A 72,089-nucleotide genomic window follows, 5' to 3' on the forward strand; every position below is an offset into this window, starting at 1 on the left:
TTCAAAATCAAGCAAAATGGTGATGATCAAGTTGAGAGGTATCATGCAAGACTGGTGGTCAAAGGATATGCTCAAAAGGAAGGTATTGATTTCAATGAAATATTTTCTCCTGTGGTTCGATTAACAACAGTTCGAGTAGTTATGGCAATGTGTGCTACATTGAACTTACATCTAGAGCAACTAGATGTTAAAACAGCTTTTCTTCATGGAAATCTTGAAGAAGAGATTTATATGCTCCAACCTGAAGGTTTTGAAGAAGACGAAAAGAAGAACTTGGTTTGCAGGTTGAACAAATCTCTGTACGGTCTAAAGCAGGCGCCGAGGTGTTGGTATAAGAGATTTGATTCCTCATTATGTGCCTTGGATACAACAGACTTAATGCAGACCCTTGTGCTTATTTCAAGAGGTTTGGTGATAACGATTTTGTTATATTGCTGTTGTATGTGGATGACATGTTGGTTGCATAACCCAACAAAGATCATATTGAAGAATTGAAGGCACAACTGGCTAGGGAATTTGAAATGAAGGACTTGGGATCAGCAAAAAAGATTTTAGGGATGTAAATTCACCGAGACAGAAGTAATAGGAAGATTTGGCTTTCACAAAAGAATTACTTGAAGAAAATCTTGTCACGATTTAGCATGCAAGATTGTAAGCCAATTTCTACCCCTCTTCCTATTAACTTCAAATTATCCTCCAGTATGAGTCCTAGCAGTGAAGAAGAGGGGATGGAGATGTCTCGAGTACCGTATGCATCAGCAGTGAGAAGTTTAGTGTTTGCTATGATATGCACAAGACCAGACATTGCACAAGCAGTGTGAGTGGTTAGTCGATACATGGCGAATCCATGCAAAGAGCATTGGAATACAGTAAAGAGGATCTTGAGATACATCAAAGGGACCTCAAATATTGCATTATGTTATGGAGGATCAAACTTACTAATCAATGGGTATGTAGATTCTGACTATGCAGGGGATTTGGATAAAAACAAATCTACTACAGGATATGTGTTCAAAGTTGCTGGTGGAGCTGTAAGCTGGGTTTCAAAATTACAGTCAATTGTGGCTACATCCACAACAGAGGCAGAATATGTAGCAGCTACACAAGCCAGTAAAGAAGCAATTTGGTTGAAGATGCTATTGGAGGAGCTTGGGCACAATCAAGAGTATGTCTCTCTGTTTTGTGACAGTCAAAGCGCCTTGCATCTAGCAAGGAATCCAGCATTTCATTCAAGGACAAAACACATACGAGTTCAGTACCATTCCATTCGTGAAAAGGTGGAAGAAGGGACATCAGATATGCAGAAGATCCATACCAAAGACAACATAGCAGATTTCATGACGAAGGCAATCAACGCTGATAAATTTACCTGGTGTCGATCTTCTTGTGGCCTGTCAGAGACGTAAGCAACATGAAGGTACATGGTAGAAAGAATGGTGTGAAGATATGATTGTTCCAATCAAATCTTCAAGTGGGAGATTGTTAAAAATCAAATGTCAAATTTGGTGGCTGCAGAATTCTTTGGTCAAAAATGGCAAATGGGGAATGGCAAATGGGCGGCTAATTCTAGTCCAAAATGGCTGCAAATTTTATTGATTTTTTGTATGGGCAAATCACAAACTTTAGTCATTAGACTCTAGGGTATTTACAAGATTAGTCCTTAAGTTTCAACTATAAATACCCTAGCTCATTTAGCTTCAAAACCATCCCAAAGCATTCTAGCTTTCTTCCAATACTAGAGAATTTAGAGAGTTTCTTTAGAGTTGTTTTTCTCCTTTTTATCAAGAGAGAATTATCATTGTTTTCTCCTTGGTAGATAGAGAGAAGTTGTGATTCCTATTTTCTCATAGTGAAATTCTTCTACCGTTGCCCGTGGTTTTTACCCTATATTATTTAGGGGTTTTTCACGTAAATTTTGTGTCTCTTTTATCTTCATTTTTATTTTCTCAAATTATCAGTTGCGATTTTACTCTATCCGATAGCCGTCTTCCGCAACACCTTTTTCATCAATAATAAAAGAAGTTTTTTAGATTCCAACAACTTGAAATTAATTTTAACCATGGATTTTAATTTGAAACTGATTTCGATCATTGATTTTCACTTGAAATTAATTTTTATCATTAGTTTTAAATTAGATTGATTTCAATAATTGATATTAATTCTGATTTGATATCAACTTTAATCATTTGTTTTAACTTAATAGTTATTTTTATTGGTTTTTAGATTTTTAAAACTTCATGATTAATTTAAATTAACTTATATTTTACATTTTATTTTAATAAATGAATCTTCCTATAAAAAATTTCTTTCAACAAGGCAAAAGAGATAACAAGGTGGCATATGAGAAGAATTGTAGATCCATGGCCGACTGAAGAACCATTTGAAACACCAAAAGGAAATGATTTTGGAAGAGCTCTGATCAGCTTGTATTTATTTTAATAGGATAGAGCTACTCCTGCCGTCCTGCACATTTATTAAACAAATATTTAAAAGTAGATTCCCTTATCTTTAGCATCGGAACAAAGTGTCTGGTATGACTCTGTAAACCGACAACTGCATAATAACCCCATGTAATACAACATAAACTTGACAACATTCACAAGAGCGCTGGACAGAAAGCTTATTAACAATATACAAGGGCGGTCTAATTGTGCCGGGTCAAGTAAATACAGGATGAAATTTTTTTCTCTAATATAAATTCAAACCCTCCAATTCAGTTTATTCAGCTCAATCCGTAAAGACGACAATATTGTTAGGGTGAGACAAACAGATATAAAATGGAGAAAGATGTTATTGGATTAATGCGTACATTCACATATGAAATGTGCATGGATTTATTGCAAGTTATTTTAGTTTCTGGCAATGGAGGAAGTGAATGATATTTCGCTTCACTGTCGGTGATGTTCTTCAGTTTACGTCTTTTCTAAATTAAGATCAACTTAACCACTTAAATATGTCACATTAAATTTTCGTGATTCGAATAGTGATCGTTACCAACGGATTAATCAATTTATTATAAAATAAAAAAATTAATTATTATTTTAAATTTTTAATATTAAAAAACACTCGCATTTCGAGGACCATTTATATAATTTATCCTAATATTTTTATGATGCATATTATTGTACGATACATTTCTAGGGGTAAGCCCAATATCATTGATTCGATCCAATTATATTGTTAAGCCTTGAGTTAATTTATTACTGCACAAACGTCAACAAACAATATAAGAATGTGATTATATGATTTATTTTATTTATATTTGATTGTGATATAATTAATTTATTAATGTTTTATGTTAATAAAATTTCAAATAAATAAATTAAATTTTTTATCTCTTGTTAGTTAAGTAAATATTGTTTTAGGGAATTGGTTACTTTTTTTAGGCATGGGTTAAAGTGGATAAATTTCAATTAACAATTTTGCCCCTTTACCACTCCTATAAAAGGATGGTCTCTCTCCCTAATTGGATATACAATTAATGATTTTGGTATTTTTATTTTGGAAATTTATTGTCGAAGAGAACATCACAAATGTGTTTTACTTTCTTACTTTAGGTGTACGGAGTTTGAAAGACTGTATTAACCTTGAGGGGCAACGTTCACTTTTGAGATTACACCAATTGGGACGAAGTTGCTTTTATGGCAGTGGATTCCATACCACGACACAGTCGTTTTATCTCCTTTATTTGATTATTATTTGCTAGTGAATCTTAACAAAATTGTTTTGCAGCAATATTGTTTTCCAACCATTTATAAGCAATGACGCTGCTGTTGAAACATGATATAGCGCGCAATAGCTCAATTAACATTGTGGTTGAGCTGAGTATTATGAGAAAAGTGGCAAATGTGCTGCTAACCATGAAAGTGACAACCATGAAAGCTGAGACTATTATTATTTTCTTTTTCATACCTTCGAAACCTACTACGGTTTGAACGGTGTCGACAATAGCTTGAGCGGCTTTGATGTCAGCTTGACAAATGTCTTCATTGCACTAGTTTTCACCGTACGACTCTGTTGTCGAAGAGCATTGCTGGGTTGTTGTTTGGCTACCATTACTGATTTTGTTTTCTTTTGTTATGTTTTTAGAATTCATTCAGTCACGTGGATGGTGATACAGGAGACATAATAGTCTGGAACTAGGAATGGGCATGGGTTGGGTTTAGGTCGGGTTTCGGCCAACCCGACCCGACTCGAAAATTTTACATCATTCACCTAATCCGATCGGAAAAATATATACTCTCCACCCAATCCGAATCCGACCATATTTTTTCAGATAAAATCCAAACATGATCCAACCCTACCCGAAATAATAAAAAATATTATTTTTATTAAAAACAGTGATTTAATTGAAAAAAATAATATATGGAGGGGTATTATTGTAATTATTCTTAAATATATTAGGTAAAATTATATTTTTTTCGGGTCGGATCGGTATTTTTCACCCTAAACCCAAATCTAACCCAATCCAAACATCACCTTTAAAAAACTTGACCCGACTCGACCTGAACCCGATTTTTTTTTTTTAAATCTGACCCGATCGAAACCCGTCGGTTTGGCTCCCATGCCAATCCTATCTGGAACTGTTGGAGAAACGTGGGCCGTTGGTCTCACTTCAATTATTTATTTATTTTTTTTGCTTTTACTAATTTGGTTAATGTGGGATTGTTGCTTTTGAAATGACCACGTGCACATATATTTAATGCTATGACAAGGGAAAATAAATGATTATTAGTCATAGTTAGCAGGTTATTTGAGTGTTGGGTGACCCGTGACCAATCCTATTCGAAGTAAACGAACAATGTTTTTAAACAACGAGGAGAAATCATCTTTGTGTCATCCCTAATTTTTAGGGGACGAATCTAGTGAAGAATACCATAAAATGGAATTGAAAACTCAACTAATAAATTTAAGTATGATTTTAAGGAAAATAATAGGAGGCGAGATCGAAAAAATTGTATCACAAGAAGAATTTAAAGATTAAATTTTGAAGTGTTGCATATCTAAATTCATGAGTAATATTGCAATTTGATAAGAATAAAGGAATAAAAATAAGAAACTTATCTTTCCATTATTTTCCTTTTATGAAATTTATTTCATTTATTGATATTAATTTTGTTGATTTTTTCTTTAAATTTAGAATCTACATATTTAAAAGATGTGGTAACTCAAAGAAGTAAACGATGTGACAAATTATAGTCACTCTAATCAAAGTTGATGAGAGGACATGAGCTAAAGACGTGTTAAGGAAGAATAAGTCTACTTGATTGTTATGTTTTAATATACGAAGTTAGATTATTTAGAATTATTACATTCTTATCTGTTTGTTACCACATGAAAATTATTTGTTTCTAGCTATTGTATGCTTATACATGAGAAAATATTAAACATAAATTGTAATGAGATCTTTTATAAATGATTAATTGAAAAGTAGTGTGATAGAGTGAGAATGTATGTCCAGGATTGATTCTGGAAAAAAAACTTGGTACTTAAGCGTGCCTAGTGCACCACCTCTCTTTTTCTAGAGACTTACCTGATGCATTTTTCATTTCTATGCTCACTATTTCAATATATAAAATACTATGACTAGTTTACATATTTTTTTACTTAGAGAAGAGGTTAAAAATGAAAATTTGATAATCCTATTAAGATAAGACTTTTAGTCATGGTAAATGATCTCTTTAAAGTTAATATTTAACTAATATGATATTGTTAATTTAGACATTATAAGTTCAGAGAATGTGGAGTCACTATAGCAAAACTGATATGTAGCGGCATTTTTAGCGGCGTTTGGAGAGAAAACGTCATAAAATTTAAACACATAGCAGCGTTTATAATCGTAGCGCCACAAATTGATACTTTAGCGGCGTTTGTTGTAAAAACAATGCAATAGAGTTGACATATAGCGGCGTTTTTACAACAAACGCCGCAATAGGGTGGTTTATTGCGATGTTTTTTAACAAACGCCGCAATAGAGTGGTAAATTAGCGGCGTTTATACCACAAACGCCGTAATAGATTAACATATAGTGGCGTTTTAGCCAAAACGCCGCAATAGATCGGTAAATTAGCGGCGTTTATACCACAAACGCCGTAATAGATTACACATATAGTGGCATTTATTCTTAAAACGCCGTAATAGTGATAATAAATAGTGGCGTTTTTAGACAAACGCCGCAATAGTATTAATCAATAGTGGCGTTTTTAGAAAAACGCTGCAATAGTTTTAATCAATAGTGGCGTTTTTTAACAAACGCCACAATAGTGCAATCAATAGTGGCATTTTTTGTATAAGCGCCGCAAAATGTTAAATATATAGTCCTTCTTTTCTCCTGCCTGAACCCTAAAATCATTTAAACTCTTCTTCCCTCAAAGCTTCTTCTCTGGAACAACAATAGATCTCAAACGATTCCTACCGATGTCGTCGTTTGTATATCCCGGCGACCAAATTGTGCCTCTTACCGATGAACTATAACACAACTGCACGGTTTGATCCCTCTTATCATTAATGATCTTTTTCATTTTTTTGGTCTTCTGAAAATGGGGAAAACCCAAAAAGCTAACGTATTTGAGAAAAGGAGAGCAGGTGTTGCCTTGAGTAAGAGAAATTATCGTCGACAGAATGTCTAAGTGGCGTATTTGCTCTGATGATGGATCAAATTATCGTTGGGAGGATATTGGTCCGGTCTCGCCATCGAAACTGGATGATGACCCGAAAGGAACTTCTATTGCTCCATACCCTTCCATGGTCGATCTCCTTCTTGAAGGTAATAATCTATGAATCTTTCAGCCGCTATAATTTGTTTTTCTACGCTCAGTCAAATTTCATAGATTGTATGCATATAGGACCTTCGAAGCTTATTGAGAACGATGATAGAGGAGTGGATAAATACCCGATGTTTAGAACTGAATTTGGTAACTCTGTGGCGTTGAAAGAATCTTCAATTACAAAAGCAGTATCTATCCTCAATGAAGATGAAGTTGCCTCTACTGTTACTCCAAGTAAACATTTATATCATCTATTTAAATTTATTTTAATTTTTATTTAGTTCGCAAGCCACCTACAATCAAGTTTCATACTGTAGGTGAACGGTCGTTATCTGTTTCAAGTGAAGCACTGAAGCGCGCAAGGACTCTTCTTGGTGAACCGGAGGTAGGAGATTTATTTGGTGAAATGGATGAAGAGTTTCTCCATATAGAGTTTACACAGAGGAAAAACTTAACGATACGTCGTCAAACAAGGAAAACAGCTTTCCTACGTTCTTTCCCCACGAATGAGCACAACTAAATTCTACTGAACAATATGGTGAAGACTGTTTATGCATAACTTTAATGTTTCTAAATTGTAATGTATTTTTATGCATAACTTATGTCTTAATTAAAATGTATGGTTGTTGTTAATATGTAAAATCAACTAATGTTTCTCCATATACTGTTTATACATATATCAATCAATTTAGTTGATGTACAGTAGAAATGAAATATGTAAAATCAACTAATATTATCTAAATAAAAGGTAATTAGCGGCGTCTGTATCCAGAAACACCGCTATAGATCTGACATTTTGTGGCGTTTGTATCCAAAAACGCCGCGAACGAGTAATACTTTAGTGGCGTTTTTGAAACAAATGCCGTAAAATGGTTGTATATTGTCATTTATAGCGGCGTTTTTCCAATAAACGCCGCTATAGGTACGTACTTTAGTGCCATTTTTATATAAACGCCGCTATAGAATCATACTTTAGTGGCGTTTTTATACAAACGCCGCTATATACTAGTACTTTAGTGGCGTTTCTATACAAACGCCACTATATACTCATACTTTAGTGGCGTTTTGAATCCAAACGCCGCTATAAACTCGTACTTTAGTGGCGTTTTGAATGCAAACGCCGCTAAATACTCGTACTTTAGTAGCGTTTTTATATAAACGCCGCTATAGAGTAGTACTTTAGTGGCATTTTTATACAAACGCCGCTATAGACTCGTACTTTAGTGGCGTTTTGAATGCAAACACCGCTATAGACTTGTACTTTTGTGGCGTTTTGAATACAAACGTCGCTAATGACTCGTACTTTAGTGGCGTTTGTATTTCCAAACGCCGTAATTTTACAATTTCTAAGTCCCACGCCCCTTTAACCCTTTTCCATTTTTTTCTCCCACCTATTTTTCATTCCCACCGTTCTCTAATTCAAAACTCTAATTCAATACGCCTTTTCTCATTCTCTTCCCCAATTTACTGGTCCTCTCGTGGCTCCAACTCTTCTTCCCGCTTCTCAATCTCTAATTTCATCTCAGGAAATGAGGTGGATAGAGTAGTACTTTAGCGGCGTTTTTAAATAAACGCCGTAATAGAGTTCATCTATAGCGGCATTTTTCAACAAATGCCGCAATAGAGTAGTCATTTGCAGTGTTTTTTATACAAATGCCGCAATAGGGTTCATCTGTAGTGACATTTTTCAACAAACGCCGCAATAGAGTAGTACTTTAGCGGCGTTTATAGAAAAACGCCGCAATAAATATAATCTTTAGTGGCGTTTGTTTCAACAAACGCCGCAACATAATTGTACCTTAGGCAACTTTAAAAGAACCACTAAATAAGAAAATAAAAGAAGGGTAAATCTAAAATTCTTATTTGTACAACACCAAAAGCAACTGAAGCAACAGGGAAATTGAGACTTCGAATTTCCTACGCTAGCGCACTCTCTCTCACTCCTTCCACAATCTTCCGGTTCCTTCCTTTCTCCCTTTATCCCCCCATTTTTTGATCTCCCCTCTCCCAAAACTCTCTTCCCTTTGTTTCGTCTTCAAAACATTCAAATCCACGGTGTCGGATCAAGGTATGCCTGATTCCGATTTCCCTCCCCATCTTTACTCTAGATCTTTATCGTTCATTCAATCTGATTATTTTTTTTCCAATTTCGATTGTATTTACTTTTGGAAGTTGTTTGCATTTTTTAAATATTATGGTCGCATTTTACAATTTTTAATGTTTTATCCGAGGGTTTTAAATCTTGGTTGATTTCTTTGCTCTTTTAATATGTATAATTTGATCAGCTTTACCTATTCCCCCTTTGATAAAGTCTGATTATAAATCAGGTTTAGATGGTTTTTTTCTCATCAGTGCCAACAATGGTAATTACTATTAATTTGGTCCAAGACTATCGCTTTTTTTTCTCTCTCCATATTTTTCTCTGTTTACTTTGAGAAGTTGCGATTTTTAAACTGTAATCGATTTATCTTAAAATTGCTTGTTCTCATCTATGTTTAGGCTTACTTATGGTATATATTTCATTGATAAGATTTCATTTTATAAGCCTTCATATACATATGGGGTATATATTATCAATGCTAAGACCGTATTTTTCCATAGAACTAGGAATGATGTGCACTTCTGTGGAGGGATAATTATTATTGATCTTATGCTTATATGAATGGGGTTTTAATTGTCTGGTTTAGATTCCAGTCCCATGCTGAGGAATGGAGAAACAGGAGATTGGATAGGAACATTTGAAGGACACAAGGGTGCAGTGTGGAGTGTTTGCTTGGACACAAACGCTTTGCGTGCTGCTTCTTCTTCTGCTGACTTTTCTGCGTATGTTTTTTCGTTCTTGATTGTCTTCTATCACAAATCACAATATTGCTGTTGTTGTAATCCGGAAGTTGTTGAATTATTTTTTAGTCGGTTTCTTAGTTGTATACTTTTATATGCAGATTTTGTGTTTAATATCAAATGTCTTCGAACACCTCAAGTGGCTTGTCTAAAGTTCTTCATATTTTTGCACTTACGGAGTTATTTATTGAAAAAAAGGTTGACATATCCTGTAAAATGGCCTTTATATGCAGGAAAGTTAGGAAAGTGTGGGATGCACTAACCGGTGATGTCTTGCACTCATTTGAGCACAAGCATATAGTTCGAGCCTGTGCTTTTTCAGAGGTAAAGTTATTTCTTACTTTCCGTTGAAGCTTTAACTTGGGGGGAATTATGGAAGTATATGTATGGTAGGATATGCTAGGAAAAATAAAAGAAAGATATAGTATATGAAATGTGTAACAGCTTGGTTTACGAATAATCAACTCTTGGTAAAAGGGTATCTGTATGATAAAATAGCTAGGTCGTTGAACAGCTTACTAGGTTACTTTGGCTCTCATTATTAGTATGCGAAAAGTATTTTCCATTTCTTCTGGCAAACCCCATTAATTATTGTGAATAGAAAATCCTAATTCTAAATCAAAGCCAACATTGCAACATTTTAGTTCTTAGAGCTTCTCTTGATCTTTATTTTCATTGGTTGTCTTGAGAAAGAAACCATTACTGTGTTTGGCTTTTGTTGGCCTGGTCAACATGTAACAGATGGTTTCACAACTATTACTGTACATATTCTTTTCATTTCTATTTTAATGAAGAAATTATTGCAAGATGCTGACTACCACAACATGTTTTTGTATTATGTCTTTAAATTTCTACCCAACACTGAGGAAGCAATTCCTACCTTCTCTGCTATTAAAGAATAAAGATAGAGGTGGAACTTTTTCTGCTGATAAAACCATAAGGGTTGATCCCATTTTCTTAGTATGGAAATGCATAAGAAATTATGAATTGACATGTACAACTCTGTTGAAAGTTGAAGTCATAGGAGTCATGGTGAAACCTGGGATTATTAAAAAGCTAGTTGGTGCATTTTCATGTTATTGGCAAGTAGCAATAGTTGTAACTTGTTTAGGAGGTATTTTTTCCCATTGCCAGTAAAAGGATTGGTATCATTTTCAAGTAACCATGTTATTTTAATCATCAATAAGGGTCTTTATCACTCGTGATTTGGATTTACCTTTTTTTGGGCTAATAATCATTAATTGTTAGAATCTGAAAATAAAAAACTATTCCAAATAATTCCTATGTAGCTTAAATATATCACTTCATATTGTTGATAAAAGTTTCCTGCCCTTTTGGGTGGGAATCAGATAATCTTTAAGGCAATGATCTAATCACTCTCATTGATCTAAGAGCACTGACACATAGGATGGTTGAGTTCGTACCAAACTTGTAATCACAGCAGTTGATCTAGATCACTGGCACATAGGATGGTTGAGGACGTACCGAACATTGGACCACCATGGATTTGAAGTGACCACTGCTTACCAAAAACCACCCTATTTTACATTTTGTTTCGTAATTTTAAATCTCATTCAAGGTTCTCTGATCCGGTTGCAGGATACACAACAATGCAAACACAACACACATTTTCATTCATTGCTGAATTGAATCAATAGTTGCCTTCCTTCAGTTTTCATACTTTTCCTTCAGTTTAGAATATGTTCAAGCTTCCTATATACATATTCTTCAAAATAAAAATGCAGAATATGTTCAAGCTTCCTATATACATATTCTTCAAAATAAAAATGCAAGAATTTCACTCTAAGAGCACATTTTCGCTTGGAGTCTTTGTATTTTTATTAGATTTCTTTTTAGCCATTCTTGGGAGTATGTGAGATGGATGTGAATCTAGAAAGGTGGGGTTTTTATGGTGGAGAAATGATTAGATGTGGAGACAGAATGATGAAGGAATGAGGGAGTTCTTGAAAAGGATTGAAATATGGGCCATAATGAAGTACGAGGCTTTTATGGTGGAATGGTGTGGCTATATATATATATATTACATTTGAATTCAGTAGCTTTTTCTTGGCAATTTTCTAGGGTAACCATGAAGGCAGTTCTCCTTTTGGTTCTGCTTCTCCTGGGATTGTTAGTGTCGAATTGTCAAGCAGCAGGTTTAGAAATATTTTTTAGGTTAAACACATATATATATTAAGTACCATAAAATTTTGTACATAACAAATACAAATAAAATTTCAGATAAATACAAATAATAAAATAAATAAATATTAAAAAAATTAGATTACCATTTGTATTGGGGTTTCAACTTTCATGTACGTTGGTTAAAAAAAGTTGACGTGGTAATTTAAATGCTTTATAATAAAGTTGGTTTGTAACGAATATCTTATTGTTTCATATTCACCTGAAACTGATTGTCAGTTGTCATTCATGTTGAATGTTTTACATAAACTACAAGATCGAGTCGCCTTGACTTTATGCAACTTGGAGAAGATATTTCCACCTTCATTCTTCACAATTATGGTGCATCTGCTAATTCATCTTCCTCACGAAGCAAGAGTTGGTGGTCCAGTTTTCTATCGATGGATGTACCCTATAGAGAGGTGTTATTTGAATTACACGTTTCAAATTACTACTGATTATACCTCTCACTCAAATTTATTTACGTAATATGTTGTTTTGTGTATAGGTTTTTGGGCAAGTCGAAGTCTTATTGTCGTAATAAGCGTTATCCGGAAGGATCAATTGCTGAAGGGTATTTGGCAGAGGAATGTATGACATTTTGCTCTAGATATTTGGAAGATGTTGAAACAAGATGGAATAGACCAAATCGAAATGATGTGTTAAGTACTGATGACTTACCTCAACATTATTTCTTTGGAAGTTATGGTCAACCATTAGGGAAAGTTGAAATTGAACACTTAGATGACACGTCTTGGGTACAAGGACACCGATATATTCTTTTCCATCACGATTCAATAGATCCCTTTCGCACGTAAGTCTTTCGGACCCAATCCTAATGAAATCTCTTTATCTTTTATATTTATCAATTTTTAACGACATAATATTCTTTATAGTGAGTTTAAAGAAGTATTGAGATCTAGAGCACGCTCCCGAAGATTAAATCAGCGAGAGCTACATAAGTTATTCACAGAAACTTTTCATGAATGGTTAGGCCAGATGGTAAGCAACTAAATCTTACGGAACAATTATAAATTATATACGTCTTGCTTTTTGTATCGACGTCAATACAAATTAATTCACCATTCATGTGTAATAGGTTTGGAGTGGGAGAGAAGTTAGTGAAGAAGTTAAATGGCTTTCTCAAGGTCCGAATAGAATAGTTAAAAGATATAATGCCTTCCTCATTAATGGGTTCAGGTTCCATACAAAATCTCGTGAAAGATTAAGAAGGACACAAAATTGTGGAGTCGTAGTTACTTCGTCAACTACAAGTTATGCTACTGTAAGGGACAATAATCCGCAAGAGGGAGAGGTCGATTATTATGGAAATCTTACGGACATTATTGAGTTAGATTATTATGGAAAACGAAAGGTTGTGTTGTTTCGGAGTGACTGGGTTGATGTAAAAAGATGTATAAAAAGAGATAAATTCGGGTTTACAATGGTGAATTTCTCTCGATTAATTCACACGGGTCAACGTTTGATGGATGAACCATATGTATTTTCTTCTCAAGTGAAACAAGTATTTTATTGTCACGATCCAATGAATGACGGTTGGTATGTTGTGCTTCGAAATACTCCCAGAGACTTGATAGACATCGGGGATGGAAGTAGAGATGACATTGAAACAAGATCAGAAAGTTTACCTCTACTACCACAAAACTTAGATGAAACTATCAATAACACAACACAATTTAAATGGGTTCGGGAGGACGTTGATGAAGATTTATGACAACTGACATTATATAAGACTTGTACGATTTTATATATTCATTATTTATTTATAATGTTATAACCTTTAACATGTTGTCTTTCAATATATTCATTAATTAATTCATATTTTTTATTACTCATGTTTGTTTATTATAGATATCATGCTGAGGAGAAAAATAAATGATATGTTGGTTGTTCGAGCTTCTAAAGACCATGAAGAAAGAAATAACGAGGAATCGAATGCACCTGAGTCTTCCGAAGTTCCGGAAACTGTTGAAGAAGACGTAGAAATTCAAAGTAATATTCAAAACATTATTTACTACTTTGTTCATTTTCAAAAATGGAATTTAATAATTTCTTATATAGTTGAAAATGCTAGAACGCGCAAGACTAGAGGACGTACAACTTTGAAGGAATTATACCAACTTCCTCCTGGGCATTGTGTCAAAGTTTCGAGAAACGATGTCGGTCAACCTATTGACCCAGAATCACGTCTTCTAGCAGGTTACTTAGGCATAGTTGGACGTAATGCGAATCTGTTACCGATCAATTACGAGTCATGGTGCGAAATGCCTAATAGTAACAAAAATCAAGCGTTGGATTTTGTTAAGGTAATAATGTCATGATAATACATACTCTATAGAAATTCAATACTAATTTATACTTACGGTGTACACTTATTTGCTATATAAGAGAAATTTTCTTTAGAGGTCTCTGACGATTATGTGAAGCAAACGTTAGGGAAGAGATGGAGGGATCACAAGAGCTCCTTAAAGAAGAAATACTTCAAGAATGATCTCATCCTTGAAGAGAAGTTGCAAACAGTCCCACCAAGAATGCTCAGGTACCAATGGGAAGATGTAGTCAGATTTTGGAGTTCATAAAAAGGACAAGTATGATGTATTTTTCAGAAATAATTGTAACGAATTGTAAATCATCATTAAAAGTGGTTGTTTGACATTATAGGACCGAGAGCATATTGGTGTTGCTAGCAGGCAACGACAAAAGTTTACGCACACGGCTGGATCGAAGAGTTTGCTTGGTATAGCTCATGGGAGGTATTATAGATTATTGAAATATTTTTTGTATTCCATGTACATACTAACTCATAGTAATTATATTATGGTACATTGTAGGAAAATACATCCGGTTCTAAAGTTGGTCGAATCCAACTCTTCGACATGACACATACGAAGAAGGATGACACTCCTATGACTACTGACGCGGCAGAAATTATGGTACGTTTTTTGGGTAGATGTTTTAAATTTACCTGACTTTATTTATATTTGTACCATGATATTTTTTTATTTTAATTAATTATTCACTTTATTAGGAAAATTGAGGGAGAAAAAGGCAAAGTATCATGTTACTGCTTCGAGTCAAGGTATTGTTAATGATGATGAAATTGAAAACCAAGCTATTAATGACGTTTTGGGTCCTGAAAGATATGGTCAGGTGCGCTGTCAAGGATCATTCGTTACTCCCACCAAATATTTTGGATCCAGTTCTTCACAGTACATGTCATCACAGTCTCGATCTTCCCACCAAGAAGTTTGTCGTTTAAAATAAAAGTTGGCCGAGATGGATCAACAAATGGCTAACTTGAAAGCGGAAAATGAAGCAAGGGAAGCAGAGAGAGCAGCAGCAGAAGCAACCAGAGCAGCAGCGGAAGCAGAGAAAGAAGTAGCGGTAGCACAGAGAGAAGCAACATATTAACAGAGATGTGAAGAATTTGAAAAACGATTCAATGATATGATGCTGATGATTCAGAAAATGCAACCTCAGAATCCACCATCGTAGTCTCATTTATGTTATGAGCATTCTACTGAACCTTTGTTTAACTGAACTTATATTACGTTAATGAAAACTTTTATTTATTATATTGGATTTGATGTTGTTTGTTATGGATATAGAGTTTGATGTTATTATTATTTTGTTTGTTGGACAATGGAACATGTTGAAAAAATAGTTTTGGGGTAATCAAGCATAATTTCTAGTACTGTTAAATTATGTGTTATTTAGCGGCGTTTGTAACAAAAAACGCCGCAATATACCATATATTTAGCGGCATTTTTATCCTAGAAACGCCGCTATATACAGACCTTTACCGGCATTTTTAGCAACAACACCGTAAAAAATCAATGCCTACTGCGACGTTTGTGAGAAAAACGCCGCAAAACATCAAAACCTACTGCGGCGTTTGTGGGAAAATGCCGCAAAACATTAAAACCTATTGCAGTGTTTGTGGAAAAACGCCGCAAAACATCAACACCTATTGCGGCGTTTTAGATAAAAACGCCGCTAAACATCAAAACCTATTGCGGCGTTTGTCTAAAAAACGCCGCTAAATATTAACACCTATTACGGCATTTTTATGACAAACGCCACTAAATATCAACACCTATTACGGCGTTTGTCAGAAAAACGCTGCTAAATATTAATACATATTGCGGCGTTTGTCTAAAAAACCCCGCTAAATATCAACACCTATTGAGGCGTTTGTCTAAAAAACGCCGCTAAATATCAACACCTATTGCGTTGTTTTTTGTTAAAAAACGCTGCGAACTTTAGCGGCGCTATTTTCAACGGTGGTTTTCGCGGCGTTTGTCTTAACGCCGCATGTGTTTTTAGCGGCGCTTATAAACGCCGCTAAAGGTTAAAAAATACCGCAAAAAGCCTGTTTTGCTGTAGTGAGTAATTGGAAATAGTTATCCACCATATGAATGATATAGAATATGGGGTGTTTAAAATGAATCAATGATTTCATGTATTGTGTTGTGAAACATATGAGTTTATAATTTATACGTATATGAGAATAGTTAGTTAAAATTGCATGAAACTTGGAGAATTTTAATCCTCTTAGTTTAGAAATCTTGAATAAATGGTATATGTGAAATTATAGTAGGTATATGTTTATCTAAGTAGAGCAACTTATGTGAAAGCTTGTGAAAATTATTTTAGTAGCTCTACTTTGAAGCCTGAAATGATAAGTCTTGACTTAGTCAAGCAAGAGGTTGAATGCCTTAGAAATCTATCTTGTTGAAAATATTTAAAGAGAGAGATATTTATTTTTTGTTTTTTTACTTGACTCGTAAGATAACATGTGAATGGTTTAAAACCATGTTTACGATGATAAGAGAATAGATGAGTTCGTAAAATAAAGAGATAGTGCTCAAGTTGATTTACGAGAGGATAAAAGAGGAATTGAGTCCATTTGGTTGAGGAATTAATAGATTCATAGTCAGGTTTTGGGTGGTCCTAGTAAAGACTTGATGAATCCATTGGCGTGAAAGGATGAGCTTTAAAATCTTAACGAATTCATAGTCCAGGATTTGGGTGGTCCTAGTGCGACAGACTTGATGGATTCACCAGCTTGAGATGTTGGATTTTATGCTCTTTATGGGTTCATAAAATAAGTTTTGAGTAGTCCTTGTGAGATAAGACATGATGAACTCACCAAATTAGAAGGATGAACTATTAAATGTTCTTGATGAATTCATACCCTAGGAATTTGAGTGATCCTTTTGAGACGGACTTGATGATTAATCGAATCTTAAAAATTGAGAGGTTGGGCTTTCTAAATGCTCTTAATAATTTCATATCCCTGATTTGGGTGATCTATATAGAGATAGAGTTGATGAAATCATCTACGTAAGTGTGAAGGATTAGCCACCTTCTATGAAAGATTTTGGGCGATCTTTCTAGAGCACTTACCAACATCTCAAGGTATAGTTGGCTAAAACTGTTGATCTATCACGAAACTCATTTAGTGAAGAAGTAAGTCGTGTGTTGTGAGTTTACTCCTATTTTAACAAGTTCCAGATTTGTTCACTTGTTAAGAGAAGAATTGCTTATTTCACTATGTATTAGTTCCAGATATGTTCACTAGTACTTAAGCGACTAATTTCATTGTTACTTTTTTCTCGTATTTGAAATCCTTTACTTATTTGCATTAGTGGGGGATTGTTAGTAATGCAAATATTAAATGTTACTTTTAGGGAATTGGTTACTTCTTTTAGCCATTGGTTGGAGTGGGTAAATATCAATTGACAATTTCACGCCTCTGCCACTCCTATAAAAGGAATAGTCCATCTCCTTAATTGGATATACAATTTATTATGTCGGTATTTCCTTTTTGGAAAATTTCTTATCCGACGAGAGTAGCACAAGTGGATTCCACTTTCTTACTTTAGGTGTAGGAAGTTTGAAAGATTGTGTTAACCTTGGGGCAACGTTCACTTTCAGAATTACACCAATCTGAACGAAATTGGTACCACAACACAGTAAATCGGTCTATCTCCTTCTTTATTATTTGCTAGTCAATCTTAACGAAATTGTTTTTCTGCAATATTGTTTTCCAACATCCCTCGCTCTCGATCTCACACATGTTTCATCTTCGGAATCACATTAATCCAGACGAAATTACTTCTAAGACAATAATTTTTATACCATGACACAATAAATCGTTCTATCTCTTCTTTATTTGATTATTATTTGCTAGTCAAATCTTAACGAAATTGTTTTGTTGCATTATTATTTTCCAACATTCCTCGCCCTCGATCGCACACGTGTTTCATCTTGAAGACCAAGTGAACAAAATAAATAGACAATAGACATCAAAGACTCTAGAACCTGCACGATTCGGTTGCACCCTTTTAGATTTGCACAGTACTGCCAGCTGCTTAGTTGGGTTGTCGCTAGAATCTTCCCAATTTTTCTACATCATAAATTTCAAGAAATTTAGCAACTTTTATCTATATATAAATATCCCCTCTAACCTTACGATCCATACGATAGAATTCAACGAGATACTTTCCCTGTTGTGTCATTTTTAAGTCTCTGGCATAGTTCCAAGCTTCCATTTCAAGAAAATTACACAATTCTCACTCTGTACATATACATCATGAGGCTCTTGGTGTTTCTTTTAGTGTGTTACATTGGCCTATGCAACGGGTCGAGTTTGCAGCCATTCATGGACTGTTGAAAATTCAATATTAGCATAAATAAGTTCACACCTAAATTAATTTGATGTCATTGCTTACATCAATTTAGTTTTGATGTCATTGCTTACATCAATTTAGTTAGGTGAAAATTAAGTATTTTTCTCATGTTTTAATTTCAATGGTTTAGATTATTTAGTGATTATTTTAATGAGTGGTTTAGATTGTTTCTTGTAACCTATAAATACCCTACCTTGTATTTGAGTTTTATCATCCAACAATCAAAGCTTAATTATAAGCATTTGAAAGCTTTCTTAAGAGTTCTTCCCTTTTGCTATTTTGTGAGATTATTCTAAAGAGAGTTTTTCTTCTTCTCGGTCAATTAGAGTTTTTACTCTATTTTGATTCAATAATTGGTATCTGAGCCACGCTTTTAAGGTCTCTTAAAATTTTGAGTATGCTCTGTGGTTGTAGTTTTAACTGATCTTCCACATCATAAAATATTTCTTGAGATTATTTTCAGGGTTATTACAAACCTTACGGAGCTTCTTTGTGTTTAGAGTAATTTAGTACTTTGCACGTTTGTTACTCAAGCTTGTTCGGTGTAGTCAAAGCCTTGTCGTTAAGATGGGTGATCTTCAAGTAGTTGGAGGAATCAAGAAGCTCAACAACAAAAACTACAACACGTGGGCAACATGTATACTTACAAGGTCAAGACCTTTGGGAGGTTGTCGGTGGTGGTGAAGTTACACAATCGGCGACAGAAGATGCCAATGGCATCATGCAAAAGTGGAAAATTAAAGTAGGCAGAGCAATGTTTGCTTTAAAGACCACAATTGAAGAAGAAATGTTGTAGCACATCCGGGATGCTAAAACACCAAAGAAAGCATGGGACACTTTTGTCACACTCTTTTTCGAAGAGGAACGATACAAAATTGTAACTTCTCGAGAATGAACTTCTATTAATGGCGCAACGTGACATGGCGGTTGACCAATACTTTCACAAGGTGAAGTCGATATGCCGTAAAATTTCATAATTAGATCCGACAGCTGCTATTGGGGAAGCCAGGATAAAAAGAATAATTGTTCATGGTTTGAGACCTGAATATCGATGGTTTGTTGCCGCTGTACATGGATGGCCAACACAACCATCACTTGTTAAGTTTGAAAATTTGCTTGCAGGTCAAGAAGCCATGGCCAAGCAAATGGGAGGAGTCTCGCTGAAGGGTGAAGATGAAGCGCTCTACACCAGCAAAAGTAGAGGCACTTTTCAGCGGTATACTGGTAGTGGATCTAAAAAGGATGGTGACAAGGTGAAAAATTACCAAGGAAATGGAGGCCCTCATTCAGGGGGAGCTTCCAAGAATCGCGGCAATAGCAGAAAGTTTGATGGCAAGTGTTACAACTGCGGGAATATGGGCCACATGGAAAAAGACTGTTGGACCAAGAAAAAGCCTATTGAAAGTAATATTGCTACTTCCAGTTCGAAGGAGAATAGTGAAGATGGTTGGGATGTTGAAGTGTTATTTGCTACGGAAGATGAAGAATTAACTCTCACGGTAACAACACCAGAACGCATTGACTACAAGAATTATTGGATCGTAGATTAGGGCTGCTCAAATCATATGACGGGTGACAAACAGAAGTTGTAAAACTTGTATGAGTACAATGGAGGTCGTGTCGTGTGGTGGTGACAGCTGATAATTCAAGGTTACTGATAACTCACATCGGTAAGACGATAGTTACGCCTCGATATAATTCTAACCAGGTGCAACTTCAAGATGTTTATCATGTCCTAGGAATGAAGAAAATTTGCTATCTATGTCTTAATTAACATCATCAGGCCATTATGTCTTATTTGGTCCCCAAGACGTGAAAGTTTATCGTGATGTCAAAATCTTAGAAACACCAACAATGGAGGGACGACGTTTGGATTCAATCTACGTGATATCAGCAGAGTCTGCATATGTAGACATGACAAGAAAAAATGAGACATCAGATCTATGGCACATACAATTAGGTCACGTTAGCTATTCCAAGCTAAGTGTGATGGTGAAGAAGTCGATGCTTAAAGGGGCTTCCTCAACTAGACGTGAGAACAGACACGGTCTGTGCAGGATGCTAGTATGGTAAAGCACACCAATTACCATATGACGAGTCGAAGTTTAAAGCAAAACAACCGTTGGAGTTGGTTCACTCTTATGTGTTCGGACCGGTTAAGCAACAATCAATTAGCGATATGCGGTACATGGTAACATTCATTGATGACTTCTCCAAGTATGTGTGGGTTTTCTTTATGAAAGAAAAATCTGACGCATTCTCAAAGTTTAAAGAGTTCAGAGACTCAGCTGAATGAGAAGTGGGAAAGAAGATATGTTGCTTGCGCATAGACAACGGAGGAGAATATAAATCAAATGAGTTCTCTCAATACCTAAGGGAATATCAAATACGTCATTAGTATACTTGTGCCAACACGCCACAACAGAATGGTGTAACGGAAAGAAAAAATCGATATCTTGCAGAAATTTGTCGAAGTATGCTACATGCAAATAACGTACCTGGAAGGTTTTGGGCTGAAGTAATGAGGATTGCAACCTTTGTGATTAACAAACTTCCTCAACCAAGGTTAGAATTTGTTTCACCCTTTGAGAAACTATGGAACATGAAAACTACAGTTAGCTACTTTCGAGTATTTGACTGTGTATGTTATGTGTTTGTTCCTGATCATTTGCGGAGCAAGTTTGACAAGAAAGCTGTTAGATATATCTTTGTGGGATACGACAGTCAGAGAAAGGGGTGAAAATGTTGCGATCTAATGAGTGGTAGATGCTACACATCACGAAATGTGGTATTTGATGAAGCATCTTCTTGTGGTCTTCAGAGAAGGAGGTGTTTCCAGACTCGAGAGAATTTATAGACAAGCTGCAATAAAAGATGGTGGAGCATACTGTTCAACTCCAAACAAGCTTAGATGAATCAGGAGATCCAAATGGCTATGATATCGAACAAAGAGTGACTCAGAATCCTTAGCAAACTAGCGTGTATCAACAACTAAATGAAGAAGGTGGGCCTAGCGAAATAGAAGAATTAATTCCACAATCTCAACTCCGAAGGTCAACAAGAATACGAAGGCCAAATCCCAAATATGCTAATACATCCATAATTGAAGAAGCAATAAAGCCTGAGACGTTCGAAGAAGCATCGCAGAGTTCTAAGTGGATGATAGCTATGAAAGAAGAGATCGACGCACTTTAGTAAAATCAAACTTGGGATCTTGTGCCAAAGATAAAAGATGTGAAACCCATATCTTGCAAATAGGTTTACAAGATAAAGCGCCGTCCAGATGGGTCAATCGAGAGATACAAGGCATGATTGGTAGCTCGTGGTTTCTCTCAACAATATGGACTAGACTATGATGAAACATTTAGTCCAGTGGCGAAACTTACAACCGTACGAGTCCTACTTACACTTGCAGCCAACAAAGACTAGAATTTATGGCAGATGGATGTGAAGAATGCTTTTCTTCATAGAGAGCTAGATCGAGAGATCTACATGACCCAACCAATGGGTTTTCAGAGTCAAGAACATCTTGAATATGTGTGTAAGTTGCGAAAAGCACTCTACGGATTGAAACAAGCACCTAGGGCGTGGTATGGTAAGATTGCTTAATTTCTAACGAAAAGTGGCTATTCAGTAACACATGCAGATTCTAGCTTGTTCGTCAAAGTTAATGAAGGTAAGCTAGCTATCGTATTACTGTATGTGGATGACTTAATCATAACCGGTGATGATGAGGCAGAAATTCTTCAGACGAAGGAGAATTTATCAGTTCATTTCCAGATGAAGGAACTTGGACAACTTAAGCACTTTCTTGGTCTAGAAGTTGATCGCACACATGAAGGAATATTTTTATGTCAACAGAAATATGCTAAAGATTTGTTGAAGAGGTTTGGAATGCTCGAATGCAAGTCAACTTCAACGCCAATGGAACCAAATGTCAAAATGTATGCACACGAAGGAAAAGATTTGGAAGATGCAACAATGTATCAACAATTGGTAGGTAGTCTGATCTACTTAACCTTGACCCGACCTGACATTTCTTATGCAGTTGGTGTGATGAGTTGATATATGCAAAATCCAAAGAAGCCTCACTTGGAAGCAGTTCGACAAATACTAAGATATGTGAAGAGTACAATTGACTATGGTCTTTTGTACAAGAAAGGTGAAGACTGCAAGTTAGTTGGTTATTGTGATGCTGATTATGCAGGAGATCATGACACCAGGAGATCAACAACTGGGTATGTGTTTAAGCTTGGCTCCGGAACAATTTCTTGGTGTAGCAAGAGACAACCAACGGTATCATTGTCAACCACTGAAGTTGAGTATCGAGCAGCAGCAATGGCGGCTCAAGAGAGTACATGGTTAATACAATTGATGAATAATCTACATCAACCAGTAGATTATGCAATTACGTTGTACTGTGACAACCAATAGGCAATTCGACTGGCGGAGAATCCTGTTTTTCATGCAAGAACTAAACATGTGGAAATACATTACCACTTGGTTAGGGAAAACGTTTTGCAAGATGAGATTAAGATGAGACAAATCAAGACAGATGAGCAAATTGCTGACTTGTTTACAAAAAGCTTGAGTGTTGGAAAGTTTGAACATTTCCGTCGTCATCATGGCGTGATTCAAAGAATGGAGGCTAACATTGAGGGGGAGTGTTGAAAATTCAATATTAGTCTAAATAAGTTCACACCTAAATTAATTTGATGTCATTGCTCACATCAATTTAGTTTTGATGTCATTGCTTACATCAATTTAGTTAGGTGAAAATTAAGTATTTTTCTCATATTTTAATTTAAATGGTTTAGATTATTTAGTGATTATTTTAATGAGTGGTTTAGATTGTTTCTTGTAACCTATAAATACCCTACTTGTATTTGAGTTTTATCATCCAACAATCAAAGCTTAATTATAAGCAGCATTTGAAAGTTTTCTTAAGAGTTCTTCTCTTTTGCAATTTTGTGAGATTATTCTAAAGAGAGTTTTTCTTCTTCTCGATCAATTAGAGTTTTTACTCTATTTTGATTGTGTCATTTTTTAAGTCTCTGACATAGTTCCAAGCTTCCATTTCAATAAAATTACACAACTCTCACTCTGTACATATACATCATGAGGCTCTTGGTGTTGCTTTTAGTGTGTTACATTGGCCTATGCAACGGGTCGAGTTTGCTGCCATTCATGGACAACCAATACCCCGGCAGTAGCAGTCTCTTGTTCCCCGATCCATTCCGAGTGTTGGAGCAAATCCCGCTTGCCCTCGAGAAGGACAAGAGCATTGCATTGTCTCTGACGAGGGTTGATTGGAAGGAAACGCCGGAGGGGGGTGGATGTGCCCGGGTTGAAGAAGGAAGAGCTGAAGATCGAAGTGGAATAAAAACCGAGTGCTGAGGGTGAGTGGAGAGAGGAGGAGGAAGAGAAAAAGGGCGACCATTGGCACCGTGTTGAACGCTCGTACGACAAGTTTTGGAGACAGTTTAAGTTGCCTGAGAACGTGGATTTGGACAGTGTGAATGCTAAGCTTGAAGATGGGGTACTTACTTTGTCTTTGCCCAAGTTGTCTCCCGACAAGATTAAGGGTCCGAGAGTTGTCGACATTGCCGGGGAAGAAGCACCCAAACTCAAGGCTAACGATGCCAAGCAGGAGCTTTAGAGTTTTCTTGGCTTTTCTCAGCTTTTCCCAGGCTGCTTAAGTTGATGAATGTAAGAGGGGGGAAATCACTATAAATAAAATAAATGGAATGGAATGGAATGTAAGATACTAAAATTTGAGTTTCGTAATGCAATTATGAACCATGGTTGCTTTTATAATTATTTTCTCCTGTTTCGTGCTCACTACAAAAAAAGTTTGTTAATATGTTTATATGCATCAATTTAAAAGTATTTTTTATATATAATACATTGTTTGATTAATTGCAAGAGAACATAAATGTGATCTTTTAGCATATATTTGTTATTATTTTGTTTCTTTTATTGTGCATTCTAAATGAATTTTTAATATAAATTGTTAATTAACTAATGCAATTATTTCTTTTATGCTTGCACTTGACTTAAAAATGCAATAATATCTTTAATCCAAGGGAATATATCTAAAAGATTAGTATTCCTTAAATAAAAACGAGGAATACTAAGCTATCAAATGCACCAAATTTAATATAGGGTAAACTATACTAGTGATCATCTAAATATAGTCTCTTTTCATTTTGATCATTTTTTTAAAATTTTTATCAATTAAATTATCCAACTATTTAAAAGCATTCAATTAGGTCACTTATTGTAACATCCTCAAGTCGATAGGGTGATTCGACCCGAGGTGTCTCATTTGGGTCATCAAAGTGGTCCACACAAAAACATATAGGAAAAATATTTTTTTGTTAAATCATCTCAAATCATAAAATAATTTATAAACAAAAATATGATTTCAGAATATCATTCATATATATTTTTAGGGGTGTTCAAACGGTTAATTTGGTTAACCGATTAAACTGAATTATCCAAATTTTATTAACCAAATTTTTTCTTTAATTGTTAATTGAATCAAATTGTTTTTCAAAACAATTTAACCGAACCAAACTAAGTTTCGTTAATTGGTTGATTAACCGAATTAATTGAAATTTATAAATAATATACAAATAATATATATTAAATATTTAATAGTTTTAGTTTATTCAGTTAATTCAGTCAGTTAATTCGATTAAAATCAAAGTTTAAACGCCCCTAAAACTAAATAATATATATAATATATTAAATACTTAATAATTTCAGTTGATTGAATTAATTCGTTTAATTAACCGTTAATTGATCGATCCTAAAATTAACCGATCAAAATTTCAGTTCAATAGATTAATTCAGTTTAAACAGAATTATGAACACCCCTATATATTGAAACAAAATTCACTAATGTCACATATAAAAACAAATTACAGATTTAATACAAAAACAAATATGACCTACATGTCCCCAAATTACTCATATATTATACTCTGTAAGTAACGCCGAAGGAACTCTCATTACTAATGTTGATAACTGCACAAGATCAATTATTTAACCTGAAATGGTAAGTAACAGAGTGAGTTTTGGGAAAGCTCAGTAATACATAACTACCAAAAGATGCTAAAGGCCAAGCAGATACATGGTGAAGCATGAAAAATTCCTTAGTTATCCAGGCATATATGTATCCTAGTGATGAGTTGAGGTTTCACTAATTAATTCTTCAGGTAAACTTTAGGAAATATATAATTCAGAGGAATCATTCAGAGAGACAGATTCAGGAGATTGAAATGGGGTTTTTATTGGGTTCCCATGAAACAAGAAATAACCACAATTTAAAAACAATAGTGGTAGTTTATTTCAGTAAAACATATTTTTTTTAAAACACAATAATATCCTCCAACCAAACATTAATACGCAGTTCCCAAAACTGCATCCATAGGGACTTACCCTAGGTTCATTGGAGTATGTGCCAACCTGAGGGAACACATTGGGTCTATAAGGACTTACCCTAGTTGAAGCGTATGAGCCACTTGAGGTGTGTGCATCAGGTCCATAAGGACTTACCTTAAGCACAAATCAAATGAGCCATCCTAAGAGAATGTCTTAGGATCCATAAGGTCTTACCACTAGGCCTATTTGGCCTAGGAGCCCACCTTAAGTCCATAAGGAATTACCGGCTTGATCGAAACTGAACCTGTAGAACTTCATAATACATCTCATAAGTACCCCATGATAAATCAGATTAGTAGTAACCAATAATATTAGAAATATAGAACCATATATATTTTGTATCATAAAATAGAGATTAGAGATCGTGTTTTATTTCAAATATCAAAATCATACTTTTAAAAAAATCAGAGAAAATATTTATATGCGTAAGGAACACACTAGAGGATTCATATATTTTTCGAAGGCACGTAGTAGTTATCAAGAAAGGAAACATGAACTTTTACAAGTTGATCAGATTTTGGAAACATGATCCCTATTAGAAGGGTTCGACTATTAACAGATGAAATCAGACATTTAGAAATTGATACTTTAGGACTATTCAGGAACTAGGAGTATTAGGAATATATTCAAGAACCTTTACATCATAATAATTTGAGATTCATATATACTGAGAGTGTCATTATTCAGGCCCAGAAGGGAATTTTAGACATTTTGATTTTGGAAGAATTCTAAGTAAATTAACACAATAAGGGTAAAATGATAATTTTCAGTATTTCAAATTTATATCAAATTATCATGATTTTGAGTCAAATCAAACTAAACAAATCCCAACACTACGATACTTGTCAGTCATTCGGACCAATATGCTTCACGAATATTTACTTCTTAATATTGCTCGCACTAGTTGAACTGATCACCTTCAAAATCATCATTGACTGAATCTCGAAGAGACGAATATGTATTTTGTTGGTATTTATTTTATTTATGTCTTGCAACAATATCAAGAATGACCGATATGCTTGGGTCGTGCTCCATAACCTTTAGAAGTAGTACAACATTTAGGTTTATAAGTATTTCCAAAATTTATCCAACAACATTCACTTATTTATAGATCATGAGGATATTTAGGTCATTTTAGTACTCGAAGTTATTCTATTTATTTTGGAACTCAATAATAATTTGGTCATTTAAATCAATTTAGCCATATAGAGTACTTTCGGTTTGATAGTCTTAAGAGTTTTATTCAAAAATTAGAATTTCCATGAATGTTGCGATCTTGTAAGCTAAAAATCGATTATCAGAATTTTCTAATCAAATCATGAATTTAATCAACAAATCTATAGTTCTATCAAGTCAAGAATGAATTCCTAGCTCATTTCTACTGCTAGAGGATATACATGTATCTTTCTCATTTCAAGGGTATTTCAATCATTTCATTCAATTTTTTCATATGCATTACTTCTGATAAATCGGTCTTCAGGTTGTTTATTCTAGAATTGGAATCCTAAGTCTTTTGTCATCTAATAACCGTTATTAGATCAAACAAGTCTTTTCAGGGTTATTTTCACTTTCAGGGACAATTCTTATCTTCATCGCAAGGGTATTTTCTTAATTTATTATCCAAATACTTTCCAACATTTAACCTTTAACGAAAATAAACAAAATTTACAAATCCTAAGGTTAATTGATTGACCGATTCAATCACTAAACTTAGATTTATTTACTATCGACCTTCTAGTTCCTTAAACGAGTTATTTGAGTCTTATTCAGATTACTACTTTTTTACTGCATTCAATTCAAGTTTTGAATGATAACTTTACACATATGACAAGTCCTAATCATTCATGCATCAACCAATACTAACTTGTTTCATAAAACATGCAAAATGTAGTAATATTTTACCTCGATTTACGAGTTACACCGATTGATCATTTAAACTCTATTCGATTGCCCTTGAATTCGACATCCCAAAATATCTAGGCTACATAGAAAAATGAATTTCATCAAAAATGGAACTTAATCGGGAAAATCAAATCAAATCGGAAGTGCTGAAAAACAACTTACCGGGTTTTGAATTTGGCAAAATAGACCCAAAAAACCGGACCCAAGACATTGAAAAATATAATGATAGGTGGTCTCCGAAAAATTTACGCTCGATCAAACTCTATATTCAATTAAATTAATAAAAGGAAGACTATTGTTTCTATCAAAAGTAGGGGAGAATATTGAGGAAGATGATGATGAAGAAAGAACCCCTAGCCATGGTGGAACATTGGTGAAACTTTGTTGTTCTTTCTTGAACTTGTTGCATGTTTTACTTTGAAAAGAGGGTACCACGGTCACATCTATATTCCCTAGTGCCACAAGTCTTGGAATGAGCTTTCCAGTCCGATCGAACAGCGTAGCATTTTTCACGTTTCCACTTCTTCTCACAATGTTTCCTCGAGAAATGCTTCTTGATTACGGTCAAGTAACCGAGTGCCCTCGACGGGTCATGATGAACACAGTTGGGTTCAGGACATATATACACCTTCTTCTTCACTTCCTTACTTGTTCTTTGCTTTAACTTCCATGGCAGGTTATGGCCTCACCTATGAAGCTGGAGGTTCTGGTCTCTTTGGAACCCTTTGTTACAGATGTCACACAAATATGCTCGTTTCCATCAGTGTTTTAGGGGACAAAGTTATCACTTCTGCATCTGGGTCTGGTTCATGAAGCCAACACAACATGTAATAAAAATAAACTCATAGACTCATAGTGTGTTTTTAAATAGGTTTTGGAAGTTTGAACACAAACCTCGGTTCCCAAAATTCTACAAAATAATTAATTTTGAGTTTTTTTAATCTTTTTTGGGTTTTGCTTGGTTTGAGTTGGAAGAAGAAGCTGCCACATCATAGAGTAAATGGAGTTAACTGCCACACCAACAAAAACTAACGGGAGGTAACGACATGGACAAATATGAAAATGAACTAAAAGTTCGATGACTGTATTGCAAGTTTAAAAAGTTGGGTGACCAAAATGCAAGTGACCTAAAATTTTGAGGACTATTTATATACTTTACCCTTAATAGAATTAAATTTTTATTTTTTAAAAACTATAATATATAGATAAATTTTATTATATTAAATCAATCGATAAAAATAATAGATTTATTAATTTATCATTAACTGTCTTTTATATTTTTACATAAAACAAAATCATTAATATCAATTAAAATATACAATATATATATATATATATATATATATATAATATTTTAATTTTTATATTATTTTTAACCCTAAACTGCCATTTTAAATATGTTAATTTTTATATTATTTTAAAATTTATCTATATATTATAGTTTTAAAATTAAATTTTTAATTTCATTAATTTAATTGAATATAGGGTTTGGTTTAAGGGTTAAAGTGATTGCATTCTCTCTTAAATTTCCTACCATTAGTTATAACCGATTAGATATGAAATGTTGTAATATATAATCAATTGAGGCTTAGTTTTAGGCTCTAAACGATCCACCAAAAACCGCCAAGAGGGGGTGAATTGACCTTTAAAAATCTTTGGTGTGGAAGCAATAAAAGATAGAAAAATTGGCACAACAATTTATAATAGTTCAACTTCTCAACCAAGTCTACATTCATTACCTTATCTCCACACTAAGAATTTTCTAACAAATTCACTAATTTGTTCTTTCTTTTCCTAAGCTCAAGAGTAACCTTTACAATTTTCTAGTTTTTCAAGGCTAAACTAGAACCACTCCCCTTTTCAACAAAAAGATAACTTGTGTAAACAAGAGGACCTCTCTAGGTAGGTTTTATAAGGATTAAGCTCACAAGAATGGATACAAAAGATATGCAATTAAACTCTATACACTTATGTACAAGAGAAAAATGAAGGAAATAAGAATGAAAATTCTTTTCTCTTGATCTTTAAGCTTGGATAGGTGTAGTAACCTTCTTCAAGTGTCTTTGGGTTATTTTTATATGATGGAATGAGCTTGTGGCCGTTTCTAGCCGTTGAGGATGTTTTGGAGCCGTTGGAAGCCTTTAATCTCCTCAATTTTAGCATTTTTGCATAATGGTTACCACTAGAGGGGGGTTTAAAACCCTCTTTAAAAAGTGATCATTGGAATAAAGGGTTTAGAAACTAGACAGAGGGTTTAAAAACTAGTCATGGAGTTCTGAAACCATAAGGAAATTTTGACCGTTTGAGCATTCTGCCTCAAAGGTTTTTAAACCTTAAAGGAGTTTTCAAATTCTTACTCCAAAAATTGAACATTTTGACTTGTTTTGAGTTTCTAAACATACTTTAAGAGGTAAATCAAGTCAAAAATACTTGGAAAATATTTTTCAAATTTTGTGAACTTTGAATTATTTTTAAATCATTTGAACCAATTCAATTAAGTCCAAAAATATTTTATTCTTATTTGTTATATCAAAATATAAGTTCAACACTTAGCTCCACAACGATTTATAGTAGTTCGACTTCTCAACCAAGTCTACATCCACTATCTTAGCTCCACACAAGGATTTTCTAACAAAATCACTAATTTGTTCTCTTTTTTTCTAGGCTCAAGAGTAACATTTACAATTCTCTAGTTTTTCAAGTCTAAACTAGAACCAATCCCCTTTTTAACAAAAATATAACTTGTGTAAACAAGAAAACCTCACTAGGTACGTGTTTACAATGATTAAGCTTATAAGAATGGATACAAAAGATATGCAATTAAACTCTATACACTTATGTACAAGAGAAAATGAAGGAAATAAGAATGAAAATTCTTTTCTCTTGATCTCTAAGCTTGGATAGGTGTAGTAACTTTCTTCAAGTGTCCTTAGGTTGTTTTTATATGATGGAATGAGCTTATGGCCGTTTCTAGCCATTTGGAATATTTTGGAGCCATTGGAAGCCTTTAATTCCCTCAATTTTAGCCTTTTTTGCATAATGATTACCACTAGAAGGGGTTTTGAAACCCTCTTTAAAAAGTGACCATTGGAATAAGGGGTTTAGAAACCAGACAAGGGGTTTAAAAACTAAGGATTTAGAAACCAGTCAGGGGGTTTCGAAACCATAAGGAAATTTTGACCGATTGAACATTTTGCCTTAGAGGTTGCGAAACCTTAAAGAAGGTTTCGAAACCTTACTCCAAAAATTGAATATTTTGACTTATTTTGAGTTTCTAAGCACACTTTAAGGTGTATATCAAGTCAAAAATACTTGAAAATTATTTTTCAAGTTTTGTGAACTTTGAATCATTTTTGAATCATTTGAACAAATTCAAATAAATCCAAAAACATTTTGTCCTTATTTTTTATATTAAAAATATAAGTTCAACACTTAGCTTAGTGGTATAGGCATGCCTTAAGATGCTCTAGGTCATAGGTTCAATCCTCCTTAGAAGTGGTTTATATTTTAGAGCATTTTCCTTATCAAATAAGGTGGTGGCATGTGTCACCACCTAATTGGATATAAAATAAACTAAATTAAATAAATAAAATTAATAAAATATTATTTAATCTGACAGTGACATGTGACACCATCTAATTAAAGATTAAATTTATTAAATTGAATTAAAATTATGACCAAATTGATAAAATATATAAACATTAAGGATCAAATGTGTAATCATACCAATTTCATTAACTGTCACGTCAGCACTTCCATTAACTGCTAGGCAAGTAGCATGATTGACTGAATTTAAATAATTGTGTGACCTGATTGACAAAAATTCAAAAATGATGGTCAAAATGAAAAGGAACTATAGTTAGGTGATACTGGTACAATTACCCTTTAATATATACACACGTGTTATATTAGAAAATTTTAATAGTTGTAATATTGAAACAAATTTGTTAACTAATGTAAACAATTTTAAACAAATTTAACTAAACAAGATGTCTTAATATTTTCCATTATGAGAATTTCACTGGAAATTAATTTTTCAGAATCAAAGGATCCAACTAAAATATTTTATTCTTAATGAACTAAACAATTTATGGTTATTTTTTGGTGTTGGATAAATAAATTATGAAATATTTTTTAATTATTTTTTTGAATAAAATAATATTTAAGGTAATAAAGAGAATAAATTGATGATTTACATTTGAACACGTAATCTACACGTATGCACATGAATATAGATTTAAATCTTTAAAAAAAAAAGTAATAAAAGGTGATCATCTGAAAGCATGGTTTTATTTTATTCATGTTATCATAATCAAATTTATAGTATCTAAAATTATCAAACCTATCAGCGGCTGACTGATTCATGACGAGCAAGGCATTGCTATACCTACAGTGATTGTTGTCTACACCATTTCTTATTCTTTTTATATACATATTTTATTACTACGAAGCAAAGCCTACGAGACAGAAATGAAGAAATTGTGGATAACATTATATGGCATGCATGCTGCCAGTAACATGACTTTTCCCCCTCCAAATTGAATCAACTTTAGTGGGACAACAGTCTGAATATTCAAAGTTGCAGAGGCACATTCAATATAATCCTTCCAGAAAAATATAAACAATGAAAATCAGGGGAAAACAATATTTCATACCCAAATCAGAAACAATACAGTATTCAAAAGTTTCAAGAAAAGTAGAAAGGAATTTACATACAATAAACTGTTATTGTATCATATACATGCAACGGTTTTACAGTGAACTAAGTTATGTTTTTGATAAAAGAACCTTAAGAGGGATGTGACTTGGATTCGTGTGTGAGTATTGGATGCTAGTATATGTCGAAACAAATATGTTCAAGTTTTTTCTAAGTTTTCTATTTATTAAGAGGGTCCTATCTCTATGCCCGCCTAAAATGTGGGGAAGAGAGACGCATGTAAGATTTTATAATAGGGAGGGCGAACTTATAACATTTTAGAGGAAAACGAACTTATAAAATTTAGATTATCAATAGAAAATATAAAAAAAAATTAAAATATATGAATTTTATCTATTCGTGAGGGGCGACTGGCTCGGTCAATTATTGGTGGGGAACATGGGTCCTTTGAGAAAAATGAAAAATCATAGCAACATAACAAGAAGTTACTCAGGCAGGGAAGGGTGTGCCTATTAGGGCAGCAGTCCAAGATCACTCACAAATTGCAAATGACCCAAAAACAACACTTTAAAACAAATACTTCACTGTTTTAAAACAACACTTTAAAATCATACCTGATATGGCGGCTATCAACTAGCAGAGCTAATTTCCTCTTGTCAGGCTTAATTGTTTTAGCGTGTCCGTCTAAATAGCGTCGATGACCCATTAAGAAGTGGGGAAAGTTTCCACCTTGTGTGTGACAAATACTTCACTGTGAAGACAAACTGTGTAGTCAAGTGCTGCCAACCTAGATGAATGGCCCTGCATTATGAACTAGAATGTTACAAAATTTATTCATTTCTAGATTTCTTCTTTCTTCCTCGTCTGAGGCAATTATTATTAGATTTTCCTCTGGCCGATCTAACAAAGCAACAGGTTAAAAGTGAAATTGGTACCTTGAATATAGCAAGTTCTTCTGGAGTAGCCAGTGTATCCTTTGTTTCTAGAAGTGGAAACATCTGTTTAAGGGGAGCCATGTATTTTTCTGCTTCGTAAATATTTCCAGCGGCAACAGACACTGATGTATTCTTATCAAAACCCATGCCCCTAAGCATCATTCCCACCTACAGGACCAAATTAACAGATCAATAAATTAGTGAACATTCATGAATAACTTATGCCCTACCATAAAAAGGAGCAAAACAAGTTCTAGTTGGATACCTCCAGAGGAGTTAATGGGCATTTTCCATCCACACGATTTGCATCTGGCCTTATAACTCTGCCCCTTCGCCTAAATTTTCCTCTCCAACTTTCTCGTGCAATATCCATCTCTTGTCTCTCTTCTTCCCCGCCATCATACTCACAGCATGAAAATGCAACCATATCCTTCCCAAAGAAAAATATCTTTCAAAAATAAAGCACGGTGGCTAAACAGAGAACTCAAGAGTCAATGAATTATGTTGAAATTCAAAGCAAGCAGCCGGAGGCTTATAATTAAACAAGTGGGGGTGCTAAGTTTTTATTATTATTTTGTAATAGGGATAATTATAAAATTAAGTCATTGAACTTTAGGGTATTTTCAAAGATTAGTCATTAAGTTTCAACTATAAATACCCTAACTCATTAAGCTTCAAAATCATCCCAAAATCTTCTAGTTCTCTCTCAAGTGTGTTTTGTAAACACTTGTAAATTTTCTCTTTAGTAAAAGATCTGTAGCAGTACGGAGACGTAGGCAAAATTGGCTGAACTCCGTTATCAATTTCGGGTATTATTTTTCCGCTTTTATTTCGCATTCTCACTAATCTGGTTATAGAGAAATTACCCGTACTCGTTTATTTCCCAACAACTGGTAATCAGAGCTTTTGGTTGTGAATTTTGTCAATTTTTTACAAGGTTACTATTCATTAATATTCACGTGAATAGGGAATTTTGTGAATAGAAAAATTTTATCGGCGATACGAATTTGTCGACGGAGGTGTTTTAATACACGGTGGTTCACAAGAATTGTCAGAAATGATCCAAACGAAGCCAGATTCGAGTGGGAGCGATGGATGCAGACGAAGGGAATGTGAAAATTGATAAGTTCGATGGTGCGGACTTTGGCTTTTGGAAGATGCAGATTGAAGATTTTTTGTACCAGAAAAATCTATATCAACCTCTCTCAGGAAAACAACCAGAGGGCATGAAAAATGAAGACTGAGCCCTTCTCGACAGACAAGCCCTCGGAGTTATCCGATTGACGTTATCCCGCAATGTTACTTTCAACATAGCAAAGGAAAAGACCACGGCGGGTCTTATGGCGGCTCTCTCCAGTATGTATGAGAAGCCATCAGTCTCAAACAAAGTGCACTTGATGATGCGATTATTCAATTTACGAATGACAGAAGGGGCATCAATGACACAACACCTAAATGAACTCAACACAATCACAACCCAGTTGAGTTCAGTAGAAATTGAATTCGATGATGAAGTTCGAGTTTTAATTCTCTTATCATCTCTACCAGACAGTTGGAATGCTACTATTACATCAGTCAGCAGCTCGTCGGGAAACAACAAATTAAAATTCGACGATGTACGGGATCTGGTATTGAGCGAAGAAATTCGACGAAGAGAATCGGGTGAAGCATCAACCTCCTCAGCCTTGCACACGGAGTCCAGAGGGAGAACTTCATAAAGAAATTCAAATCGTGGTAGTTCCAAATCCAGAAGGGGAAAATCAAGAACGGGAAAGAAATATTATACCTGTTATAATTGTGGCAAGAAATGTCACTTTAAAAGAGATTGACAAGCACCGAAGAAAGATACCGGCGTACAGGAATCTGCCAACGTGACAGAGGAGACATGTGATGCCATGATTCTAAGCGTCAATAGTCTGATTGAATCATGGATCTTGGATTCAGGGGCATCTTTCCACTCCACCCCATGCCAAGAAATCATGGAGAACTATGTCAATAGTGATTTTGGGAAGGTTCATCTAGCTGATGATGAAACCTTGAAGACCGTCGAAAAAGGAGACATCCTATTAAAGTTGCCAAACCAGACCACCTGGACGCTGAAAGGAGTGAGACATATTCCTGGCCTCAAAAGAAATTTGATTTCTGTAGGACAGGTTGATGGAGAAGGATATAGCACAACCTTTTCAGGCTGTGAATGGAATATTACCAAAGGAGCACTCGTCATTGCTCATGGTAAGAAAACTGGTACTCTCTATGTAACCTCAAATTTAGAGAATATCATTGCAGCCACAGATGCTGATGGAAAATCAAACCTATGGCACCAAAGGCTTGGCCATATGAACGAGAAAGGGATGAAGACGCTTTTGTCAAAAAGGGAAGCTGTCATATCTAAAGAATGTAGATGTCGGACTATGTGAGGATTGAATCTTTGGAAAACCAAAGAAAGTTAGTTTTGCAAAGATTGGCAAGACACCCAAGGCAGAAAAGTTAGAGTTGGTTCATACTGATGTATAGGGACCATCTCCAGTTCCATCCCTTGTAGGCTCACTATATTAGGTCACCTTCATCGATGATTCAACAAGGAAGGTGTGTGTTTATTTTCTGAAGAAGAAATCAGAAGTCTTTGATACCTTTAGAAAATGGAAGGCCATTGTGGAAAATGAGACTGGTCTGAAAGTCAAGCGATTGAGGTCTGACAATAGAGGAGAGTACAGAAATCGTAGATTCAGAGATTTCTGCGTAAACAATGGGATCAAGATGGAGACAACAGTTCCCATGACACCGCAGCAGAATGGCGTAGCAGAGAGCATGAACATAACTCTGAATGAACGTGCCAGAAGCATGAGGATACATGCCGGATTACCCAAATTTCTATGGGCTGAAGCTATCAACACTGCAGCTTACCTGATCAACCGTGGGCCCTCAGTTCCTTTGGATGGAAGAATACCAGAGGAAGTTTGGAGCAAGAAAGAAATAAACCTTTCACACTTAAGAGTGTTTGGTTGTATTTCTTATGTACACATAGATTCTGCTGAAAGAAGTAAACTTGATGTCAAGTCCAACAAATGTGTCTTTGTTGGTTATGGTGGTGATGAGTTCGGTTACCGATTTTGGGACTATGAAAATCGGAAGATCATCAGAAGCAGAGATGTTATTTTCACTGAGAATGTGATGTACAAAGACAAGGCAACCATAGAATTAAGTAGCTCTAATATCGAAGCTGAAATAAAGGAATTTGTTGAGTTCGAGGAGATTTCTGGAAATGATGTTCAAATCAGTCCTGGGACAGTTCAAGAAGAACCAGGCACACCAGAACTGAGACGTTCCTTCAGAATTCCTAAACCAACCCAGTGTTATTCTCCTTCTTTGCACTACTTGTTGCTAACTGACAATGGTGAACCAGAGTGCTATGATGAAGCAATGAAGATGGAGGATTCAGTCAAGTGGGAGTCTTCCATGAAAGATGAGATGGACTCGCTTATGTCAAATCAGACGTGGGAATTAGATGAATTACCACCAGAGACAAGAAAGCGCTCCACAACAAGTGGATTTATAGGATCAAAGAAGAGCACGATGGGAGAAAACACTACAAAGCAAGATTGGTTGTCAAAGGTTTTCAGCAAAAGGAAGGTATTGACTACAATGAAATTTTCTCTCCAGTTGTAAAACTGTCTACAATTAGACTGGTGTTGAAAATTGTAGCTGCAAAAAATTTACATCTTGAGCAGTTAGATGTAAAGACAGCATTCCTTCATGGTGATTTGGAGGAACAAATCTATATGAGGCAGCCAGAAGGCTTCATAGAGGAAGGCAAGAAAAATATGGTATGCAGGTTGAAGAAGAGTTTGTATGGTTTAAAACAAGTTCCTAGACAGTGGTACAAAAAGTTCGATAGTTTCATGAGTAGCAATGGTTTTACCAGATGCCAAGCTGATCATTGTTGCTACATCAAGAGGTTCGACAACAGCTTCATTATTTTATTGTTGTATGTTGATGACATGCTCGTTACAGGCTCAGACATGCAAGAGATTATAAACTTGAAGCAAAAATTGTCGAAGCAGTTTGCTATGAAAGATCTGGGCGCTGCAAACCAGATTCTTGGGATGAGGATTAAGAGAGACACAAAGTCGGGGACTTTGATGTTATCACAGGCTGAGTACATCAACAAAAGTACTCTCCAGGTTCAACATGCAAGATGCTAAACCAGTAAGTACACCTTTAGGTGTTCATTTCAGACTTTCCAAAGAACAGCCACCAAAGACGGAGGAAGAACGTGCACACATGGTGAAGGTGCTGTATGCCTCAGCAATTGGAAGTCTGATGTATGTCATGGTTTGTACCAGACCAAATATTGCCCATGCAGTAGGAGCTATTAGCAGGTACATGAATAATCCGGGCAAGGTACACTGGGAAGCAGTTAAATGGATCCTTAGATATCTGCGGGGTACTACAAACAAAGCACTTTGTTTTAAAGGTGGAGATACGATACTGACAAACTATGTAGATGCTGACTTAGCCGGAAATGTCGACATCAGCAGAATCACTACAGGGTATGTTTATACTCTATGAGGAACTACAGTGAGTTGGGTTTCTCAACTACAGAAGATAGTTGCTCTCTCCACAACTGAAGCAGAATATGTCGTTGTTACAGAAGCCAGCAAGGAGATGGTTTGGCTCCAAAGTTTCTTGGAAGAGTGAGGCAAGAAACAAGAAAACAATGTATTGTACTGTGATAGTCAAAGTGCTATCCATCTAGCAAAGAATTCGTCTTTTCATTCCAGGACGAAGCACATACAATTGCGATATCATTTTATTCGGTCTCTTCTGGAAGATGGGATTTTGAAACTTGAAAAGATTAGCGGTGCTCAAAATCTGACAGACATGTTCACAAAGACGGTGACTACGGACAAACTGAAGTTGTGTTCAACTTCAGTTGGCATGCTAGAATAACAAGACCAGAAATACTGTTGCATCGATCGAGGTGTGAAGACAGATTAAAATCAGTCTTCAAGTGGGAGATTGTTGAAATTCAAAGCAAGCAGTCGGCGGCTTATAATTAAACAAGTGGGGGGCTGCTAAGTTTTTTTATTATTTTGTAGTAGGGATAATTACAAAATTGAGTCATTGAACTTTAGGGTATTTTTAATGATTAGTCCCTAAGTTTCAACTATAAATACCCTAGCTCATTAAGCTTCAAAATCATCCCAAAATCTTCTAGTTCTCTCTCAAGTGTGTTTTGTAAACACCTGTAAATTTTCTCTTTAGTAAAAGATCTGCAGCAGTCCGGAGACGTAGGCAAAATTGGCTGAACTCCGTTATCAATTTCGGGTATTATTTTTCCGCTTTTATTTCGCATTCTCACTAATCTGGTTATAGGGAAATTACTCGTCTCTCTTCTTCCCCGCCATCATATTCACAACATGAAAACGCAACCATATCCTTCCCAAAGAAAAATATCTTTCAAAAATAAAGCACAGTGGCTAAACAGAGAACTCAAGAGTCAATGAATTATTCATCCGTGTACAAGGAACAAGAAAAATACCATTTCAAACCGAAGACGCACTGAAACATAATTTCCTCCACTATGGGAGCTATTCTTGAGCGTCCTCTCAACCATTTTATCAGCAAGCATCCGAATAGGTTCAGAGAACCTCAGTGCCTCAAAATTGGATAAGCATCCAAGCCCTTGTAGGTTTGAAGGAACTAAATATGCCAACCTGTTAGAAAAGGGTGCAATGCGAACAGCCCTGAAAAATTGAAATCATATAGCAATTAACTCCTTACATGTTATGTGTTATAAATCAATTTCAACAAACCATATTCCCTGTTGTTAGAAATTGAGCATGGGGAAGAGTAGATGATACAAAAGAAATGATAACCGTACATCTCTAAAATATTAGCAGCTCTCACTAAACATAACTCAGGTATTGCAATTTGCAACATATAAAGATGTTCTACAACGAATATATGTAATACCAAAAGAATTAAAGACCTCAAATTTCTGCAGATATATAAAAATATATATACAGCAAAATTAGATAAGATTTTGCTCTAACCATCACAAGGCATGTTTAGTGAAATAAACAAAATTGAAGAACTGCAATGCTATCAATAATTGATTTCCTCTGAACATGAAAGTTTTGATAGTAAAGAGATCACCATGAGCAATCTAGAGATGAAATTGATGTCATGTGCTGAATATATAATTGGCAAGACTAATTTTGACCTTTTGGAACTTTTTCTAGAAGTATAAATGCTGCAATTTGAAGGCAATTTTGGGGCACTTCCCATCAGTTTTTTGAAAATTGAACTTTAGTAAATCTTTCCTCCTTACTCAGAATGCTGAAATTGTTCTGAAATTCATTTAGCTTTCCCAAACCAAAAGGAATTGAGAAGGATCCTCTTAACTGATCCAACTAGTTCAGAAAGTTTTTACAGCACTAGACATTATTCTTATCCATTATCCTTTAGTCAGAAATTGTGTTTCGTGTAGAGGTCAATATACTTTGCTACACCAGGCCACCAAAGTTTTCACCTGCTCCTCATTTACAATTTAAAGGAATTGCAAGATTATTGTCATTGATCTAATTTTCTAACTGTTTCTTTTTCCCCAGGGAATTAAAATTTGGGTACTCATGGTAGAAAAGAGTAAAATGCATACCCCATTGCCTTTAGTTTTGGAAGAACCTTCTTAAGGTAATGAGCCGGACTCGACCAACCTTTTACTCTCAAGTTAACAATGTTGCTAATGTTATTGTCAAACGTCTGAAGTACATCTTCAGGGAGCTCTCTGACCACATTCACATGATTTCTAAGTGCATGTATAAAGAATTCTTCATCAAAAATATCTCCAAATTTGCTGCAATAAAATGAAAAATGACAAGGAAGCGTATTAAAGAATTGAAACATTTTAAATTAGAATTATGAATAGCTTAAGGCATTTTAAATTTATATAGAAAAATAATATTTTGCTTCAATAAATAATATTATATCTAGTTACTCAAAAGACATATATTATAACTTTTAGTGTATACTACGCATTTACTAACTAAGTTATTAGTTTTAGTCTATTTTAGTATCTAAATTTTTAATTTTTTAAAATCATATCTAAAGTTTAATTTTTATTCATTTTTGTATTCGCCGTTAAAAACTCAACGCATTTAGTACTTAAACTATAAGTTTTTTTCAAAATTTAACGTTAAATTTTAAACAGTGTACTAAAATGAAACAAAAAGAAGTTTTTAACAGTGGAATACTAAAATGAAACAAAAAAATTTAAAAGTTTTGAAAATATTAAAAGTTTAAGTATTAAAACAGATAAAAATTAATAGTTTAGGTACTAAACACGTAATTTACTCATATTTTTAAAACCAGGGTCCACCATTAGCCTACCGTAGTGAATTATATTCAACAGAAGTGGGAATATTCCAAAACATAGACGCATATGGTATATTTTACGAGCAAAATGTGAATTGATATATATCTTATTTTATTTTCAGATTTAGACGTAAACTTAACAATTGTACTTTATTCTATATGTCAAAGTGAACTCAAATTTTGTGCTCGGGAACCAATATAGCCATTGAAGGATCTATAAGGTCGAAACCAGTGGCTTGGATTGTAACACCTCAATTTAGGGGCTAAAATTAAGAAATTATAAAATATTGAATTTAATTGGTATATTGGATGAAAATTGAGAATTAAATTGAAAAATCGTATAGTTGGCAGACCATTTTAAGAAGTGCAGGAAGTTCAGTAGCTAAACTCATAGTTTAACCATTTTTCTCTAGGAGAGAATTATAAACTCTCTCTCCGTGTTGCGATGGCATTTTTCCTCCTCCATCAACCCTCCTTTTAACTCCGATCTACTCGTCGTTCGACCTCCGATTGACGAACCGAAACCAGCATCGTGTTTTTTGTCGACCGATGAACAAAACCCCTCAAACCTTTCGTCGTGAATCGTCGTCGTTCGTCGTTAATTTTAGTCGGAAGTATCGCCGGTTTTAACTCAATTTCAGTTAGTTTTTCGTCGATTCACGATGATCTGACCATCCGTTTTCAACACATCCCGCATCATCGTGTTCCTTGCATCATTTCGAGTCCACCGGTGCTCTCCGTTTCTCTGTCGTCGCCGACGCGTGGAGGGGTGAGAAAATCAAAGTTTTTGATGTTTCGGAATCGAGCTCTCTGCCGTTCAAAATTGTGAACCGAGCTCGATAAGTGTCTCAAAATACCTTAAAATAATTATTAGGAATTTTTCCAACACCGTATCATTGTTCACGCATCGCACGCGCCGCCACTACAGGTAGGGGTGTTAATTTTGTAATTAATTTTTGTTAGGGTGATATTTGTGTAAAATTCGGGTGTTAGTTTTGTAAATATTTTTTAGAAGGTGGCTAATTTTGTAATTAATTTCTGTTAAGGTGATATTTGTGTAAAACGATCGACTGTTGACCGTTGACCGACGTTGACAACTATTGACCAAAACTTTGACCGACGTTGACCGGGCATTGAACGACCTTTGACTTTGACCAGGTGTACCTATTCTGACGTTTTTCGACGTTCTGAGTCCGATTCTGTAGTCTGTTTTTCGAAATTCAGACCCAAAAACCTCGAAATTGCCAGTGAAACCCGTTAACTTTGACTTTGACCGGAAAGTCAAAATTTTTTAAAAGTCATATTTCATATATTTTGATGTCCTGAATCTGTTTTTGGGGTCTGTTTCGCCAAATTCGAACCGGTAAGATGATTTTCATTGATTTATCATTGATTCGATCCGTTTTTCAGAAATTAAGCTTTATTTGTTTATGTATTTTCTGTTGATATGCATCTGAGGAATTATTGGAAGATGGTTTTAAGATCGAGGGCGTTCGAATGGAATTTTTATGGTCGATTAGTATGTCACAAAAATCGAGGTAATGTTTTACTACATCTTTATGCTTTATGGAACATGTGAATATTGGTAAATGCATGAATGAAAATGTTTGGTCTAATATGTGTAATTAATGAAGTTCTACACTTGATTTGAATATTGTAAAAACTCGGTATCTGAATATGGATTAGATGACTAGTATAAGAAATTGAAAGACGGTTTGAATTCAATTACAAGTTATCAGATTAAGTGATATGGGAATCAGCATTGGATATGTAATGTATAAATTATCTCATTTGATAAAGTATGAAAATACTCCGGTTTAAGTGATAAATTACGAAAATACCCTTATGTTGTAAAAAGATAAGAATTGACCCTGAAAGTTGGATAAGAAGTTTGTAAATACATATTGATCTGATGAAACTACAGATGTGCATAAGAAATGCTAGTTTTGCTTAAGAAATCTGGATAACTGATTTCTAAACCCAAGATGGCTTGTACAAGATACTAGAAGCTTGATAAGGAATATTTTAAAGTTTAAAGATTATTCGAAAAAGAGATAAACCCTAGAATCTCTGAATTATAAGTATTTTTGTTAAGAATTTTAATACCGAAATTATATGGTTAAGAAATTACGAAATTACCCTTGAGAGGGAAAAGTAGCCCAAATTGACCCTGATTAGAAAAATACTCAAGAAGACATGCTTAAATCGATGAATTACTAGTTTCATCGTTAAGTTATACGTTTATACGAAAAAAATTCTGATAATCCGTAAATCTCCAAATTATGAGTAAATTCATGAAGAACAATTTATCGATGGTGCTCTCTTGACAGAATTGTTCGAAATGACTGAAATAAATGATAAGTTTGAATTTGATAATAAGATCGGACGGAAGGAAATGATTGTAATACATTGTATCTGTAAAATGACCAGAATATCCTTAGAATGCAAATGACCAAGAATTTCACCAAGCTCAGGAATGATTGGATACCCTTGAGCTCTGAAATGAATAGAATAAAACTGAGTACCAAAATGACCAAAATACCCTTATGACCTAGAATAAGTAAATGTCTTGGATTAATTAAGAAATCCAAATAAACATGGATGTTGTGCTACCAGTAGAAGTTATGGAACGCAACTTAAGTGATCAACCAACGCTAGTGCTATATCATTACCTGAATGATATAAGCACCACTTTAATGTTTGCTCGTCTTCTCAAATTTGGATCGATGATAATTCGGGAAGTACTTGGCTCAGCTCAACTCTAGAGCGTATACGGTACTAATATGTGGGTATTCGCGAGACAAATCAACCACAAATACCATAATGACTTTATTATATGACTAAATTGAACTAAAAGGAAGTACAACATGTATCTGAAATTCAGAAACATTTGAATTAATCTGGAAAACTCTAAAGTAACCGAGATAGGCTTGCTTGCTAAACGAACTAAGTAGCCTCAATGATTGAGGATTAAATAAGTGATTGTATGAGTTTGGGAAACACTATTGAACTTACATGATGAATTGTCCTTATGGGTCATGAACCATGAATCAAGTACGTCCGTATTTTCTGATATCGTTGAAACATGAAAATGAAATAAAGATCGTTGGAAGATCTATTCAGCGATGATTATGGGGATGATCTATGAATATGCATTATGGTATTAAAGAGTGAATACCTGGAAGGATAATGAATTGACTTGTTGACATACACCAATCTGGGAGTTGTGTAACTCGAGTTGTTTGATAATACGATCGATAGTCATAAATTGTAAATGACTTGAATCTTCGATTCTATATTGTCATCTAAAATCACGTCGGTCATGTTTGAAAACGCAAGTAACGCAGAAGGAAAAGATTCTGAATACCTCATTTGGTTCAATTTGGTTGAAATCCTATGAATTCAAAGTATATTCCTGAATACCCCTAATTGTTTAGGTAATGAAATCACTCTCAGTAAATCTGAATCTAGAATTATGTTGTATAAAGGTTCCTGAACACTTTCCTGATGCATATGAAAACATAAAGTGATTCTAAAGTATCAGCCTTAGATGTTTGATTAGATTGGTTAATAATCGATTCTCTTCAATAGGACCTCGTTCCTGGAATACGATCAGATTACACAAATTTCATGTTATCCATACTGATAACTACAAAATGTCTCTGAAAAATTACTTGGATTCTCTAGTGTGTTCCCGATATATTAATAAATTGTTTTATTGTTTTAACATGTGGTACACTGAAATCCATGGTTATTGTTTTATGATGTACTGACTTAATGGTGATGGCTTATGGATTTGTATCACGATATAAATTGTATCTTGGAAATACTGATTTGTAAAGTACAACTTTGATCAAGCCGAAAAATTTTTATGGACCTAATATGACTCTTAGGTAGGCCCTACGGCCCTGAGATCATTCTCGGGTAGGCCCTGTGGCCCTAATATGTGTTCTTAGGTAGGCCCTGTGGCCCCGAACTTTCTTGGGTAGGCTCTCAGGCCCTAAGATGTTCCCTTAGGTTAACTCTTTATACGATGATTTTAAAATACGAGTTTAAAAAGCTCCACTACAGTATGGTTTATGGGATTTACTGAACTATCATTTGATTAGTGTACCTATTATGATTTTATCGCACTTATGAAACACACTATACATCCTATTCGATCTCCTGAAAATGTGATACTATGAATGCTTCCTATGAACTGAGATATTCATGGCTTCTATTCGTTGAACTACCAGTGGAACTCTAGGTTATTCCGAAAACCGGTATACGTTTGATTAAATAAGAAATGATATGGTTTTTCATTTATCGACATTTCTTGCAGCATCATCTGGTAGTTCTGTATTACTGAGCTTTTCGAAGCTCACTCTATTACTCACCATTGCAGGTTAAAAGAATTGTACCAGTACAACTATCAACTTCAGTAAGGGAATTCTTCCGGCGTTGTTGTAGAGTATGATATATGTGATTAGGGGGCATGTAATTGTATTTTGTTTTATATACGAGTCTGAAAATCTGTTTTGTTTCTGCATACTGATAAATCATTTTATAAGTTACATGTTTTAATAAAAGTTTTAAATTTTTCGCTATTTTTATAGTGGGTCGCTCCGGTGGCCCTAATGTGATACTCCATATCGGATCAAGTTACCCACATCGGTCTGAGGGGGTTACATGGATTCTCACGTCTTTTGGCGTTTTGCTAACTCCATGGTCCCCCTCCATCCCCAATATTAGTGGTAGGTGGAGCTTTGGCTCGCGTTGATTTTCAGATAGGTAAGTCCAACGAACGCTTTTATCCACCCACCACCTCGTATTCTGCTAACTCCACCATATTGTTGGATATTTTGGTTAATCCACGTGAATGGATTGAGCGGCGAAAGGAAGATTCTATGGTAGGAGTGAACTTATAAAATTATAAAATTTTAAAGGGTGAATTTATAATATTTTAAAGACGAAAATATATTACCAATTGAAAATATAAAGAAAATATCTAAATTATATGAGAATTTAAAACTTTTAGACATATCACATTACATGCAAAAATATATGTTCTAGGACTACCTAGTTGCAAGAACATTAGTGTCGTAAAGAAGCTATGCTATCATTGGAGTTTCAATCAATAAGCATTAAGAAATAGTCAAATTGCATGCTTGAATTTAATAAATGAAAATTATTTTCAGGTAATTCAATACATATGGATATGGCACCAGCCTCCATAAACTTAATTCCTTTAGTGTGTACTTGTAATAGAAAACAATGCATGAGCCAATCAGCCATGGCTGCAAAAGTAACTCCTTTTTCTTGTCACCATTTTCGCGACTAAAAGAAAACATAACGTGAAGAAGAAGCAAGACTCGTAGTGATACAATGGAACCTTTTGAAGTCGGTCCTCTTGCCATGTTTGTGTTATTTCCTTTTTGTTTGGACAGCTTTAGCAGGTCCAAGAAGATGATCTCTTTATCAATGGCTTCATCTGTTTGTCCTCCTCCAAAGAAATCATCCCCAAGTGCGATGGATCCTCCAGCATCATTTTTGCCACTAAATATCCAGCTATTGACCATGTCTGAAACTTCCTAGCTTGTTTACCGATAAATCTCCCGAGTTTGCCATCATAGTATTCTGGCCAGCCGTCTTTCAACAGGCGTGACTCGGCAAGGTCAATCGCACGTCTTGCAATTTGCGGCCTTCCCGTTTTTATGCAAGCAGCTGTCAGCAACCACAAAAGCACTGCACGCAAAATAGGGAGGAATTGCAGGATTAGGTAGAAGGGCAATTTACAAATACAACAAACATCAATATCCATGTTCATGATTTCAGAAATTTTATAAATAATCATTATGTTCTGATTGAGATAACAAATATTAATTTCCTTTCTTATAAGATCTAAGGCACCAAAATAAAGATAGATTAGAAAGTAAAGGCCTTACCTGGCCAAGATCCTCCATTGTGATAACTCCATCTTGTGTTCTTAGGATCACAACCAGTTACAAGTCGCCATTCATGACTTTCAATTGCAGGATAAGCTATTTTTAGAGGCATTTCTCCAACAAGCTCATCCCAACGCTCCTCAATAAGGTCCATTATAGCCATTGATTGCTCCGGTGTTGCGAGAGAAGATAGAATTGCTATGCAGTTACCCAAACAAAACCATCGAAAATCCATCCTTGCAGGACTAACATTGCCGATAAAGTAGCCACCACGACATGGCATAAAATCAAATACCCAGTCTGGGATAGAATCAGGAATAACATTAAACTTATTTACCGCGGTGTGAGAGTACTCCTCAGTTTTATATCTATAAATATCATTTAGTTGTTGGAAGTCAAGCCAAAAGTAACTCCGCATGTGATAACTCAAAGCATGCAAACGCTTCACGATTCTTTCAATGCATTCTTTGCCTTCAGCATCATGCTTCAGCATTGACAGAGCACACCTCAATGCCATAAAGAAAAGTGCTTGAATCTCAATAGGATAGCCATAAACACCCTGTAAATGCCAAAGAAAAAGGTTCACACCTTTACTAGAACATGCTCCTAAGACTCATTGGTTTTAGAGATGCAAAGGGAGTGTGTGGGGACAAATAATAAAAACACATAAACGTGTGTATGAGTCTCTCTCTCTCTCTCTATATATATATATATATATATAGAGAGAGAGAGAGATGCAATAAGTTTAAGTCATACTGGTGAGCTGCCCTCCATACAACTATTAAAACTATTAGGTCAAACAAACAATATCTCAAAGGTTGAGTTGTCAGAATAGAATAACAAAAAGAACACGTTTTTATCACACAATACAAAATACATATGCATCAGTTAACTAATATTTCCTCCAATGATGAGAACCAAGGCGAACCTTCATAATAAATCAGTTACAATTAACATGGATCTGATCATCCAGAAGAGCCATTTGCTAAATGGTTTTCATGTCCGAAACAGATACTTCATCTTTAGAATATAGAGAATCAATATGCATCAGTTTTGGCACCCAAGCCTCCATCATTCTTGTCTGCCCTATCAAGTAACAGACTATCAGAATGCTACAGGAATGGTATATTATTGTTATCCTATCCATAGCTTGTGTTCCGATACTCAGCCCAAGTCTGCCATGTACTATCGTTTAAAACTCTGCTACACAGGAATAGCACCATGCTTCTGAGATATTGCGAACAGTTCACTTGGACTATTAGCATCACATTCATTAATAAAAAAGACACACTAACTAGATCCTACCAGCTCTTAGCAATGACAGGATATAAATATATCTGGTTCACCTTTATAGAAGGATATGAAAAAGTTGACGTGGACCATTTTCTCTGTTATTAGCTAGCTACAGTCCCATTAGATGGTGGATCATATATTAGGGACTGATCCTTTTGTAAAAACTCACAACAGAACCATTCACTCTCATGCAAACAAATATAAATGTGATAATATATAAAAATGGAACATATTTTGAAATCATTTGCTTCAATATCTTACAAAGACATTAGGAGATTGATTACAAAACCAAGAGTTGATTGACCTAAACAAACAAATAAATTACAGCAGTTGGATCATTGCAGTAAACCACATGTTACTAAATTAAAACCAAGGAACCGGATTTCTATAGGTCATACTGCTCCACTTTCTCTCCACCACACATCAATAACAATAATAAACCATCTGTCACACTTTTTTCAATGAATAATGCGTATTATATCTAAATTTTAGTTTTCATAATTTGTGCTACTTTTAATTTCTAAGATGCATTGCATGTCTCGCATAAAATAAAACTATCAGATCACCAAGTGATGATACATTTATGAGCAGGCAAAGCACATATTCATGCAGAAAAGAAAGAGGGAAAAAATAAGACTAGACAAATAGTTTACCATGCGTCGATCAATCATAGAGCATCCATCGGCACAAAGTAGGGTTGGGAATGTATCAAATCCTTCTGATAGACAAAGAGTAAGTATGAGCCTCATTCCTTTTTGACATTCAGGTGTCTCAGCTAGAGATAAATCCCCTGTAGATTTTGTATATGCACGGAGCAGAATGATCCACCAGAATCCAGAGTCAACTGGAGCAACTCTCCCAATGGCACTCTCACCAAAATCAGCAACAATTGTGTCCGATTTGCGTACAGGATCATGAAGAACTTTGAAGCTAGCAGGCATAGCACCTTCCCCTAGCTTGAATCTATCTATTTTTTTCTCCCATCCTTGAAGCTGAAGAGTCTTCAAGAGAAAGTTCTTAACTATCTCAGGCTCTCCATTCATTAGAAAAGCCAAAGCACTGGGTACAAAGTCTCGAACAAAAACCTGAACAAACCCCGAACTAAACACTCTTAGAGGATTTCAATATTTTAACTGACCACATGGTAATGGGTTTACAGTATTAGAAATAACAACAAACATTTTTTAGCTTTGTTTTTTCAGAAAAACGTTCAACGATCATTAAGCTTAATATTCACTTTCTTCCCCACCATACCTACTTTTATCAATCAGAAATCTCTATTCATGTTAAAGTAAGTTCTGGTTCATGTTTGACTTGAAGTTTCACCTAATCAAAGTTATCTAACGTGGATCAAGGTATTTACTATTCAGGTTCAAACATTCTATAATTAACAATTATCTCTAGATCGAAAGCATAATTCTCATCATAAGCAATAATAAATATTAGTTTACATTCTATACATATGCGACAACAATTTGAATCAATAAAGCAAACGGTTCAGAGTATCTGATGAGAATCTTACCTGATCATAGTTCAAAACTTCCTCGGAAGCATGGTCATATGCTGCAACGGTACCAACTGGTTGTCCTCTGAAATATACCAACGATCTCCTGAGAGCTTCCCATGCTTCAGCCACCATCGGGTGTGGCTCAAAGGAGTTTCTAGTCGATGAGGCTGGAGTATTGAAACCAGACCTCCAACCGGGTGAGTGCGTGGTCTCATGGCTATCATGAGCTCCCCTTGAGAGACCAATAGAAAGCTCCCCCAACGATCTCTCATCAAATGATCTTTGCCTCTCGATGTTAAGCCTTGGCTTATCAAGGAGGCGTGAGAGATCAAAGTCTTCTGTCTCTGAGATCGAGCAAGTAGAGCTCACATTTCTAAGACCCGTCACTTTAGTCCCATCCATTTTCTTTTATCTTCAATGATCAAAAAATGAAACTAGCAAGTTTCAGAACAAGAGATCTAATGTTCAAAAACACACAAAAAGGGATTAGATTGGATAACAATAAAGTACAGAACCCTTAAGAATAGCAAAGAAACATGGTTAACATAGAAACTGAAAATCTAAAATGCTATGCCGACTGTATTTACAAAATAAAAACACCATTCAACAAGGAGAAAATAAATCAAAACTCTCGTTCATTACATTACCAGGATGGTCGAAAGGTAAAGGAAATTTCCAACAACCAACCCCCAACCATCAATATTATATATAAGATATGGATTTGGAATGATGCACACCAAATATTTTTTTAAATTAGAAAAATGGACAGTGATGTTTGCATTTTTTTAACTGCACATACTATAAGAAAACAAATCAATCAAAAATTTTAAAATATCAATAGGAAAAGCATGAAGATGCATACCAAGAAGAAACCAACAAAGAGCATGAAAAAAATAAATACTGCAAATCATTCCACCAAATAAAAAAACAGATCCGAAACTCCACCAAAACCCCACCGAAAGAATAGGCTTTTAAATATTAAAGAGCAGACCTCTATAGAGCAAAAAAAATCTCTAAAATGAATCCTCCGGCAAATCTTAGATAGAAAATGACCGGCGATTTCGCCGGAAAATGCTAGGTGAGGAGATATAGAAAGAGATGGGTGGAAGAAGAAGAGAAGGAAGACTATATAGTGAACGAGGATCTATACTAATAGATTAGAGAAGAAAAGATTTTTTATCCGAAAAATAAAACACTCCCGTCCTTTTGTAATAACGGTGTGTAAAGTTTCCCGGTAATAGCCGGTAAAAGCACGTGAAAATGAATGCCAACTTGCTCTTACCAAACGACGCAGTTTGGACGCGGACTTCTTACCGACTGTGTTGGGAATTAGATTAGAACTTGACATATCAATGACCAACTTCTTTTAATATAAATATTATTCTCAAGATATTACTGTATTTAATATATTTTCTTACTGTCTCTATTTATAATAATATCTTTTAATGTAGTGGAAACAATAAATAAAGTAACTCAATTATTAACCAGTATTTATTCAAAAATAGATTTTTTTTTAATTTTAAATTTAAAAGTTATTTTATTACCAACTAATTTTAAAAAGTAGTCTAAGATTCTTATAATAAAAAATGGTATTTAGTTTTGATAAACACTTTAAATTATGCAGTCTATAATATATATAGAAAAGTAACCAAATTTACGGAATTTAAATCTTTTGAAATAAATAAAGTTGATTACATTTCCGTTAACACATTCAAAATGCATAGGGTTGAACGCTGGTAGAGTATGTATAATATTGGGAATAATTCCAATTATTTCCTCGAAATCTCCGGTTTTCTTTCCGTTTTTTATGCAACACTAGAGTCAAACTGAGCTTTAAATTTAAGTGAAGGGTAAATTACATGATTCTTAAACTAACTTTAGTCTTTTTTGTTTCATTCATTATACTTGTAATGTTTTTTAATTTACTCACATAATTTGACATTACTCCTATTTTGGTCACTCTAACTTATTTTATTATTTTTTCATGTGATGTGGCAGTTTAATTATTATTATATTAATAAATGTATATTAAATTTTTAAAAAAATCTAAAATCCCAAAAATTATATCCAAATCCTAATTACAAACATTCACCCCACCTTCGACAGCCTCAACCTCACCAACCCACCCCTTCCTTTCCGATCATCCCCGTCCACCGACACAACACCTTCCTTTATGGCCATCCTTCATCCACCGACATTACACCTTCAGATTCATTAAATCCCAAAAATTCTAATACACTTCATCCCTAAAACCAAACTAACACCGAGGAGATTCACCCATCGATGATTGGGTCGATGATCGGAGATGCCAAATTCTTGGCGAACCACCTCAAATCTTACTTTTTTACCTTCATCGGAAGACAAGGAAACCAATGATGGCTTTTGGATAGAAGACGCATCGGAGATGTCTCTTTGAGCTAAAGATGTTGATCGTTATCTTGTTGACCCACCGTGAGTTATTGATCCACCGTGAAGGGAAATGACTTAAAAGGAATAAGTGGGTTAGAGAGGGTAAGGTCGTCGAAGGTGGGGTGGGTGATTTAGGGTTTGAGGATTTTTTTTTTTTGATTTATGGTTTTGGATATGATTTTAGATTTTTATTTCAATTTAATTTAATATAATTTTTATTTTAATCTATATTTATTAATATAATAATAATAATGTCACATTACATGAAAAAAAAATAAGTAAGAGTGATTGAAACAAAAATAATTTCAAAATTCAATAAATAAATTAAAAAAATTAAAAGTTTAGTAAATAAAATAAGAGAGACAGTAAAAGAAAAAAAAATGTAGGTTACTCTAAGGATGCATTTAGTTTACAGAATGTAAGATTATCAGGGAATAGAATTACTGGGAATGTTGTATTTTGTGTTTGGTTGGTTTAACTAGAATGTAAGATTATTGTATTTGGTTAAAGGAATAAAAGATTATTGGAATATATATTTGACCAAATTGTCCTTATTATATATTTGTTTTTTTTTTAAAGTTGGAAAATAGTTATATATTTTCTTTAAAAATTTAAATTCATAAAATTTATATAATTTTTTTTACAAAATTAAAAATATAAAAAGGTTTAATGAAATGGTAAAATTTTATTTTAACCCCTAAACTTCATATAAAATTTTAATTATAGATATTTTTTGTAAATCTAAAATAGTTTATAGATAAATTTATAATTTAACATTCGTAGAATTTTTATTATTCAATAACAGAAGAATGATATTTTTAAAGAAAAAAAATTAAGGGCATTTTAGTCCAAAACGCCGGTAATCCGACAATACCTAAGGAAATGGACGTAATGGCATTTCGGGTAATATACCCCAAAAAATTAATTATTTGTAATCTGCATTTTAGGGTGCATTTGGTTCATGAAATGTAAGATTACCAGTGGGAATGTAAGATTACCAGTGAATATGATTACTGTGAATGTTGTATTTTATGTTTGGTTGGTTTAGCATGAATGTAAGATTAATGTGTTTGGTTAAAGGAATAAAAGATTATTGAAACATATATTTGACCAAATTGTCCTTATTATATATTTATTTTTTAACAAGTTGGAAAATATTTATATATTTTCTTTAAAAAAATTAAATTCATAAAATTTATATATATATTTTTTATAAAATTGAAAATATAAAAAGGTTTAATGAAAGGGTAAAATTTTATTTTAACCCCTGAACTTCATATAAAATTTTAATTATAGATTTTTTTTGTAAATCTAAAATAGTTTAAGGATAAATTTGTAATTTAACCTTCGTAGAATTTTTATTATTCAATGACATAAGAATGATATTTTTGAGAAAAAAATTTATGGGTATTTTAGTCCAAAACACCGGTAATCCAACAATACCTAACGAAAGGCAAGTAATGACATTCCCGGTAATATACCCAAAAAATTCACTATTGGTAATCTTACATTACCGGGAATGAGATTCTCGACTAACCAAATTGGAGAATGTGGATTTCATTCCCATTAGAATCCCACATTCCCCCATCCAAACGCCCCCTTAGTGAAATTCAATACGTTTAAGGTACTAATAGAAACCAAACACTTTGAATTTGGCATATATGCCTACAGCATTTACAAATATAATTTAAAATAGACATAAGATAAAATATTCAAATCACTTATTTATGCATGAACTAACTTACCTCAGTGATTAAAAGAATCGTTGTTGTTCTTAGAGACTACAGGTTTAAGCACCAACGACTGCAATAAGGAGATTAAACGTTCATTATAACTTAGATATCATAAAAACAACCTTATATGTATGAAATTTTGTTTGAATCATTTTAAACTCAAATCCAAATTTTAATTTAAGCTCAAAACAGATTAATTAAACTCTACCAGTAGATCTCAAAATTGGAATACATATTTAAACTCAAATCCATATATTAAAATAGCAATAATCGATACATAGGCATTGTTTTGTTTGGTAAGTTTTTATTGTATACATGACCCACAATATCCATTATGATTTAGCTTGTAAGCAATCTTTTCCTTTTATAGGGAATTGGATTCTCTTAATTTGAAATGTCCAACAAATGAAGTGGAGATCATATCCGTTCCCTTAATTAAAGCAGAAAGTCTTTGAAATAAGAAGATATTTAGTTGCCCTTTTTTTAATGAATTATTCTATGGAAATTATAAAAGATTTGGTATTATTTTTAGAGTAAATTACAAATTTGGTAACTGCAATTTATTATTTCTCCTATTTCACTCATTGTACTTTAATTTTTTTTTCAATTTCTTCACTAGATTTAATATATATAATGAGGTTTTTAGCCACATGGTCGTTAAATAGTTAACTATGTTAAAATAGACAGTTATATAAATGAAAACGATGTCGTTTTGATGAAAATTTTGTTTTTTTTAAACAACGTCGTTTTTAACGACGTTAACTATTTAACAATAGAATCATCAAAATAAGGAAGAGAGTAAAATTTAGTGACAAAAAGAATCAAATATATTAAATTCACTGAAAAAATTAAAAACCTTTAAAGTCAGAGAGCAGAATAGTATTAAAAAACTATTTGAGTCGTCGTTAAACGATATTGCGAATCTAGTGCTGCTTGAAGCTGCTAATACTAATCGTTATATAATATTTTTATCAAAAATAAATTCAAAAGTTTTAAGATATTAACCTCCATTTAAAATTAAAGTGATATCGAATTTATTTTTAAATATTTTTATAAAAAAATAAATTCGAAAGAATTTGGGGTGAAATAATAATACAATACATAATGTGACTCCACTACCGTTTATATATATAAAGAAAGGTGTCAATATTATATTCCTTTTTTGTGTTAGCATGTTAGGCTGCTAAACCTGAATTATTAAATATATTTATAAGATCATAGCTTTTTGAGGTCAGAAGTATAAATTTGTATTAAAGGTTACCAAAGTTGAATTCCCAAACAATGCTTCTCGCATGACTCGTATGGTCGTATGTGTTTGAGCACGAAAACCACTCAAGTTTGACGTTTGACTGATTGGCTTGTAAGTTCGTATTATTTAAAAAAAATTGGATTGGTTAAAATATTTACACTTAATATTAAAATAAATGTCTAAATTATACAGTTATTCCTAAATATATGTTAATTTATTTTTAACTCATCTCGGTACCTAACGTTACAAACGTTATCACTTTAGGTGACTCGCCCATAATGGTCGTTATAAAACTCTGTTAAGTGACACATATCATAATCTTAAAATTTTAAAACTTTTATTTTTCTTAAAAAATAAAAATATTATTAGAGAGAAAAAAAACCCAAACCTTTACCCGCGTGCTCTCCTTCTCCCTCCTTCCATGGCCAAACGGCAAACCAAATGGTCGGCTAGCTCAATTGGCGAAACAATCGACTATCACAATTGAATTTGAAGGATTGAGTATTTGAGATTTTAAGGATTAGAAATTTAAATTTAGATTTTTAAGAATTTTTTGGTTTTGAGATGATAGTAAGAGTTGTGACAGGTCGTTGGGTGGTCGGCAACGTATAGGTGGTCATTCGCCAACGAATAGATGGACGGTGATGACCGTCAGTTGGAGTAAATGAGACTAGTATAAGAGATTTTAAGAGTTTGAGATTTTTTTTTGATATTTTATGGAGAAAAAATGGAGGCTTTTTCGAAAATAAATTATTTTTATTTATTTAAAATTTTCTAAAATTACTAGATTATAACACGTGTCACCTAAAGGGAAAATTAACGTCGTTGACGGCCCGAGCACCTAAAATGGTAACGTTTATAACGTTAGATATCATGATGAGTCAAAAAATAATTTAAACACCTATTTGAGAGTAACAATATATTTTTGACACTTATTTTAATATTAAGCTAAATATTTATTAAAATCATCAAAATTTAATCTCTTACTTTTTTTACACACTTAAATGAATCATTGACTTTTGAGAGGTATTTTTATTAAGCATTGACCTTTAATTTATAGCAAATTAAAGTTAAACCTTTTTTATTTAAACAATCAACCTTGTACTTACGTGTAGATTGACTAAAATACAAAAAAAAAATACTCATTTAAAGGTGCAATAATAGTCCATAAAAGACACCTAATTTGGTTAGAATTAGAAACAGAGCTTTCACAGAATCAATACACTCAAAAAAATCCAAATCAATATATGGTATGTAAAAGTTTTAAGTGAAATATTACATTTACTATTTAATGCATTAAAGATATTTTTTTTTCTAAAACTCAAACTATTTAGCCATCTCGATAAGATGAGTGTTGTTGTTTTTAAAGGTTTTAGATTCAAGCAGCTACGTTTGTATAGTGTGTATATCATCAATGACTAACAAATAATATAAATAGATAATATATTGTAATCACTTAAATTATTAAAAAATTCGATTTAACTCAATCAAACCCGTGATAAAATAAAAATATAATTGAAAAATTATAAACAGAGAATATCATAACAGTCCTTCATTAATTATATAAAAATATTTAAGATATAAAAAGTATTTAAATAAAGATTAACTACATGGTTGATTACATATGTTTGTCTTTTGTCTATTTTTTCTCACTAATTTTAAAATACATAATATGCAATCACTTTCGTTTTTATTTAATTAAAATGTGGTCACCACGAGTTAACCATTATTACATATTTTGATATAATCACACATTCGGTCTCTATTTTTATGTTTTCTCTCATTTTAGTCTTACTTTTAATAAATTAAAATAAATTTAATCCTCCAATCGAATGATACCACGTGTCATTTGTACAGTGTGTCGTACCACGTGTCACCATTCGGTTAGAGGACTAACTTTTCAAAGTATTGGTGGAAAATAAATATATTAAATTAAAATAAAAGTTTGTCCTCCAATCGAATAGTGATACGTGACATCAGTGACACGTGATATCATTTGATTAAAGAATTAAATTTATTTTAATTTATTAAAAATATGATTAAATTGAGAGTATATATAAATAATATGGATCAAATGTGTGATTATATCAAAATACCACATCACCTAATATGTTAACTGTTAGCGATAATTAACTCGTGGTGAACACAACTTAATTAAAAAAGTCAAAATTAATCATATCTTAATTAAATATAAACTAATATGATTATATATTATGTTTTTTGAAACAAGCGAGGAAAAATAGACAAAATATAAAGATAAACGATGAATTTAACTCTTTAAATGGTGGGCGATTTTCCCGACATATCACCGTCCATCGCTTTTTTCCCCGATCAGGCACCGTTCAGACTATATTTCCCGATCTAACACCCTTTGCAGAAAGGTGCGCCCCCTGAAGCGCGCTTAACGCTGATTTGGTGCTACGTGGGATAAGGCGCGCCTTATGCTGACATGGGATACACGTGTGTATAGCGCGGCCCCTGGGGCGTGCCTTAGGCCACGTAGGGTATAGCGCGGGACAAGGGCTGCGCCTTACCTGAGAATCTGCCACGCGTCAGTAAGGCGCACCCCTTGCAGCGCGCCTTAGGTATAATTACCCACCTACCCCGACGTTTCACACCTCAATCCCTCCCTATAAATACTCTCATCCTCAATCACTTTCATCACACCAAATTCTCTCAATTTCTCTCAACTACTCTTATAATCTCTATCTAAGGTATATTTTATTATATTTTTAATATTTTGTATTTAATTTATTTAAGTATTTAATTTATTTAATATTTTACTTAATTAATTTTTTTGCAAATATAAAATGGAAGACGATCTACTTTGCTTGGATGGAAATCATATATCTCGACACTTTGCTAATACGGTAACATTTTAACGTTTTAATTTAATTAAAATTATTAGTAATAATTTGTTGATTTATTTAATGCATGATTATTAGATTAAGAATTAATTTTTGTAATTATTTAATTTTAGGAGAATGACCGTGTATTAGATCCTTTTATTAGGAACCTTAAGTTAGTGATACCTAGTCGTGTCTTGTTGTATTTAGTAGAGGCTGAATTTGGTTACATAGGTAGATATCAGGGTCACTGTAAGATAGAACCATACCTTATTTCTGCCTTAGTAGAGCGGTGGAGGCCGGAGACCCACACATTTCATCTTCCGTGCGGAGAGTGCACAATTACACTTGAGGATGTTTCTATGCACCTGGGGCTTTCGGTGGATGGAGATGTGATATCGGGGATCGCGCAAGGTTCCTGGACTGCTTTGTGTCGGGATAATCTAGGACGTGTCCCGAAAAGTTTTAACGGTGGTCAGATACCGTTAAATTGGTTAGATGCCAATTTTCGGGAGTTGAGCGAGGACGCGTCAGATGATGAAGTTAAAATATATGCACGGGCATGCATACTGCAGCTGATAGATGCCAAGTTGGTCGTCATGTGTCCATATCGATATCCACCATCATATGCTTTCGTCCATATTTCTTTATCGATGAGATTGATGTAATCGTATCCTTCCTCGTTCTTCGCCCGCAAATCTTGAAGCATTGATTCAAACGTTCGAGGAAGAAGTTTGTAACCTGATCAAAAAATGTATAACTTACTAACCATATCAAAAGGATCGAAAGAAAACAAACTACATCAGTTTCACTTACCCATGCGCACAAGTAATTGACGCTCATTATCCTTCTTGTATCTTCCATGGTAGTTCGCAGCAATGTGTCGGAAACAATACCTATGTTGGACAAAGGGTGGTTGCCACATTGGACCCAAAGACTCCATTGCTGCTTTGATCACAGCTCCGTGATCTGAAATGACACATATTTTTCCCTCGTGATAACATGTGCACGGAAATTTCGGAGGAAAAAAGTCCAAGAATCTGTATGTTCTCATTCGACAATAGCAAAAGCAACTGGAAGAATGTTGCGATTTCCATCTTGGACTACTGCCAATAATAAAACTTGCTTGTATTTTTCATACAAGAAAGTCCCGTCGATCTAGACCACAGGTTTGTAGTATTTGACAGCATTAACACACTGTGGGTAAGTAAAAAAAACCCGATAGAATTGGCATCGATCGCGGAGAACTCGATCATTATGGTATGCATAGGAGGTTTCGAAGTCCACAATTGTCCCAGGATTCAACCTTCGTACCAGCCTAAACCAGCCTGGAAGTTCGTTGTAAGATGCATCTCATTCGCCATGAATTTTGACAATGACATTTTGTTTTGCCAACCAAGCTTTTTTATAGGAGACAGTGTACCCATACTGCGATTGTATAGCTGAAATCAACACAACAACAGCTATATGAGAGCTTGCTTTTACCATGGGCATGATGGCTTGGCATATCACTTCCGAGTCCAAGTTGGGATGATCTTGGTTGACCCCTCCAGCACAACGTGTGTAAGGACCGTTGTATACTGTTAGTTCCCATCTGTTGTTTTTCCTCTTCCTCTTCGATATGCGAACCATCCAATTGCATCCGTTTTCGCGTCGGGAACAGTAGCATACATATTTTTCTGTCGTGGAGCGGTCGACTCTCGATTGAACAGAATTACGGATATTGTAATTTTTTATCACCATCATCGTTTCTTCTTTGCTTGAAAACTCCATGCCTAAATATAACTCATCATTATTTATTGATGAGTAATATCCATAGTCACCGAGATGAGGCATATCCGTAAATTCTGGCGCATACATTACACCATAATCAACTTTATACATATGTGTTGGAGGGTCAGATTGTGCCACATTTGCTGGAACTTCATCCACATCATCATTATCATCGGAGTTGAATTGCGATGATTCTGGGTGAATGAATAGTCCAGTCTCAGCACCATTCGCACCAGGCTCACGAAGCGGTTCTTCTGGTAGAGATGATGGTTCCTCCATGCTCTCCACATTTCGGTCGAAGAACTTACTACTTGCACGCCTTCCCCTTGAACTGTAAGGCATATCGATATTCAAATCGAAAAAGCTCGCAGTCGAATGCCTCCCCCTGTAGCTTGAAGCCATCGTGTCAAATGGAAACTGCACAGACTGTTGCATCGATGACATCTCCATATTAAGGTCAAAGGGATTTGCAGATGACTGTCTTCCCCTTGAACTGGACGCGATGTTGCTATACGGATTGTTCATCGACCCACCTCGGTACATATCGTAAGGAGTTGCAGATGAATGTCTCCCTATTATGGCATTAAAATCATTACACATTACTGCCGTCGGGCTGCCAACTTGATCAACTTGTTCAGCCAGCCCATAGTGGGAGCTTAATGATTGACCCCGAACAGCACGCACTTGAACAAACTTTGCATACATCTCAATATCGTCGTCTGAATAATTACTTTGAGAATCAGCCATCATTTTAACATCATCATTGTTTGATAGTTCGAACGCTGTATAAGTTAATGACAACAATGATGTTGGAAATCTGTACTGCAACGACGACATTCTTATACTACTTCCAACATGAATCTTCCTCGAAATCTTCGTTATCAGCTCCTCAAGAGTTATGTTTCTCTTTAATGATATTTTAACACGCTCATTTAATACGAAAACAACGTCGGTTTCATCTTCTAGAATTTCACCATCATAATAAATAATAACTGAAAGTCGCGCCATTCTTTGAGTTTAAAAGTGCGGCAATATTATATCTACAAAAAAACAACTGAAACAAAGTTGATTAAATAAATAATATATGAACGAAAATATAACACAATAAAATTTTTATACATAAACGTAAATAATTTAAATAATATAATTTTATATTATTACTTGTACCGCAAAACTATTTCGACGTATGCTCCCGCTTTCTAATTTTACAAACACATAAATTAATTGACAACAATTAGTATAATATTTTTTCAAATAATCATAATAAACAATAAGTATAATAAAAAAATCAAAAAATTACCTAATAACGAAAAATCGCACGAACTTCTAAATCAAATATGAAAAGATTGTCGGATTATTGTATTAATTTTTTTATAATCGAGAGGAGATGTGAGGAGTTACCGGGGGAAATAGTATTTATAGCCGGGAAAAGCTACAAGATGCGGTACCTGTACCGCGCCTTACATAATTATATCAGATAAAGCTAAGATGCGCCCCTGGTCCGCGCCTAATATAATTGTGTTAAAGGTAAGGCACGGTCCCTGCCCCGCGCTATACCCTACGTGGCCTAAGGTGCGCCCCAGGGGCCGCGCTATACACTCGTGTATCACATGTCAGCATAAGACGCGCCTTACCCCACGTGACGCTAAATCAACGTTAAACGCGCTACAGGGGTGCGCCTTCCTGCAAAGGGTGTTAGATCGAGAAATATAGTCTGAACGGTGTCTGATCAGGAAAAAAAGCGGTGGACGGTGATATATCGGAAAAATCGCCTAAATGGTGAGATTCAGCGGCAAGGATAAATATGTTTGGGTTAGTAATCAATCGGTTAGCTAATTAATGGAGTCCCAAGTTCGAGGCTTTAACAGCCAATTCATTCCCTTCCCCTCTGTGTGTAGGGGCGGCACTGGCCACCGGAGACTGACAGGATATCCCGTCAATTGGTTCAGTAATATTACTCTCTTCCGGTTATAAAATTTATAAAATTTTAGTAAATAAACTAGTAAAAGACTTCCTTGATCCCCTTAGTTTAGATTACTTGTCTTTTATTCTCGGATATGTTAGTTAATAAAAGAATTAAATTTATCACACATCCTCAAACTATAATTTTCATTCTAAATCGATCTCAAAACTGTTGTATTTTCCAATTTCATCCCAAAAGTATGACTCTCATCTCAATTTGATCCTTAATTTTTATAATCTTTTAATTTCATCCATAGTTTCATCCAAACCACAATTTCATCCAAATATGTAATTGGTTTAACTATAGTTTAACCTATTATTTTCAAACATATAATAATAGAGCTTGGCCTAACCAATTAGGTAAGTAAATGTTAAAGATTTAGAACCAAATAGGCAAGTATATTTTAATGGAATAGAGTCAATATAATTTAACCTTCAATTATATAAGTATTTTTCCTATTTACTTGGGTCGGCTAATGATTCATTAATTTATGCAGTAATAGATGCTTTATATAAATTCTCTCTGTTATGAATTTGGAGGCCCCTTCATCAACTTGCTCCGTTGAATTTTTATTGCTAGGAGGGCATTTTGAGTTAGGCAATATATGCACATGCATGGTGTGTAAAAGAGAGGCAAGAGGCCAAAAATATTTCTATATTGTTTCGTCCAGCTAAGTTCCAATATTGATCCTATGTCCTTTATTGGTATAAATCGAATTGCCTCTTGCATAAGAGTAAATACCTCTATATTGATAGTGATGGAGCAAGGTTCTCTAGTATGTTTCATGTATAGTCTTCTAGTATTGAGAATTATGTTTGACAGGATCCGTTTTAGGGTATCCACTAAATAAGAAGAGTGTATCTTGTAACATAATCTTTTATGATGCATTAACTTTCTAGTGATTTAGATTGTTCCTTCAAGGAGCAGATTTGTCCTTGAGACATTTCTAACCAATATAATGTGTCTTAGATAAGAGTGTTATTGATGGAAATAAATTTATTTTGTGAAAGTTGATGGTTCATTTCTTTTTATTTGGATGAAGAGTTGATAGTCGATGAAGCAACTATCGTTGACCAATGTTTCTTTGTGAGAGAGATGAAAGCATAAGGGTGAAGATAAGAGTGGAGAAGGAGAAGAAAGTGACGAGGATCCCCTTCTCAGTCGTGACTAAGAGGCATTTATAGTGACTCTAACTGATGGTGTTAGATTTAGGGTAAATGTGACTACTCGTAGGAAAGCAAGCTAAATAGATCTAGTTATTAGATTTTGGATTTTGCTATGATAGAACATTTGGGTCTCTGAGATGTTTTGTTTATGCAATTTAACTGGCTCAAAGACTATGATACTCTTGTACATCGATGATATAAATTCCTTGAAAACTCCAGTAAGCAAAGGAGTCTAACCAAAAGTATCAGCTGACAGAAAATTGATTATATCTGGAGGTGACCTTCGGAGATATAACAAGTATTAACATGCTTTAGCTTGTAAGCCACATAATCATTGTAGTTTATTTTATCCTTTTGGTTCTAAATAATTAGTCTCTAGCAAATCTTGAAAAAAAAGGATCTTCATGGTATCTTGTTAAGAGGGAAAATCTATCAGAAGCATTCCTATCCAAAATCATAGAAGAAATATTCTACCAAGCCCAGAGTTCCTCCATTTGAAGGGCCCTACCATTTGACGAGACGCAAGAGAGATTAAAGACATATATTTCTTTAGCTTCTCTTCTAGCCCGGCATCAATTAACTCCTTTTGATTTATTCTTCTTTTTTCCTCTATAATCTTTGACATGTCCGTGCTCTTGCTCAGAAAAAATCTTAGTCAACAGAACTAGAAGATATTCATTCTTGATTGTTACAACATTCAACCAGTAGAATAGCTTTGTATGAATGTTCTGGTTTTCTGTTGATTGTTAAGATAATTAGACATCCAACCTTTGCTGAAATTATTTCATCTTTGATGGCAATAAACAAAGAGATGCCACATATCTGTTGTAAATGAAAATTAAGATTAAACTATAGTTATTAAAGTTAAGATTCCAGAATCATACAAACAGAGTACAGGCCGTTGACAATAAAAAAAAAATGCTAATCAGCAGCTGGAATTGTATGGTTGATGCCTTTGTTAATTTCATCATCATCTTCCTTGTGGAACTTCCATACAGAGGCCATTATTCCACTGCATGTTGAAGGTTTAGACTTCATAATCTTTCGGACCTGTGTATCAGCATTAGCTTTATTGGTATTATATTTTTTTGGGGAAAATGAGAAGGTTTGTTCCATTACCTTGGGCTTTCGCTTTTGTTTAGGCTTCTGGATATTCACGCTATTCAGCTCTTGAGGTCTGTTTTCAAGGTAAGCCTTTAACTGCTCATCGTTCATACCATCTATCGCATCCGTCTGTCGTTTGTTCCAAACCAGAACTCCATTAGCAGCAAGAATCAAAACAAATGAGAGAGTGAATTTGTTGAAAATAATAATAATAGATACCCGGTTGTTGAGATCATCTATGCGTTTAAGCAGCGCGTGTTCATCATTTTCCACCATTTTTAACTTGTCCTGCAATGATTCTGCATTTGGCTTTGAGTTTGATGCTATCTTCTTGCTCTTCTTTCCTACTGTTGAAGATGATCTCCCACTGGACATTTTTTCATTGGGTTTTAATCATATGTCACTCAATCTATTAACCCTATATAATAATTAAAATTATTTGGATTTAATGCAAAGAATCAAAAAGAAGAAACTGAACTCAATATATATAACTGAAGTCAATATTACATAACGTAACATTTCAAAATAAAATTTACCCGATTCCCGGATGACCTTTCCAGGCTTTTTTTTGGCCCAATAGGGCCATTATAATAAAATTTTAGAGATTTACCCATCATCTAATATTATTTAGGGATCTACGGCATTTGTTAGTGTCGGATGATGAGTTCCACGAAATATTATTTTTTAATGGACCCGGATAAGTGGATCGATAATTTATTATTTTTAGTAGGACTCGTCACGTCAAGATGAAGAGTCCGTTTAAAAAATATTTTTTGATTATAGAAAAACAATTTTAAAAATAGTAGGAACAATCACTAGGAACTTGTCACTCAAAGTGACTACTTCCATCAAATATTTGTATATATAGTCATTGGAATTGGGGCTATAAATAGCGGTTTTGGGTTTTGATTTTTCATCAAACTCTAAATCCAAAAATATTTTGAAAAAAATTCACTTCTGTGAAAATATCAAAAAATGGCTTCCAAAGAAGAAATGTTGCGTCTCGACAACGTTTATATTTCGTCGATCGAACTCCGGCCAGAAGAAGAACGAAGTATTCGCCAACGCGAGATGACTGCGAGAGATTAGCATCCGAGAATATTGATATATCTTCAGCAATCCGATCTTTTTCCTGTCATATTTGTACGTGGCTTCAAGGTGTACCCGATGTTGATTCAGGCTCTGATCGAACGTTAGCGGCCCGAGCGCACACCTTCCATTTCCCTAAGTGGTGAAACAACGATGACTTTGGAAGAAGTCACTTACCAACTCAGTGTTCCTGTGAATGGAGCCCCCGTGGTGAGGCAGAACAATCACGAGCCCAAAATGTTGGTCTACGAAGTTTGGGAAAGATGCCACCATCCGAATGCATCGATGGCTATCAGGTATGGATAACGTGGTTGGCGTCTAAATTCCAAGTGACCCACGACTATACCAAAGACGAGTTTATTTTTACGTCCTGAACATATCTTCTCAAATTGATCGGAGGGATATTATTATCAGATAAGTCTGGTAGTTTGGCGCACACTCAATATCTTCGAATATTAAATGACTTCGTTGAGTGTCGAAATACTAGCAGGGGTTCGACAATTTTAGTCTTTATGCACCTGGAGCTTTGCAAGGCTACAATTTTCGAGCTGGGTCGAAAAGCTGATGTAGCAGACTATCTAATATTGCTACAATCGTTGGCGTGGTATCGGTTCCATTTTTTACGCCGACTACAATAGCTCCAATTGAGTTTCCTCTTGTTGGAAGGTACTTTTTTTAACTTTGTTTTTAAATTTGAATTACTTTTTTTATCTGGTTTAAATCTTTTTCTATTTTTAAATATTTTAGATGACTTCATAAAATAACCGAGACAAAGTTGTAGGGTGCCACTGTAAAAGATATACGGATGAGAATCGACATCGTCGGTCGATATATAGTATACATTTGTTCTTTTATTATTTTTCAGGTCTATTTTTAAACTTTATATATATTAACTTTGATATTTAATATTTACAGTTTTATAGGCTTCTGTATGTTGACGATGAGACCAGTTATTACTACCTCAATTTATTATTTTTAGTGGGACTCGTCATGTCGAGATTACGAGTCCGTTTAAAAAATATTTTTTGATTATTGAAAAAAAAATTTAGAAATAGAAATTTAAAAAAAGAGGGAAACTCGTCACCTAGGTTAACAGTTCCTTCAAATTCAAAAATATTGGTCGTTTTGTTGTCATTGGTCAAATGGACAGTTCTTTAATAGTCACAAAAGAACTCGTCACCTCGAGGTGATGAGTTCTCGAGGTGACGAGTTCTCCAGGTTAATTTAAAAAAATTAATTAAATAATAATAATAATTTTTATTGAAAAAACATTGTTTACATACTAATAAAATTTATTTATATTTTCTAATTTCTTGACTATGCCGAAGAGTGGTCGAATGATAATGGTGTGGGACTCGTCGAGTATGGTAGGGTCATTGGCCTTGATCATCGTCGTCCTCGTCTTCGTTTTGCCGAGGAGGTGTACTTAACACACTCTAAGATTCACCTTCAGAATACGATGATGGCCTTATGGTATTTGACACCATCATTTTCGTTACTGAATTGATTTGGCGGTTATGTTGTTGACCATATACGATATGATCCCATTCACCCTCAACTGCATACTCTATCGAAGATGTTTGAGTATGTTGCATTACATCCCATGAATCTCCAACCCAAGTCAGCTGAGTCTCGGTTGAAGTATGATATGCAGGATAGAAACCGAAACTCGCCTAAGATGCATTGTAGTACTCTTCAGTTGCAGATACTGAAGTAGAAGAAGACGACGACGACGATTTCTTCTTGGACTTGGGGAATCTAGCCCGATGTTCTGATTCTCCCCTATCTTGTGGTGTCATGAGATATGATTTCTCATTTGCTTTGTAATTTCAGAGATAGGGATAATGATCGAAATCTAGGTCCAGCGGTGTAATATCATACGTCGGGGGGAGCAATAGGTGTCATTGTGTAACAACCCGATTTTCAAAATAATATTTAATTAAAATTTGAGGGTTTAATTGTGAAAATTTGGGACTGAATTGAAAGATTTTAAAACTTGGAGCTTGTTTTAAAGTTAAAGAAAATTCAGGGACCAAGCCCTGAATTTAACCATGGAGTGTCGGCAGACAATTGATATATGCGTGATTTCTGTTTTGAAAAACAGAAATCAATTTCACAAATCCTTCCTCACGCACACAACTTCCAAACTCGATTCCGACGCCGTCCGAATTCCGATCGTTGTTTTGAAACCACCGTTGTGTTCATCATCGAGCGAGGAGCAAAACCTTCAAATTAATTGAAGCGAAACACGGCCAAACGTCGGGAATTTCCAGTCAAAGTAGCGACGGTTTTGTTAGCTCTATCGCCGAGAAAATCTTAAATTCACCGCTGATCGTTGCTCTGTTTACGACACCTCCCGCACCATCGTGTTCCTTGTGCCGTTCCGAGTTCACCGGTGTCAATCTTGTCCGCCGTAGACGGTGGCGCGTGAGGAGGTGGTGCAGTCAAAGATTCGGCCGATTTGAAATCGAGCTCTCCGCCGTTCAAAAATTTGAACCGATCGTTGTAAGTATCTTGAAATCGCTCAAAATAATTTTTAGAAATTTTTCCGGGATTTTTAGGGCCCCGGAGGACGCCTCACGCGCCACACGCGCCGCCGCAGGGCGAGTGGCTGCTGGAAACCGGTTTGACCGCTTTTCAACTGGTTCTGAGCGGTTTGACCGGTTTTAACCGGTTCGAACCGGTTTGACCGGTCTGACCCGACCCGACCGTTGACCCGACCCGACCCGACCGTTGACCGTTGACCGTTGACTTTCTTTGACCAAAACTTAAAATGGCTTTGACCGAGCATTAAACGACCGTTAATCTTTTCCGAGTATACCTATCCTGATAGTTTTCGACGTGCCGAATCCGTTTCCGTGGTCTGTTTTGTCAAATTCGAATCCGAAGGTCTCCAAATCTACGGTCAAAGTGGTTGACTTTGACTTTGACCAAGAATCTGAATTTTCAAAAAGTCATACTTTATGTTTTTCGACGTCCTGATTCCGATTCCGCAGTCCGTTTGGCCAAATTCAGACTCGAAATACCCCAAAATGATAGTCAAACCTGAAAAATGCTTATATACTTAAGAATTCTAGCTTTGAACAATTAAGTAAGATTTGGGGCTGATTAATTATTATTGTTTGAAGGTACAAGAGACTCTCCGGATCGTTCGATAGCTCGACCCAACTCTTCTAGATCAGTTAAACCACGTATACCAGTATTCACTCGTAAGACTCGTAAATTTTATGATTTTAGAGATTTATTTATGTTACCCATTAGTAATATAGTGATATTATAAATTAGGTTCGAAAACTGTAGCAGAGCGTGGTGAAACCAGCAATCAGTAGATCCACGATTTGAACATATTATCGAGGTGTGTTCCCTATTTATTACTGAACTGTTTTATTTGTTTTAAAATGTGGTACACTGAATTCTTTGGTTTTCGTATTGTTGATGCACCGATTTAATGTGATGATTTATGGATTATGACTGTTATCTGATAATTGTTTTGAAATGGTATATGATTACCATGTTTATGGATTTATGAAATTTATAACACGGTGCAATTGAATTTTTGGAATACGAATTTATAAAGTACAGCTCTGATCAAGCTGGAAAATTTTACAGACCTAATGTGACTCTTAGGTAGGCTCTACGGCCCTGAGATTATTCTCGGGTAGGCCCTGCGGCCCTAAGATGTGTTCTTAGGTAGGCCCCACGGCCCCGAAATCTATCTTGGGTAGGCTCTCAGACCCTAAGATGTTCCCTTAGGGTAACGCTTTTTTTTAAAGAGATTTACTACAGTATAATTTTATGAGACTTATTGGACTATGATTTGTTTAGTGTACCTATAGTGATTTTATGGTAATATTGGGACACACTGAGCCTAGCTCACTTTTCGAAAATGTTTTCCCCCTTTCAGATACTGTTGGTTAGTTACCCTGGATTGAGCACTTGGAGGATCAACATATCTCTTGAAGTATATTTGATTGTAATGTTTTTTACCTTGCAAGTTGTCTTTATTTTGTTAACATGGACCTTATTTTAAAGTATGGTATTTTAATATGATGACACTTTTGCTATTACTATTCGGTTTATCGTGATTTGATTTTTAAGATATGTTTTAAATTAATTTATTACTTATTGGTATTATATTTACAAGTTAGGTTTTGATAGTATGATTTATTATAACTTCATGTCATTTATAATGTGATTTTACATTGATTGAATAACGGTTTCGGAAAAAAAATGTCTTAAAGAATCATAATGTGAGCCACTAGACTTAGTCGAAACGCATAGGCTGGGTCTAGGGGGTTACATTTATTGGTATCAGAGCTTTTGGTTTTTAAACCTAGGACTGTGTATGAGTCCAAATTGAAAATACGATTTTGAAATATTTACAAAACGAGTTACTAAGGTCATGTCACAAAGTTATTAAATTTTTAACTGTGTTCGAGACTCCAAGTGCTTATCTAACCCTAAGTTTTATCTTCTGTAGTAAACTTGAGATCCATCAAAATGAGTGCTAGACGTGGTCGTCGAACTAGCCGTGGACGAGGTCGAGTGGCTAGATTTGCAGATACGATCGATGAGATACGAGTAGATCCCCCACCTCCGATAGGTGATCCTGCTCCTTCGACCCCAACGAATCTGCCTCCTACCGATGGTATTGGCATGACTACACCGATCATAGGAGCGACCGATATTGAGCCAGAATCTACCGGAGTTGCTATGGATGAGAATTTTGGTAGACAGTTTCTGCAGTTGATACAGGGAGCAGTTAGAGCTGCTGGTGTTGTATCTGAGGTTCCTATTTTGCAAACTCTAATTGCTAATGGGGTCAGAACTTTTGGAGGACAGCTTGGAGGAATTCCTACTGAAGCAGAAGATTGGCTACAGGATACAGAAAGACGCATGGATCAGTTGGGTTTGGACTCAGCAAAGAGATATTTGGGGGCAGTAGCGATGTTAGATGGCAATGCCCACACATGGTGGGAGTCAGTGACCGGTAGTGTTCCTACCGATCGTTTGACATGGGATTTCTTCAAGGAGCGTTTTCGGAGCCGATTCTTGGGTGAGCGCTACTTAGTCCAGAGACGACAGCAGTTTCAGGACTTGGTTCAGGGTGACATGACTGTTTCAGAGTATGAGATAGAGTTCTTGAAATTGTTAAAGTATGGAATCAGTATGGTGCCTACCGAGAGAGATCGATGTCGTAAATTTGCCCTCGGACTCAGATACGAGCTACGTAGGCAGGTGGTAGCCCTTCAAGATGAGATTTTTGATGTGCTGGTAAGCAGAGCCAAGGATGCTGAGGAGATGGAGGCGTTAGCTTCTGGTAGAGAGCGTGTTGATCAGGAGCGATCTAGAAAATCTTTTGGCCCTACTGAATCGTCCGCACAGTCTGGTAAGAGGACTCGTACTTCAGCCCCTCAGAGGAGCAATACACGCTTCAGGCCTACAACATCATCACCTTCAGCTGTTAGTAGAGGTGGTTCTTCAGTTCCGGTTCTAGTGCCTTAGTGTGACTTTTGTGGGAAACGGCACACGGGAGAGTGTTATAGGAAGACCGGAGCATGTTTTCATTGTGGATCTAGTGGACATTTTCGGAGGGATTGTCCTCAGCTAGCTTCGTCTGAGCGGATCGCTACCCAGACTCCTGTGCGTTCTCGGACTACAGTACATACTCCAATTAGAGATCGTAGCCAAGTAAAGGCTCGTGGTTCAGCGTCCAGGACGGACAGTAGAGCTCGACCTCAGCAAAATAGAGGGCCAACAGTTTCTGAGGCTAGCCAGCCAGCCTTGGTTTATGCCACTAGACGTCGGGATGACAGAGATGAGCCTGAGGTTATTGCAGGTACATTTACTATTTATTCTATCCCATACTTTGCATTACTGGACAATGGCTCCACTCACTCCTATGTATCGAGCTCAGTATCTCGAAACCTTCAGATTCCGATAGAGAACACTGAAAATACTGTTACAGTTACAAGTCCAGTAGGACAAGCGGTATTAGTGAATAAGGTATTTCGGCGTTGTCCTTTGGAGGTGCAGGGAGAAATTTTTCTCGCTGATCTTTTGGAGCTTCCTCTAGAGGAGTTTGATCTAATTCTTGGGATGGATTGGTTGAATAAACACAAGGTAAATCTGGATTGCGAGTACAAGCGAGCTACCCTGAAGACTTCAGATGGTCGGACTGTTGTGTTAATTGGTGAACGGCGTGGCTATCTCTCCAATATAGTTTCAGCGATGGAAATTGATCGTATGATCCGAAAGGGATATGAGACGTTCATTGCCTGTATTTTGAACACTAAAGGTGCATTGTCCACAATCGAGGAGATTCGTACAGTTAGCGAGTTTCCTGATGTTTTTCCTGAGGAGTTGCCTGGGTTACCTCCTGATAGAGAGGTAGAGTTCGAGATTGAGACTTATCCGGGATCTTCACCTATTTCTATGGCACCTTATCGAATGGCTCCAAAGGAACTTAAGGAGTTGAAGGTCCAATTGCAAGAATTATTCGATCGAGGATTTATCCGACATAGTACTTCACCATGGGGAGCTCCAGTTCTATTCGTGAAAAAGAAGGATGGGTCGCTAAGATTATGTATTGACTATCGGAAATTGAATAAGATGACGGTCAAGAATAAATACCCATTACCCAGGATTGATGACTTATTTGATCAATTGAGAGGAGCTACTGTATTCTCTAAGATTGATCTTCGTTCGGGGTATTATCAATTGAAAGTTAAAGGATCTGATGTTGCAAAAACGGCCATTCGCACTAGATATGGTCATTATGAATTTTTAGTGATGCCTTTTGGTTTGACGAACGCTCCTGCAGCTTTTATGGATTTGATGAATCGGGTGTTCCGACCATATTTGGATCAATTTGTGGTGGTCTTCATTGACGATATTCTGATCTATTCTCGTACTGAGGCAGAGCATGACGAGCATTTGAAGATCGTTCTGCGGACTTTGAGAGAGCATCGTCTATATGCCAAACTAAGCAAGTGTGAGTTTTGGCTTCAAGAAGTGTCATTTCTGGGGCATATTATTTCTGCGCGAGGTGTTCAGGTTGATCCCAGCAAGATAGAGGCTATTATGAATTGGAAACGACCTAAGAACGTATCTGAAATCCGCAGTTTCTTGGGCTTGGCTGGTTATTATCGACGTTTTGTTGAGGGCTTCTCGATCATTGCTTCTCCTTTGACAAAGTTGTTAAG

General features: G+C 35.0%; 2 protein-coding genes and 2 pseudogenes across 3 annotated transcripts; 2 read left to right on the forward strand and 2 right to left on the reverse strand.

Moving 5' to 3' along the window:
* The first annotated feature begins 3,761 nt into the window (after positions 1-3,761).
* On the forward strand, positions 3,762-9,761 carry LOC120128855. Its single transcript, XM_039146474.1, has 4 exons — positions 3,762-3,929; positions 8,694-8,835; positions 9,455-9,590; positions 9,710-9,761. The coding sequence occupies exons 1-4, from the start codon at positions 3,762-3,764 to the stop codon at positions 9,720-9,722; spliced, it is 459 nt and encodes a 152-aa protein (XP_039002405.1). The 3' UTR covers positions 9,723-9,761.
* Positions 9,762-23,613: 13,852 nt separating this feature from the next.
* LOC120128958 lies at positions 23,614-24,220 on the forward strand (annotated as a pseudogene).
* An 8,777-nt stretch (positions 24,221-32,997) lies between these two features.
* On the reverse strand, positions 32,998-40,357 carry LOC120128856 (annotated as a pseudogene).
* Positions 40,358-46,218: 5,861 nt separating this feature from the next.
* Positions 46,219-50,674, reverse strand: LOC120129031 (probable alkaline/neutral invertase D). Of its 2 annotated transcripts, none has more exons than XM_039146631.1 (4): positions 49,568-49,969; positions 48,699-49,130; positions 46,753-47,311; positions 46,219-46,552 (listed from the first exon to the last, which is right to left on the reverse strand). In XM_039146631.1, exons 1-4 carry the CDS (start codon positions 49,952-49,954, stop codon positions 46,257-46,259), a joined length of 1,674 nt encoding a protein of 557 aa, XP_039002562.1. In that variant the 5' UTR covers positions 49,955-49,969; the 3' UTR covers positions 46,219-46,256. The 2 variants fall into 2 exon arrangements, with proteins under 2 accessions (XP_039002562.1, XP_039002564.1); XM_039146633.1 differs by lacking the exon at positions 46,219-46,552 and adding an exon at positions 50,544-50,674 and having other exon boundaries at positions 46,733-47,311; positions 49,568-50,010.
* Between the last annotated feature and the right edge of the window lie 21,415 nt (positions 50,675-72,089).

Source organism: Hibiscus syriacus, unplaced genomic scaffold (genome assembly GCF_006381635.1).
Source record: "Hibiscus syriacus cultivar Baekdansim isolate YM2019G1 unplaced genomic scaffold, ASM638163v2 tig00110482_pilon, whole genome shotgun sequence".
Taxonomy (NCBI): Eukaryota; Viridiplantae; Streptophyta; class Magnoliopsida; order Malvales; family Malvaceae; genus Hibiscus; species Hibiscus syriacus.

Excerpts from the sequence above, each read along its gene's own strand:
- LOC120128855 (XM_039146474.1), top strand. The coding sequence starts at position 3,762 with ATGACGCTGCTGTTGAAACATGATATAGCGCGCAATAGCTCAATTAAC. Across the intron at positions 3,930-8,693 it reads TACCTTCGAAACCTACTACG|CGCACTCTCTCTCACTCCTT; the intron begins GTTTGAACGGTG and ends TTCCTACGCTAG. Across the intron at positions 8,836-9,454 it reads ATCCACGGTGTCGGATCAAG|ATTCCAGTCCCATGCTGAGG; the intron begins GTATGCCTGATT and ends TGTCTGGTTTAG.
- LOC120129031 (XM_039146631.1), bottom strand. The coding sequence starts at position 49,954 with ATGGATGGGACTAAAGTGACGGGTCTTAGAAATGTGAGCTCTACTTGC. Across the intron at positions 49,131-49,567 it reads AAGTTTTGAACTATGATCAG|GTTTTTGTTCGAGACTTTGT; the intron begins GTAAGATTCTCA and ends GGGTTTGTTCAG. Across the intron at positions 46,553-46,752 it reads CAATGGAGGATCTTGGCCAG|TGCTTTTGTGGTTGCTGACA; the intron begins GTAAGGCCTTTA and ends TTTTGCGTGCAG.